At 44.1% G+C, this 64230-nt stretch overlaps 3 protein-coding genes across 5 annotated transcripts; 1 reads left to right on the top strand and 2 right to left on the bottom strand.

Moving 5' to 3' along the window:
• Positions 1–3916: 3916 nt before the first annotated feature.
• LOC135395021 (glucosamine-6-phosphate isomerase 2-like) lies at positions 3917–8696 on the bottom strand. Of its 2 annotated transcripts, none has more exons than XM_064626192.1 (6): positions 8393–8696; positions 7086–7211; positions 6896–6997; positions 5613–5795; positions 4693–4877; positions 3917–4311 (listed from the first exon to the last, which is right to left on the bottom strand). In XM_064626192.1, the coding sequence occupies exons 2-6, from the start codon at positions 7207–7209 to the stop codon at positions 4054–4056; spliced, it is 852 nt and encodes a 283-aa protein (XP_064482262.1). In that variant the 5' UTR covers positions 7210–7211; positions 8393–8696; the 3' UTR covers positions 3917–4053. The 2 variants fall into 2 exon arrangements, with proteins under 2 accessions (XP_064482262.1, XP_064482261.1); XM_064626191.1 differs by lacking the exon at positions 8393–8696 and adding an exon at positions 8208–8361.
• Positions 8697–9154: 458 nt separating this feature from the next.
• On the top strand, positions 9155–20210 carry LOC135395016 (protein unc-45 homolog B-like). The gene is made up of 20 exons (XM_064626182.1): positions 9155–9761; positions 10156–10331; positions 10399–10488; positions 11045–11215; positions 11299–11467; positions 12245–12403; positions 12469–12646; positions 13126–13195; positions 13259–13351; positions 14236–14370; positions 14438–14532; positions 14627–14768; positions 14829–14969; positions 15584–15699; positions 15791–15857; positions 16291–16404; positions 17684–17799; positions 17859–17976; positions 18579–18725; positions 19768–20210. Exons 1-20 carry the CDS (start codon positions 9533–9535, stop codon positions 20050–20052), a joined length of 2811 nt encoding a protein of 936 aa, XP_064482252.1. The 5' UTR covers positions 9155–9532; the 3' UTR covers positions 20053–20210.
• Positions 20211–20260: 50 nt separating this feature from the next.
• LOC135395019 (myotubularin-related protein 7-like) lies at positions 20261–34125 on the bottom strand. 2 transcript variants are annotated; one of them, XM_064626188.1, is made up of 14 exons: positions 34012–34125; positions 33189–33305; positions 31925–32087; positions 31616–31773; positions 30993–31118; positions 30797–30931; positions 30602–30734; positions 30129–30361; positions 28909–29159; positions 28709–28834; positions 28520–28646; positions 27215–27440; positions 27028–27149; positions 20261–25936 (listed from the first exon to the last, which is right to left on the bottom strand). In XM_064626188.1, the coding sequence occupies exons 1-14, from the start codon at positions 34033–34035 to the stop codon at positions 25790–25792; spliced, it is 2088 nt and encodes a 695-aa protein (XP_064482258.1). In that variant the 5' UTR covers positions 34036–34125; the 3' UTR covers positions 20261–25789. The 2 variants fall into 2 exon arrangements, with proteins under 2 accessions (XP_064482258.1, XP_064482259.1); XM_064626189.1 differs by lacking the exon at positions 20261–25936 and having other exon boundaries at positions 27036–27149; positions 27228–27440.
• Between the last annotated feature and the right edge of the window lie 30105 nt (positions 34126–64230).

Genomic DNA, 64230 nt, shown 5'->3' with positions numbered 1-64230 from the left:
AGTATCTGTGCGCATTTTTAGCTCGATCTGAGCACTTTTATTTTTTGGCTTAAAAAAAAGGTAAGCCTAACCCCTTGGGGTTTTTTCAGGTCAAAAATCGAAAGTCCTATTTCTGCACAAATTTTGGGCTAAAATTAAAGGGCGATTCCTGCTGAGTATCTGTGCGCATTTTTAGCTCGATCTGAGCACTTTTATTTTTTGGCTTAAAAAAAAGGTAAGCCTAACCCCTTGGGGTTTTTTCAGGTCAAAAATCGAAAGTCCTATTTCTGCACAAATTTTGGGCTAAAATTAAAGGGCGATTCCTGCTGAGTATCTGTGCGCATTTTTAGCTCGATCTGAGCACTTTTATTTTTTGGCTTAAAAAAAAGGTAAGCCTAACCCCTTGGGGTTTTTTCAGGTCAAAAATCGAAAGTCCTATTTCTGCACAAATTTTGGGCTAAAATTAAAGGGCGATTCCTGCTGAGTATCTGTGCGCATTTTTAGCTCGATCTGAGCACTTTTATTTTTTGGCTTAAAAAAAAGGTAAGCCTAACCCCTTGGGGTTTTTTCAGGTCAAAAATCGAAAGTCCTATTTCTGCACAAATTTTGGGCTAAAATTAAAGGGCGATTCCTGCTGAGTATCTGTGCGCATTTTTAGCTCGATCTGAGCACTTTTATTTTTTGGCTTAAAAAAAGGTAAGCCTAACCCCTTGGGGTTTTTTCAGGTCAAAAATCGAAAGTCCTATTTCTGCACAAATTTTGGGCTAAAATTAAAGGGCGATTCCTGCTGAGTATCTGTGCGCATTTTTAGCTCGATCTGAGCACTTTTATTTTTTGGCTTAAAAAAAGGTAAGCCTAACCCCTTGGGGTTTTTTCAGGTCAAAAATCGAAAGTCCTATTTCTGCACAAATTTTGGGCTAAAATTAAAGGGCGATTCCTGCTGAGTATCTGTGCGCATTTTTAGCTCGATCTGAGCACTTTTATTTTTTGGCTTAAAAAAAAGGTAAGCCTAACCCCTTGGGGTTTTTCAGGTCAAAAATCGAAAGTCCTATTTCTGCACAAATTTTGGGCTAAAATTAAAGGGCGATTCCTGCTGAGTATCTGTGCGCATTTTTAGCTCGATCTGAGCACTTTTATTTTTTGGCTTAAAAAAAAGGTAAGCCTAACCCCTTGGGGTTTTTTCAGGTCAAAAATCGAAAGTCCTATTTCTGCACAAATTTTGGGCTAAAATTAAAGGGCGATTCCTGCTGAGTATCTGTGCGCATTTTTAGCTCGATCTGAGCACTTTTATTTTTTGGCTTAAAAAAAAGGTAAGCCTAACCCCTTGGGGTTTTTTCAGGTCAAAAATCGAAAGTCCTATTTCTGCACAAATTTTGGGCTAAAATTAAAGGGCGATTCCTGCTGAGTATCTGTGCGCATTTTTAGCTCGATCTGAGCACTTTTATTTTTTGGCTTAAAAAAAAGGTAAGCCTAACCCCTTGGGGTTTTTTCAGGTCAAAAATCGAAAGTCCTATTTCTGCACAAATTTTGGGCTAAAATTAAAGGGCGATTCCTGCTGAGTATCTGTGCGCATTTTTAGCTCGATCTGAGCACTTTTATTTTTTGGCTTAAAAAAAAGGTAAGCCTAACCCCTTGGGGTTTTTTCAGGTCAAAAATCGAAAGTCCTATTTCTGCACAAATTTTGGGCTAAAATTAAAGGGCGATTCCTGCTGAGTATCTGTGCGCATTTTTAGCTCGATCTGAGCACTTTTATTTTTTGGCTTAAAAAAAAGGTAAGCCTAACCCCTTGGGGTTTTTTCAGGTCAAAAATCGAAAGTCCTATTTCTGCACAAATTTTGGGCTAAAATTAAAGGGCGATTCCTGCTGAGTATCTGTGCGCATTTTTAGCTCGATCTGAGCACTTTTATTTTTTGGCTTAAAAAAAAGGTAAGCCTAACCCCTTGGGGTTTTTTCAGGTCAAAAATCGAAAGTCCTATTTCTGCACAAATTTTGGGCTAAAATTAAAGGGCGATTCCTGCTGAGTATCTGTGCGCATTTTTAGCTCGATCTGAGCACTTTTATTTTTTGGCTTAAAAAAAAGGTAAGCCTAACCCCTTGGGGTTTTTTCAGGTCAAAAATCGAAAGTCCTATTTCTGCACAAATTTTGGGCTAAAATTAAAGGGCGATTCCTGCTGAGTATCTGTGCGCATTTTTAGCTCGATCTGAGCACTTTTATTTTTTGGCCGGAAAAAAAGGTAAGCCGGAAAAAAGGTAAGGTGCTCTTGGTGTTTTTTAGGGTGAAAAATCGAAAGTCTTCTTTCGACCCCAGTTTTGGGTGGAAAATAAAGCGCAGGTTCTGTTGTCTAGCTGAGCGCAATTTTACATCGATCTGAGCACTTTTATTTTTTGGCTAAAAATGAAGAAAACGGTAAGCCTAACCTCTTGGTGTTTTTTAGGGTGAAAAATCGAAAGTCTTCTTTCGACCCCAGTTTTGGGTGGAAAATAAAGCGCAGGTTCTGTTGTCTAGCTGAGCACAATTTTACATCGATCTGAGCACTTTTATTTTTTGGCTAAAAATGAAGAAAACGGTAAGCTCTTGGTGTTTTTTAGGGTGAAAAATCGAAAGTCTTCTTTCGACCCCAGTTTTGGGTGGAAAATAAAGCGCAGGTTCTGTTGTCTAGCTGAGCACAATTTTACATCGATCTGAGCACTTTCATTTTTTGGCTGAAAATGAAGAAAACGGTAAGCCTAACCTCTTGGTGTTTTTTAGGGTGAAAAATCGAATGTCTTCTTTCGACCTCAGTTTTGGGTGGAAAATAAAGCGCAGGTTCTGTTGTCTAGCTGAGCACAATTTTACATCGATCTGAGCACTTTCATTTTTTGGCTGAAAATGAAGAAAACGGTAAGCCTAACCTCTTGGTGTTTTTTAGGGTGAAAAATCGAATGTCTTCTTTCGACCTCAGTTTTGGGTGGAAAATAAAGCGCAGGTTCTGTTGTCTAGCTGAGCACAATTTTACATCGATCTGAGCACTTTCATTTTTTGGCTGAAAATGAAGAAAACGGTAAGCCTAACCTCTTGGTGTTTTTTAGGGTGAAAAATCGAATGTCTTCTTTCGACCTCAGTTTTGGGTGGAAAATAAAGCGCAGGTTCTGTTGTCTAGCTGAGCACAATTTTACATCGATCTGAGCACTTTCATTTTTTGGCTGAAAATGAAGAAAACGGTAAGCCTAACCTCTTGGTGTTTTTTAGGGTGAAAAATCGAAAGTCTTCTTTCGACCCCAGTTTTGGGTGGAAAATAAAGCGCAGGTTCTGTTGTCTAGCTGAGCACAATTTTACATCGATCTGAGCACTTTCATTTTTTGGCTGAAAATGAAGAAAACGGTAAGCCTAACCTCTTGGTGTTTTTTAGGGTGAAAAATCGAATGTCTTCTTTCGACCTCAGTTTTGAGTGGAAAATAAGCACTTTTGGTAAAGGTAAAAAATCGAAGGTCTTCTTTCAACCTTGGTTTTGCGTAGAAAATAAAGCGCAGGTTCTGTTGTGTAGCTGCGCATAATTTTATGTCCATCTGAGCACTTTTATTTTACCTATCTATAAGATTCTATTGCATCTATGCTTAATTCTACCACGATTTGAGCATTGAGCTCCATTTTTCCTGGACATAATATATGCACCTTCTTTATGATGCACCTTTCTTGGGTTAAAAAGTCTCCAGCCAAAAAAAGCTTGTACAGTGAGCTATGTGGAGCGATTGTGGATACCTTGTGGAGCAGTAGACTGTGGAGCAACACTCGTTAACTGAATAAGGTTTTTGCCCAAGAAATACCACCAGCATGGTGCACCTAGAGAGCACATGGCAGACGTTGGTTATGAGATTGACGGCTCATGTTACATGCAGAAAAGTGGCAAGTGGCAAAAAGGAGCATGGTCATGGCATGGGAATCACAAATGACCTTCCATTCCTGAACAATATCTTTTTAATCGTAGGTGTTAAAAGGCGTCACAAAACCTGACTGAAAACCAATATAGGAAAACGCAAGCTACACCAACAAGTGTTTCAAAATTCTGGTCCACATAATCGAGTCTATTGACACTGTCACTGTCGCTGAGCCCCTTTCTGGTCATCTGTTTTCACTTCCTGTCGTTCTTCTGTGAGTTGATTGTGAACGTGCATGAGTCCTTTGAAGTACTTGACCGTTTTGACGCGTAGCTCGTTGGTGGCGTCTTCGTCGCAGACGATGATGGTGCGCGGATGCTGCTGGAATGCGGACACTGTCCACATGTGGCTGATGCCTTCTTCGACTGCTTTGTACAAGGCGAAGGCTTTGTGCGCTCCCGTTATCAAGATCATAACCTATGCATCAAAATAAAATGGGGGTCACAATTTTGCTAGCTTAGGGCTAATGAATTTAGCTAGTTCAGGGTTCAGCGTTTCCAGAACTGTGTCTAAATTAATACTTTTTTTAAATAATCAACTGTCATTTTTAACGCAGTAATGCATAGAAGTATTACTCAATATGTATGCCATCTTTTCCGTCATCCATGTCCTTGTTTCCTCTCATGACACCACAGAGCACACTTTTTTTTGTGTGTGTGTGACAATATCGGTATCACCAGTTATCGACATTTCCCTGTGCTGTACAATTTCCGCGAGTCACTCTTCGCTTCAGTATATTATCATTTGTGTCATTTTTTTTCAAAGTCTATCGCAATAATGTCCTCTCATCGGTCTTACCTCACGTGCATCCATGACGGTACCCACTCCGACCGTCAGGGCTTCCTTGGGTACCTTGGTAAGGTCGTTCCCGAAGAAGCGTGCGTTGGCCAGAATGGTGTCCTTGGCCAAAGTCTTGACACGAGTGCGTGATGCGAGGCTTGACCCCGGCTCGTTGAAGGCGATGTGCCCATCCGGGCCGATACCTAAGGGTCGCAAGCAGACCATAGAGGGTTTATAGAGGGTTTGTCAGACTGGTTCATAAATGGCTCCTGAGACACCAACACATGCACAATATCCTCTCAAAATGTGCTACAGTCAAGAGAAAGCTAGCTAGCAGTTTACGGGGCTGACCAGTGGTAACGCTTCTGCTTGCTGATCCCAGTCTAGAACAGCAGCAGTTTGGTGTGGGATACAAATCACTCAGACATGTCGTACCGTCATTATGGGGACTGCCCATTCTTGTGCTTGTATTGTGAAGTCAAAACCCAAAATTATAACAACACTGCCCTCGACATCACCGTCAGCAGTTCCTCGTCTTTGTTCTACAGAGCACACAAATATTGCAAATTTAGTTTTCGGAAATCGCAAACTAGTTCTCCATCGCCATCACCTCTGTAGTTTGTAAAACTGTTCCTGTTCATGGTAGTGCCACCTTAGAACAGAAACCAGATGTTCGTGTACACTTTTCCTATGGCTACGAGGCTCCGTTGAATGAAACTCGGTGTACCGCATTCACCCGTAACAGCCAATCACGACTCAAAACCAGTAAATAGCTCTGGTTTGTGCTTTTAATGTCGAACATTTCGATACTAAGCCGCAGTTTCAAAAATTTTCCTTTCAATTTCTCAACAAGAGCATGTGGATCGAGTCATTTCCCCACCACAACAACTTCCCAAATACCTATTCCTTGTTCCGAATACTTAGGCAAAAAACACAACCTCCAACAAACAGCTCGACCCCTCCGGCATCCAGAATGTCCTGCTCATACGCTTCGCACTCGGCTTCCAGGTTGACCGCGTTGCCATCCAGAATGTGTGCGTTCTCTGGGAGGATGTCAACGTGCTTGAAGAAGTTGTTCCACATGTACGAGTGGTAGCTTTCTGGGTGGTCTCTCGGGAGCCCTACGCAAAAATTACTATCCTTCGAATCAACAATTCCATGGCAGTCTGTGCAGACCAATTAGAGAGCTGCAAGGCTAAGAGCCACCGTGTAACAAAAAATAAAAAAGTGCCTCAGACACTGGGCCTCGGTGATACGCTCGCAATAAAGCTACGCCTAATTAGGGAGCGACTTTTTCGGGTTAAACCCGATTCCGCCCGGTTATCCCCCCCCCCCCCGAACTGACTTCGACCAATTCGGGTTAAACCCGATTTCTCCCCGAATTCCAGTCACTATGAAATCCTCAGGTGACGTTTCCACTGGAGACGAACAAAGGTCGCCACGTGTAACTAGGGTTGCCACCAGGCCGGTATTATACCGGCACGGCCGGTTATTTGCTCGCTCTGCCGGTTGCCGGTAGGAGGGTGACACCTCATACACAGACACAATTTGCGGCTCAAAACCTTTCATAGGACGGGCTTTTCCGGGCTTTTCCCTTCAACATTCCACTACAGCTTGAATAAATCAGTAGCACAGACCCAACTCCGCGCAGTCACCACTTGTTTCCATAGTTACTCATTATTATTATTATTATTATTATTATTACACACATGGAACACGTTTCCTCCTATTGTCTTCAGCTCTGTCTCTGGTTTTCTGTGTGCAATTCCACCCCTCACCCACTTCCCCTTCCCGCGAGCATTTCCTCCTTTCCATCTATTCCACCTCCTCTCCCTCAGCCGGTATTTTTCACTACGAAAGGTGGCAACCCTACGTGTAACGCATGTAAGAACGGGTCACTTACATTTCCAGCAAAACACCCATGTGTGTCAACACTGTCTATGCCTTCGGGGATTACCGCTGGTAGGTCACTATCCCGCAAAAAAAAAAAAAAAAAACAGAGAGACTAGGAAAGGACTTAATAGACAAGAGGAGAAACAAAAACGCCCGATAACACCCGAATGCACAATTATCGTCCGATTTCTCCCCGAATTACAGATTTTAAAATAGCGCCCGTTTTTTTTACACCCCGAATCTGAGAAAGGCAATTAACCCGAGAAAGACGCTCCCTACGAACGTGTCCCTGTCGTTAGAATGTTTCCTCAAATCTATACCCACTCACCAACATATTCGTCCATGTTGAAGGTCTTCACATAACGAAAGGACACTGTTCGGTCCTTATGAAATTCCACCAGCTTCTTGTACATTCCAAGTGGCGTTCCCCCTGTAAGAGTAAGATCAGCTCTCACTCCATTGTGTTGATGAGCGTATATTTTCTCGCAGAAACTGTAACGGTAAACTGCGGTACTGACCTGTTGGAAGACCCAGGACAAAGTACTTGTCCGGTCCCGGTCGGAAGTCGTGGATACGTTTGCGAATGTAACGGGCCGCCCAGTCAGCCACCTCTTCGTCATTGTCTAATATGACCAGCCTCATGTCTGAAATTAATGAGCTCGAGATGTATTTATTTCCACGATACCACAGACCCTCAAAGGCTCAGGCAAAAGCTAGATTGTCTGAGCAATAACGCAAAAAAGGATAGCTTACAGAAAAACAGCATTGAGGCATATAATATAATCGCAAGGTTCCCATAGAGAGGTTTCCACATACTGTACATTGATAATATTTCGGAGAGGCTCACCAATACCAGATGACATCTAAGAGGAACAACTCAACAACAACAGCTTTATTTCCAGATGATGAACGGGGAGTTTAATCGTCAGGGGCGATGCTCTGCCCCATTGCTGGTGAGGAACAGCTCAAGTGTGAGTGTAAATATTGAAAATATTGCGTCAAGGGCTCATCATCGTTTTCTTTCTTTCGTTTCTTTTTGCCACGGGTTCTTTAATGTACACAGACAGCAGTGTACATGATGTACAAGGCCACCTAGCAGTTTTTAGCCACGGCCCAAAACAACATCTTTGAATTTATGAAACAGACGGCATCGTTTTGCGAGGCTACACTGCACTCCAGTCAAAGTATGTGACTTTTGTGCCAAGATCATGCAGACGAACTTCGGAATATGTGAAGACTACAATCTGGTCTCGTTTTCCTTCAGATATGCATAGGAATTCTCCGCTCCTCGGTGCACACTTGACTCGATAAGGTAACAATAAGTGATACGACTGAAGCGTCTGCTCAAAGTCAAAGGTTCTTCCAACAGCAGTGTATACCCACGTCTGAACGCGTTGTAGTATACCCACTTTAAGTGTATACACACTGTATGTGCACAAAACAGGTTCAAAGACATACTATCTATATCTACATATATATCGAGACGTTGAATAAAATTTTCTCAAACAGGACTATATCGCTTTTGCTGAGCTAACACCTGGGGCATTTCCGTGACACGCAAACCGCAATGATGCGAGGCACAAGACCGCTCCTACACAATGGAAAAGCGCAATATTACTCGAAGCACCGCGCTATTTTACCTGGATAAAAGCTCTTGCACGCAAAATCCATCGCTGGAAAGGAAACTGAGCCGATCACTGCAGGGCACACATCGTCGTGTCAAATTGCATTTTTTGCCCTACGGGGACGGTGGTCAACAGAACCGAATACGACGGACAACAACATGCGTCTATGTACAGGCTATTTCGTCTTTTTTTTTACTTACCTCACGTGCACGTGCAGCTGCCCAAAACACAAACAGATCGCGCGTCCTGTCCTGTCAACGACCTATCGCGTTGACCCTGTTTACCCTGCTCTGGCTCTGCGCTCTGCTCTGCAACGAGCGCTCCTAACGCTAATTTGGGTTCATTTTCAGGTTCTCCTAATCGCTTCAAAATCAAGGCCAGTATTTCGTTGGACTCTACGGGTTCTTTCTTTTCTTTTTTGATTTCAGAAAAGAAAAAGAGTAATGCAAGGGTCAGCAGGATCTGTGGAAAACTGCAGAGGTCGTTTCTTCCGCGTTCTGGTTTGGATTGATCGTTGGATAGGATTGCTTGTTGTCTGTGCTATCTGCTTGTCTTGTCATGACATGTTTTCCACTTTTTAGTTTCGTTTTCTCGCTATTTTTAAGACAAATCAGCTGTCGTACTTGGTCAAGACCAACTTTCCTAGAAAGGGATAGTAACGTTGATCCAGACATGGTCCGTATAAACCATGGTATATATACATGTATATAAACCGTATAAATCAAGGATGGCCACGATCGGTTTGTATGACACACACCCTTCAGATAGCAGTGAGAAGTACAAATAAATTCGGTTATTTTCACAATATATATTGTTTGCTCGAATTACTCGAATCATGTCTCGAAAATCAAATGGTCTGGCTGGGTCGCCTGGGTCTGGCCGTCTGGCCCATGTTTTTTGAGTGCCCTTTTCAGTGACTTTCATCTTTCATCGTTTTCCCGAATGTTCGGTAGGGTACGCCACTTCACTTACTTACGTGACGCGAAATAATAACAACAATCAAATTTGAATGGCACGTAAGAAAACTACGTTGATAATTTTACAGTTAATAATGATCACTGCTTTCGGAAGGAAGGCGGAGCTGATGTCATTTTGCAATCTGTCCAAATATGGTCTGGCGTTGTTTCGTAAATAATACCGAAACCAAGTAAGTTATCGCGCACGCTGTTCTTCTGGGATAGAGCTCTAGCTCTTGCACCCCAGCCAAAACACTAACCAACACACACAAATATGGGAAACTTGGATTCTGTGAGTGTTCGTCTGTTGTGTTGATATTTTATATCGCCGGCCGGTCGAGCACCACGTGAGTCGCACGTTTCTGTTACTGACACTTCGGTACAATGGGTACAGAAGGTACCGGACAGCTTGCAACCGACGATGCAAAAGCAATCAAAGAAGAAGGAAACAAACTTTTTAAGGCGGCAGATTACATAGGTGCTCTGGAGAGGTACACGCAGGCTTTGAAACTATGCGATGATCACAGTACGAGAGCCACACTTTTGAGCAACAAGGCCGCTGCTAATCTTAAGCTCGAGAGGTACGAAGATGCATTGGAGGACTGCACGTCAGGTAAGTGTATCGTCGTAAAATTTATTCGTGGTCAAAAGCTTTGTATATAGGAGGAGAGAAAAATCCTCAGGATCTTCGGATAAGTTTTTGGGGAGCTCTAGCAGGGGGGAAGTTTGCATTGTGAAGCTTCTTTCTTTTCTTTTTTCATAGTATTTTTTTAAAAACTAAACATTCAGAAATTCTTCGATATCTATCGGGCTTGAAAAATTTTATATACGACCTAACAGAGGTGCCAAAGTATTTGTGTACCCGTGAACCAAGAGTTCATTCAAAAACTGACCGTAAAAAACCTGCAATATTGATGCTAGTCTAGAAAATCACTAAGTACCCTGCTTTCAGGCCCATGATTGGTGCGAGACTGACATAAATGATGTCAACAACGATCTATTTGCAGCGCTGGAAATAACGCCATCAGACGTGAAGGCTCTCTTCCGTCGTAGCCAGGCCAATGAGGCTTTGGGAAAGGTTGACGAAGCCTTCAAGGACGCTCGCAAAGCCCTGCACATTGACCCGAACAACAAATCTCTGCAGGTGACACTGCAGAGTCTGAGTGCCAGGCTGCAGGACATTGTACGAAAAAAAACTTTTTTCCAACTGGTAATGAGTTTTAAAATTAAAATGTGCTTAAAAATTTCAGGCAAAAGAACAGAGCAGCACGATTAAAAAGGTCGAGCAGATGTTGAGCGTCATAAGTGATCCAGGGACGTCCCTTGACCTGAAGCAACAGGTACGTAATTCATACATGATCTCTGTTGCAGTGGTGGATCCAGGGTCCAAAAAAAAAAAGCTGCTATTACACATTAGTTTTCCTCCTCTCCCCTCGCCAATTATGTGTTTCGACGATGAACCCCCCCTAAAAAAAGCGCTGGTCTGGATCCGACGCTGCTTTGTCATCTGCTACGTTTGAACAACTTACCGCATTGCTTATCAAGCTGGCTTACTTCGTTATACTTACTTACCTGCGTGCTTACTATTTAGGCACATCCCTGTGGACTAAACTTATGTTAGAATCAGCAAGTACACCTTTTTTTTCTGCGTGTGTGTGTGTACCTTCTTTTTCTTTTTTCTTCACTAAATCTATGACTACCACCGGTTGAACTTAATCTATTAGATGTCGTCGATACCACTCATTTAAAATGACAACACCAGCTCCTGTGCCTATTTAGTTGCAAAATAGGCCAGCAATGCTCTCCCACTTCAGCCATTCAGACTAACAACTGACGTAATACCTTTCTTTTTCTTCTTACAAACAAACAAACAAACCTTTCTATTCTCCACCTCAGGCTGCCAACAACCTCGTCGTCATTGCCCGCGAAAAAGCCGGCACGGAAATCATCTCGAAGGACAGGGGACTCAGCCAGTGCCTTGCAGCAATGCGGAAGCTAAAGGATTCCCAGTTTTCTCTGTCCTGCATCAGGATGTTCGGCGAATTGGCAAAAAATAATGCCGACCGGGTATATTTAATATTTTACTCGATACTATGTTTCCCGCTTACGATTTCCAACTAAAGGTGTGCGAGTTAACGTCCATACTCTAGGCGTTGAGTGTCGTCGAAGAAATGGGTCTGCCTTGGATCCTCGACGAGATGGTCACCAAGGATGAGGAGCACATAACGGCAGTCCAGTACCTCATCCAGACCATCATCGGTGCGCTCACCGGAATGGATCCCAAAGAGGGGAAGAAGCCAGACAAGGAACTTATGAAAAGTTAGTTTTGTCTAGGATTCCACATTTTCATCATTTATTCCTGGGGAGATTTGGCGGGTGTCTTTCAGTATTTAGTATATGTTTTGTCAAATTTGGATATTCTGGGCATTTTAAAACGTTTGCGCTAAAAATAAATGCTGAAACGTGGGCAGCTACAGTCACCAGGGAGAGTTAGACAGCGATGACTCGTGGAAGGAGGACAGCTTAGTAGGAGGGCATTGAGAATGCAAAGAATTTCCTTTCTTTTTTTGTTAAAGGATTCCATGTGTCCTTGAACCCCCTGGACCAACTGATAAAAGTGTCACTTGCATCCTATTTTTATATTCTACACAATTCAGAGCTTTTTTTTTTTTTTTTAATATGCCAAATTTCCCAAAAAATATTCGGCGGGTGTTTTTCGGACAATGCTGCAAACGCGGGACCCTAGTTATGTCCTTTGTAGTTACATATATTCTGTGCTTGATTCGAGAATTTATTAGTATACATGGGAAAAATGTGGGTTGGTCCCAGTGGCCTTTGGAAGTTGATAAGGATATTGATAATGAAGTTCTTATCTGAGCACCAAATTTGGCACCTTACTCCTTCCCCTTTTGGGAAAGTATTTCCTTGGGTGCTGACTTAGAAATCTGCAAATAAATTGGCACCTCATTGAGGCAATCGAAAGAGATTGCCAGTGTTTGCTTCCTTTACCCATTCTTACCCTCTCAACATCACTGCGGAGCATTCTGCAACACCCCTGATCACGTTAACACCCCTTATCTCGTTAACATCACGCAGAATACGAAAAAGAGGTAGACGCCATCATGACGGCACTCGTCAAGAAGGTATCCAGTCGCGTGATGACCGCTCAGGGCCGCGACGCCATCCTAGAGCTCATCATGAAAAACGTCGACTATGAAAATCTCAACTGGGGAATGAAGCTCGTCGACGGCGACGGCAAGTTCCTCGTCCGCGGAAGAGACTGCCCCTCGACTGACTCTGTTTGAAACTGTGGTACACAGGGTTAGCGGAGATCCTGGAAGTGGCAAGCGAGTTAGATGGCATACGTTACGAGAGCAGCATGGACATCACGCCAAACACGAGGCCAAACTGTTCCGTCTGTCTCGATAGGATCTACTTCTGCATGGACTACGACAAGGCTAAAGAAAAGTTCCGCGACAAGGTGGATGACTTTGTGACGTAAGCAACGTACGATTACACTGAAATGTCACGACATGAGGCAGTTTCTAAGTAGTATTGTTTTCTGTCTGCAAATGAGCCGTTAACTTTAAATATAAATGAATACAACTTTTGCAAATTTAGAAACTCAGTTTCGAAAATTGCATCACACTGTCGACAGCTAAGTGGTCGCAGCGTGTATTTCAATTCGGGAGAAATTGAATTTACGTGACAGTGGCAAGTCCTCTAAGTTGGTGGGCTGCGGTCAGAAATAATTGAACGACACTGTAATTAAAATGATATGAAATTGATTCAATAGATATAATGAAAATGTATGCACTTTTCCCAGAACAACACATCTTAACTATACATCATTTAATGTTAATTATAATGCTACTCAGCATGGCGTTGAGGGACAAAATTTTTAAGATTTCAGAGATATCCAGCTTAGTATCTGAAGCATACTTTCAGTATATTCCAATCAGTATTTGTACTTTTAGGGCAAAGCTGAGCGAACCTGACATCGAGAGCAAGATAAGAGTAGCTTCTGCCATCACAGCTCTCCTAATGGTAAGGCTATCTATGAATACTGATAAGATTGACCAGCAGTACCAGTTAGAGTTTGCCTTTTAGGGTCCACTCGATGTCGGAAACCACTGCCTTGCGGGACGAGGAGTGGTAGAAATGATGTTAGCAATGGCCAATTCAGACGACGAGCTGCAGCAGGTCAGTATTGATACGCAACTGTCTTTGAAAATAGAGTTGTCCCAGGTTTTACCTCAATGCGGGTAATGCAGAACAAATCTTTCTAGGAGGCCTCAAAGTATGTTTCGCCCTATTCAGGAGCTAGCGCGCACATAAAATACTAACGATGCTAACTAACATAAAGGCTATTTGCACTGAGGTGCAATTGCCACTTTTCAAAGCTGTATTATCTCGGGATTACTAAACTCAGCTGCTATAGTAATACACGAAAAAAAAATTCTCAGTTAGCTCAAAGAGTATTTCGTAGCATTCAGGAATTGACGCGCGTAAAGTGCTAATTAGCACTGTGGCTGTCTAAGGAACTATATTTCTCTATTTTGCCTCATAATTGCGAAGAAAGCTTCGATTCACTACGGCAGCTTATATTTAGGGCCTGACTTTTTCGGGTTTTATTTTTGGCCAAATTCGGGGGGTAAATATCGGGTGATATTTTTCATTCGAAAATTCGGGTGTATTCGGGTTAAATCCCGTTACGGCATATTCTGTCGTCAGGAATTCGGGTGTATTCGGGTGATTTTTTTTTTATTTAATAAAAATTTGTCTTAACATGGAACTAATGTTTAGCAATGTTATCAAACTTTATTTTAATGCACGCTTACGAGTGTGCCACGCGACCCGGATGTTTTCAGGTTGATTTGGGTTAAACCCAAATTTTACATATTTCGTTCGGGGGGTAAATATCGGGCGGATACGGGTTTAACCCCAAAAAGTAAGGCCCTACTTATATTCTGTCAAGCCCGCTTGCCAAAAACAGGTCTAGATCTCTGCAAAATCTGACCATTTTATGGATGCTGGATCGTTGTTAGACGGTATGGTAAACACAAGATCGTAAAAACGAATCGCAGAGGGTTGCAGCGGAAGCGCTCATCGCTGCAGCTTCGAAGAAGGACAAGTGCACCAGCATAATCTCCATGGGGATGGGAATCCTCAGGAAGCTGTATGAGTCCAAGAACGATGCCATCAAAGTCCGAGCGCTGGTGGTCAGTAGCATTTAGAAAGTACGGATCGTTGATATGCACGTTAGGTCACGACATTTATATTGTACAGGGCCTCTGCAAGTTGGGCTCCTTCGGAGGAACAGACAGCAGTGTCCGACCCTTCTCCGAGGCCACGTCCCTCAAACTGGCTGCTGCCTGTAGAAAGTAAGAGACGCGTTCCTCTGGCCTTGCTCTCCGCAGGTGTTGACTCTTTCACCGCACCAACTTCACCGCTGACACCGCGGAACAAACGACACAGGTTCCTGGTGAATCCGCAGAAGGACAAGGATCTAAGAAAATGGGCTGCGGAAGGCCTGGCGTACCTGACTCTAGATGCCGAGATCAAAGAGGACCTCGTTGAGGACAAGGAAGCTATTCAGGCCCTCATAGAGATCGCTAAGGTAAGCGAGCGCGAAAAATGGGGAAGATCACAGATCACAGACATCTCCGACGTCTTGCAGACTGAACAAAAGGCAGTATTATATGGCGTTGTCACGACGCTGGTCAACCTCACCAACAGTTACGAGAAGCAAGAAGTGATTCCGGAACTCATCGAGCTCGCAAAGTTTGCGAAACAGCACGTTCCAGAAGAGCATGCCCTGGTATGTGGAATTTTTTTCTGATGTCGCGATTAATAATGTCAAAGTCACACGAAGTTGTATGGCATCTTCAATTACTCAAGGTACCGCGTAAATCAGGCTGTAGGTATACCTTTCTTCTTTTTTTTTTATATATATATCCTTGTCTCATGCGCCAGCCCTTGGCAGAAAAGAGTGTCTCACAACAATGGGTGGTTCCCCCCTCTGCTTGTCGCTTGAGCTGCTCTGCAGTCCTTTGGGTTTCGTGCATTTTTAAAATTAAATTTATTACCGAGCTAAACGCCATGCTTGAGTATAAAAACCTTGTTTCCCCCTTTACAATCCATAAGTTTGGAGTCGACCACTGTCCCAGTTAATACGGTACTAACGAAGCAAGTACGTTACATTTTTGGCAAGTTTAAAAAATTAGGTGAGGACAGAAAAACATGCGCAAGTTGATTAAATTTAGACACTGTGGCGTCAACTTCCAATTTGACGTTAATGCCACAGAGCGTGAAGTGAGTGAATTTCAAATTCAGCCAAAAAAAAAAGGAGGAAACTTTGAAGTTATAGAAGATGGCACTGTTGAAAGAAAAAAATGAGAGTGATTCAAAAAGGACATAACCTTCCACCTTCAGGACGCCAGAGAATACGTGGAGAAGCGCATCAAGTTGCTCGGCGAATCTGGTGTCACGGTGGCCCTGGTGGCACTCTCTGTAACCGAGAGCAACAACAGTAGGGAAATGATAGCCAGGTATGAAGGAGAGAGAGCAGTTAACTCGAGCCCTGTTATGGGACATCTGTGTTGAGAATTCTTGAAAGATATGTTTGTTTGCTCCCCTCAGGGTATTCAATGCCATCTGTGAACAGCAGGAGCTGAGGGGACATGTGGTACAACAAGGTGGCGCAAAGGTGGCACACGTATACTTTAAACTTCCGACACGGCGCAACATTATCTGTGTAGTCACACGAGCGAAATCCTCGCGGAAGATTCTAGTGGAAGAAAAAGCGGAAACACTGCTCACAGAGACGAAGTTCCATCCTGCGTTACGTTGAGCATTCACACGGTGCGGAATATCGAGAGTGGCGCACTGCACACTTAGCAGACGACACCGTCAGCGTCTTTCCTGTCGTCCTGTCCGTGCTACAGAATATCTTGTGGCTGCGTCGCAGGATGTTCCCCACGTTTAACAGTGTACGTGAACACTGGACGTTGAGCGCTCGCGCTCAGAATGCTACGGCGTTTTTTGAGTCTTCCGCTTCCGCGAGGAATGTCGCTCGTGTGAATACACGGCACGTGAAATCTCGGTTAATTTAAAGCTGTCTTTTTGTCCACTGGGTGCAGGCCCTCCTAAAGCTCTCATTGGAGAACACAAAGAACGGCAAGCTCATCGCAGCTCAGGCCCTTGCACGACTCGGGATCACCATCAACCCTGAAGTGGCTTTTCCAGGACAGAGGGTGAGTTCAATGGCTGTGGGAGGCCAGGCTACAAAGGGTTCTTGCACCATCACAAAAAAAAGTGACTATGCAGTAGAATCTCGATGATACGATTGCGGATTATACGAATTATTTTTCGGTCCCGGCCGGAATGCCTATTCTTCCCACGTATTACAGTTCGGATGATGGGAACGTGTTATCTTGCCTTTGCGGATAATACGAATGAGCTGAGAAAGCAACAGACGGCTGCCGTGCACGCACACCACAAGGAAAGATAACGTTAAAAACTAGAAGCTAACTTCTCTGATTGCGGGTAGAGAGGAAACACAAAGCAAAGTACGGCTTTTCTGCACTTTAGTGTGCTTACCTATTTCGTACGAATTTCGGATGATACGAGTATTTTCTGCGACCCCGAGAGATTCGTATCATCGAGATTGTACTGTATTGCAGTTGGGCTGCTCCATAGTCAGTTCTCAGAAACAGTTCACTGCTAAGGTCCGTAACGGGCTGAGTCGACTCTGCTGTCTTTGTTGTTATACTTTCTACCTTTTTTTTTTGTATATATATTGTCGATATTATTACGGATGACTAGTTATAGAAATATGAAAAGCAAACTGTATGTTTCCGCCCGTTTGCTTCACCCATTACACTGCTTCGAATCGTCGTGTCCTTGAAAATAGTAAGCAGTCGAGTCAACAGAACGAAGTCACTGTACCTGTACCTTGTTAGAAGCCAAATCAATGCAGTAGATTTATTTTTTCTGTCGCCAGCCATGCTAGATTACGCTATTATAGCTAAAGCCCCTAGCTTTCTGCGGTGGAAAATGAACATTTCTGCGAAGTGGGAATTGCAGATTCATAGAATTCTGCAGGCACGGGAAAACAAGCAAAAAATGTTATAGCATTCTCCCAAGATCACTTACCGACTCGTCCCGCGTGCTTTTCGAGCCTTTCGTAACTTTTCAGTGCGCAAAGAAAATTAGACTCAACTCTGACAATTTCTTTTCTGGGCGTTCCTTCGTTAAATTTCATTGCGGCATGTTCAGTCGTGTAAGTGCCAGCAGTGTCAGCCATGTCAGGCATTGCAGTTGCGACTGATCGGGTGTAACCCGCGAAGATGTCACAAATCCATTGAAATCGTTATATACGTCAAATATTCTGCGAAAAACACACAATTTTGAGGAAAACAATAGGTTCCGCGTGATATGGCCAACTCTGAAATTTCTTGGAATTGCGGGAACCTATGGGCTCTAATTATACAGTCTATTACAGTGATGCAAATACTGTATATCTGCTTACAGGCTGTGGAAGTTATCAGACCCCTCCAAGAGCTGCTGCATCCGGAATGCAGTGCTCTGCAAAACTTCGAGTCCCTCATGGCTCTTACAAACTTGGCTTTGGTCAGCAACAGCGTTCGGTGAGCCATTGTCCGATTTACAATTCAATAGCCAAGCATTTTTCTTCTCGTATATGCAGGCAACGCATGATCAAAGACGGAGGAATCACGTCCATCGAGTCTTACATATACGACGACCATCCCATGCTTAAGAGAGCTGGGATGCAGTGTATCCTCAATTTGATGCAAAGTGAAGAGGTGGGTACCATATTTGTCGCTGCATGTTTGAAGTTCTACATCTTTGGGTAAAACCCGATTCGACCCAGTACAAATTGAATTTAATCTTGGATCTGGTTAAGGAATGATGTTGACCTTCTAGGCTTCATGCCAAAGAGTTAAAGTTCATCCCGAATATTGGGTTTAGAAACAACGTCTAAATTTTTACCTTAAGAATTGGCGAAAGAAACTAAAAAATGTTGTACTGTTTGTATAATGTGCACTCTCGGACGTCAAACATTTTTTCCTTATGGCTGAAAATAAATTGTTCGTGCAACTACAACATCAATGTAACGAGTGCACACCAATGAGAAACAAAGAGTTCCACCCTTTCAGATGCGCGATACGAAAACTCCTTGGAAGAAAATATGGCAGACAGTTCGCGTGTCTTTTGATCCGTGGAACGGCAGCTTCTGACACTCATATCCTATGTCATTTTGACATGGCTCCCCCCACCCCTATAGCTAAGTGGGACACATGTTACACCATGCTGAGCATACAATTCTGCGACATCTGTTGAGACATAACATTTGCATTACCTTCTGCTTTCCAACGGGTATGCTGACGCACTGACTGGTACGCAGGTCATGAAGATATTTGAGAAAGGTGACCGGATCAAGTACTTGACTTTGTGCCTCGACGAGGAAGACTACGACACAAGTCAGGCGGCCGCGGGCACCCTCGCAATGCTGACGTCTGCCAGCAGTGTTGCGTGTCAGAAGATGACTGAGGTAGGCTGACGAGTCAGTTTTTGACGGTGAACACGACGTGTAGTGCCATTGAAATTAAATATTTCTGCCTGGAAGTATTTACTATCACCCAACCCATGATGATTGTACTGCTCATTGTCAGAAGAAAGTATCTTAAAATATATGTGAACAGGTTTTAAATATAAGAACTTTAAAAAGTCTAACCAGATAATGGTTACTTGCAGATGAGCTCAACAATAAGACTGCAGAATGCAATAAACTTAGATGAGCATAATTGAACCAGTAGATGATTTTGTTTTAGGAATCCATGGAGGTGGCCAAGCAGATACCGCGAGGACATGCTTTTTACGAAAATTCTGAAAAGAAGCAACCAGAAAAATGTTTTTGTTTTCTGGTTTTTCTGCAATTTGTGCTTTCTTCCTGCACACAATCTCTACAGGGTGTCCCAGAAAACGTGCCACTGAATTATAATTAAAAAAAACTATGCCACCTAGAATCACGCAGCCAACAGGATTAGTTCTTACTAGGTTGTGCCTGCAAGAAGATAAAAACATTCGTTGGAATTTTGAGTGTGTTTGTACCCTGTGTGGGCAGAGTTTAGCAACCTCCTTTTGCCGGACTGAGAGAGAGGGCGCGCAAAAAAGTGGTCAAGCTCTAGGCTCACAAACACATGATGTTCGGCTATTTTTTGCGGAGGGATAGCTCCTCAATATTCGTGTCGATTATCATGAACTTGAGTAAATTCAGCACATGCTCCACATTGGTGCGGTAAAAAAGTAGACCTGTATTTGGCAAATTTAGTTCAGTTTGTAAAAACTGACAAAACAAAAGTTAAGTTAGATGACACTCGCATCAGGTGGCAAAAACCTTGCAAGAACAAATGCTGTTGTCCACGTGATTCTAGGTGGCATAGTTTTTATTATAATTTAATTACGTGTGATCTGGGATACCCTGTATATGCACTATTAACTACAAATAGTGTGAACGACTAACCAATAAGAAGCACAAAGTAGTACTTATATGAACCCCGCTCTTCTAATTCCGCCATTGCTTCAACACCCAGGTCGCGGAATGGGACGTTTCGCTGGGCGGACTGGCAGCCAGCAAGGACGAAGCACTGCAGCACCGCGGAATCTGTATTCTCTTCAACCTGGTTCACTCAAGCAAAGAAATTGCGGAGAAACTTGTCGACACAAAGCTACTCGAAGTCCTCATGGCTGTCACCCAGGTTGAGGGGACAGCAACCAACGAGAACGTACGCTCTCTGGCGGAACAGACGCTCAAGAAAGTCGAGGAGTGGAAGTTGATTCAAAAGCATGAAGAAGGTGATGCTTCTGACGTTGAGTGATCTCCGAAACCTTGTCACAGCTCCCGCCGTTGATGAGAAACAGTCAGCGAGTGTGAAATGGGCTTGCATTGTCTTCCCTTATAGTATTGTGCATATAACCGTTCATCCAGCCACTTATGTTTCTAATTATTTATGATAATAAAGACTTCAATTAATAGTGTTTGCTTATACCCGTAACTGCACAGAAATTGCTCGTCTTGCAACGAGGGCAACATCAATGTTTTTTTAATTACATATGCTGGCAACTCACATCCGTGCACAACACTGTTGAGTTTTCACGTAATTTACGCCACTTTGAGACACGTATGATTTCCCTGCGCAGTGTGCAAGATGAACTTGTGATATTACCGACACCACATTTTAGCCGTATTAGCACAGGAGTCGATCCGGTAACTTCCAGACTATACATTAACACATAGGTAGCATCAACAACAAAAGTAATAAGGGCAATGAAACATGGAATAAATTCTTCAACAAGCACTCCACAAAGTTTTGCTAAACCTGGCAGCGCTGCAATGGGTAATGTTTATGTTCACCTGGATAATATCTACAACCGTGTGAAATGTCACAATAGTTATGTGCAAATATTACAAACAAACTAAAAATATACATCAGTAACACAAATTTGCTTGCAAGAAATGCTTAACACACGTCACATACTGGAGCACAGTGCAGACCTAAATTTGTTGCCTGGTCTTACCCGACAGCCCATAGTCACCCTTTCCTATTTGAATTCCCACGGGCATACCGTAAAATCCTTTAATTTAACGGTCTAAATTTTTTGCGAATTAGGCACATGTTTGTAGCTACAGAATGTTGCAAATTCTGGATGTTCCAATGTTACAATACATGTCGCATGTATGGCATGGCCTTGGCAGGCACCCTGTGCCTTTTGCCCTGCCTCCCAAGACAAGATCATATTGAACGTCAAATAATTAACTAAAATTATTAGTTTGCTTCATGATAAGCGAGAGATTGCTTGTACCTGATTTGATAAATGGGCCCGTAGCATATGTTCGTGCTGCAAAGTAGTCTAAATGTTTACCTACCAGTAACCTGTGCAGCTAGCTGCGAAAATAAAGTCCCCTTAGTTTTCCCAAGTGTCAATTCTTGATCGAAAGTTTTGTGTGGCCTTAACATTCATGAACTCAATATCACGTATACAATCCGTACACACGTATACATACAGTCTTAAATTAAGGGTTTACAGTTAGTTCCACCAGACTGGTTATGTGAAAGAGGACGACTCACAAAATCTTGGGCCCGAGAAAACTTCTCTAACTGGACCTAAAGTCAAAGTAACAGTGAAGCTCGAATGCAGCTCAAGCTTGGGTTCAATGGGTAGTCCTGGCTCTATTCCACATGTCTTGTGGGTTGCAGGTATAGTTGTCCACAGGCTCATTGCACTTTGTTCAGGGTTTCCAAGAGCATGTCAAAGCTGCCTTGTTTCCTGGTGTACACAGATTATGGAACCCCACGGCACAAGGTGCTCCGGACCAAAAGCGTAACGTTGTCTCTTCCTGATTCCCTGGATGACAATCCGACTTACACGACACTCGGCAGATACGTAATCCGCTTTAAGGAGGGCGTACGCTCTAAACCCGACTTCACTCAATCACGCACCGTGGTGTCCAATCACATCCCTTTCGTTCACCGATATAGTTGCTGCACGCACGCACAATGCGGTGAAATTTACTCGTGAAACAGCCTGCACATGTACGTGTCACAAAGATGTACGCCCTAGGCTCCTGCATTCGTTTTATTGCATGCTGTAAACCAATACTGCTGTTTTCCACGGGTGTCCTCTCCTTCTGCACGCCGGACTTACTGGGGGGGCGACCGCCCCACCCCCATGACAGACCCTTAAATCCGCCCCTGGGTGTACCTTCGTGTCAAGGGCTAACAGTGTGCACCTTCTTGTGAGTCATCGACAGCGTCTAGACCATACCGTACGACGCGATGATCATTTTTCTCGTGTACAGCTGCCGTCAGACTTAAGCTGAACGCTCAACAGCATGGTCCGTGTTTACACCAGCTCTCGCATTGGCTACTGGATTTGAGACTGGGCCCTGGCACACATTCATCCCCGTTAACACATTCAACCATTTTACACGCTCATCGCCTCACGATGGCTGCTCTGTTGAGCACTTATCTCACCTGCAACCATTCCAGACTGCACATTCGCGCTTGCCATAGGCACCGCAGCATGCATTGTGACTCTACGCTGGACACAGCAACCAAAACTTTATGGTGTCGGCATACCCCTGGTCTCCACTTTGCGGTTTAGTCTGATAGTGGCTGTACATAACTGTCAAATTTAACATAAATGACAAATACATGTTTACATAGCGCAAGAAATGCCTTCTCTCCTCATAAATGGCCCTTTCAGGACCATTGCCGGTACAAGTGAATAGGTATGCATCCACTTTGCATCCACGCTCATAAGCTCTTTTTGAAGTTGTAAGTGATGCAGATACATTGTAGATTACAATGAGGAAGACAAAAGTCCTGACTCTGGAGATTTAGATTGGAAACTGCAGTCCGATAAAAGGGGGAAAATGCTTAAAATATCATTCGGACAAGACTGATTGCAACTGTTCGGTCCGCAGAAGTTATTACAGCACTTGGGTCACACCGTAGGGGTGTACACAACATGGGAACATGAAATATAAGCTACATATACATATATATATATATATGTACAGGGTGTTTCTTTTTCTTAGCAGATTTAAAAAAAAGACCTATGACAGCAGCACAGATACCATTTTTACTGTTGAGTTTTACGGACAGGCAGACGTCCTCTCGAAGAGAATATGAAACTGATCAGCTGAAATTCATTAACTAATCCTTTAATTAGGGGCTTTCAGGCAAAAGTGAGATAGAAGGCAATCCTCGTTGAAACCCATTATATTTTTTTAACAATCCTGAAATGAACACGTGCATTGAAATATCCATCGCCAGATATTTGCAAATGAGCCATCATAACCAAAAGTGCACACCAGAGGGAGGAGTATGTGTGGTCTTCATTGTCGTCAGCCTATCCGCAGTTGAGCAGTTGAACTGGCCAGCAGATCAACACACACTCCAATCTTTCTCCATCGCTCCAAAGCATGTGGCCCTCTGATGTGGAACGAGTGGCAAGTGCTCACTTTTGCCCGAAGGCCTCCAGTTAGAGAGATACCGACGGCCCCCCAATTAGAGAGTTAATTAATGGATTTTCGGTAAGTGGTCATCTAGTGGTTACGTACCCTCAGGATGTCCGTCCTGCCAAGAACTCAACAGCAGTATCTTTGCTGCTCTCATAGCTTTTTTTTTTAATTTGCTGCAGCTAAAAAAAAAAAACAGTATACGTATACAGGGTGTTTTACCTAGCATGTTAAAAAAATTGTTAAAAATCTACTTGTCCGAAAAAACGTCATTTTTCCGGGAAGCTTTTACCATGGCCCCTGAACACTTTTATACATTTTCATTCGCAAGAATAACTTTTCTGAATAAGAGCTCAGAAATTTGTCAAGTAAACCGCAGGTTTTTTTGTCAGAAACAGAAAGCATGTGTCAGGTTTACCCTGCTCCATTGCAAAATACAGAGCATTTTTTTGTTTTATAACAAATCTATGAGAGCAGCATAGATATCGCTTTTGCAGTTGAGGTCTACGGCTAGGCAGACATCCTCTCGAAGAAAGTGTGCAATTACAGGGTGACTAATTATCTAAAAATCATTATGTTACTTTTTAATTAGGAGATTTCAGGCAAAAAGGGAGATAGCAGATTGAGAGACTATCCTAGTTCCAAGTGCACACGCACGTGCATTAAAATATCGATAATTTAATATGATTATTTAATCGATTAATTTTGATATGCAAATGAGCCGAAAACCGCGGCGACCGGGAACGCAGGGAGTACAGCGATCATTTCAGATAAGAGGGCCACGTGATTTGGAGTGATTGAGATGATTGGAGGAGGTGCCACTCAGCTGGCCAGATAAACCACTTCCCAGCCCAGATAAGCCTCCATCAGCGGGGGTGATGCGTTCCTCATGCACGCCTTTTTGGTTTTGGCTCATTTGCATACCGAAATTCAGCAATGGATATTTCACGGCACGCGCTCTTTTCTCGATTTTTAAAATATACCATGGATTTCAACGAGGATTGTCTCCCGTTCTGTCACCTCAATTTTGCCAGAAATTAAAGAGTTAATTAATGAATTTAATGTAATTAAGTTACTATCTTACGTACTATCTTCCAAAGGATGTCTGCCTGGCCGTAGAATTCAACTGCAAAAACGACATCTATGCTGCTTTCGTAGCTTTTTTTAATAAGAATTCTGTAAAGGCTAAAAAAAAAAACACCCTGTATATTCCCTACTACAATGGCAAATTGCCAAAGTTGGAAAAAAATTTGCAAACACCGTCAGCTCGAGGCACGCAATTTGTCCACCGCACTCAGATCTCAAAAAGTGATGCGAGGAGGCAATACAAATGCCCTTTCACTTTCCCTTTTCCCGTGCTCCTTCTGATAATGGCAGCATGGTTACAATGCAAAGCTATCTGAAAAAAAAAGAAAAAACTGCTTTTTTTTTTTCCAGTTACCACTGTAGTAGGGAACGTATCTTCCGATGGAACAGGGTAAATCCGACAGCTGCTCTCTGCTTCCGGGAAAAAAAAGCACGAGGCTGACTTGGCAAGTTACGAAGTTCAATTCAGAAAATTCAATTTCTCGCGACTTAAAAATTGATAGAAGTGCTCAGAAGTCGTGGCAAAAGTTCCCTCGAGATATATATAGCATTGACCTCGTAATTTTCGGACGAGCAGATTTTCTAATACAGTTTTTTTAACACGTCAGGTAAAACACCCTGTATATACTATGTACATATCGCATAAATAGAAACAAATATTTCTCATTCAACTTGCGCGCAGGGTACTCAGTGCCTAGAAGACAATTATTATTCCCCCGCTGTAAAACCCCAAAACACGAGGGTCTTGTTATAAATAATCAAATATTCAAAGTTCCACAAAAAAGTTCCACCTGTGTGAACTTCCAGTGACTATGATGCCAAATAACAAAGTTCAAATCCGAGTCATTGGGAAAACGTCCTAAAATCAGTACGTCACTGCGTTATTTAAGCGTGACTAGAGTGAAAGGAGGAAGGGATTAAATGTGGGTGAACATCACATTTCGTGTCGGGAATAACTAGGGCTTCTCGTTTTTGGCGATTATAATTTCTGAGACTTTTGTCCGAAACACGACTTTTTTTGTCGCCTTGCCTCGGAAAATATAACTGCTGAAAATGAAAAACCCTAGGAACCCTAGGAAAACCCTAGGAAAACCCTAGGAATAATGAGCAACTCCCAGACAACCAATTCATGTGCATCAGGGATAACATCCAGGACCAGAGGAGGGGGTGACAATTGCCCCCTTTAGCCCCCGTCTCCTGGCACATGCTGCCACACAAGCAATACCAGTTAGTATTTACAGCTTAAGCCTCGCAAAGGGTGACGTTAAATAGTCCAGTTTACCTCTTCTGAGATACAAAAAGTACTTGTCGCGAAATCTTCTACAGACGGGTTTGGAGCTACAAAGACGTTGGACACTTTTTGAAAGATGTCGCCCGATATCGCAACTCCGAAAAGACATCACGGCTTCCCCTCTTGTACGCGAAGAGAAATCGTGGATAATTTGCATTGCAGAATAGAACGACATCGAAAAGATTCTGTACTGGGTAAGGTTTTACGTGTGGGCCTAGGAGTCTATGGAGTTTGTGTGAGTGAGTTCCTTATAGCAATGTCTACAAACGGGAACGGGCCTCTTGGTCAGGTGGCCTGGTAGACACAGCCTCTTGTCTATGCAACGGATGCAGAATACTTCACCACAGCACCAGCAGTGGAACTGCACAAATGCAAGAACATCTGCTAAGCACTGGAAGCGGTGAAACTTATAGGTAGTGTCCGACTTTTGCGGGTTAGACACGGTTCCGCACGATTATCTCCCCCGAATCAGTTTCGGAACAATTCGGGTTAAACCCGATATGTCCACGAACAACACCCACGTATCACGTTGTATTACGTATCACATCCACCATTCAGTAGCAAACTAAACACATTTCTTACGTGAACGCTATTTGAGTGCAACAATAAACTACGCAAAGCACATTTGATGCTACAACATGTGGTGCTTGTGACTATAATTCATGAGGAATGCATGTTTGGCTATACATGCACCTGGACAGAAAGAACAAGAATAACCCAATAACACCCGAATGTATCAACAGCACCCAATTTCACCCCAAATTACAGATTTAAAAATTACGCCCGATTTTTCCCTCCCAAATCAGGGGAAGGCATTTAACCCGAAAAAGTCAGACCCTACTTATAGGGAGAAAATTAAAACAGTAATAAGAAAAGAAGAAGAAAAAAGCAAATTAAAAAGTACCCGTCCAGACATGTTTTACGAGTTTATTTATTTGCCATTTAAAAAGGGTGACTCGACCACAACTGGCACAGAACTATCCTCATTCCCAGTCAACTTCAGTGTCAGAGCTTTGTGTCAGCCACGTTCGTTTGCGAAGCGTGCTTTGAACTTGCATATTATCGCGAGCAGTAATGGCTGAAAATTTTGCCTCCAGATTGTTTTCAAAAAGTAAAAAAATACAAAAGCAAACGAGGCAATGGACACACGTTTATAATGTGGTCCAAATATTTCATGGCTCGTCATTGTTATCATTTGCGAAACATTTTTCTTTCACCGTGTACTTCTAAGCAGCATGATCTATTGACACTCAGAGTGAACGTCCTTCACGTTCACTTTCCCGCGTGACACGGGAAGGTTGCATAATTTGGAAATCACAGCGTGAGGACAACACTTGAAAGGACCATTAGAAGTGCATCCAGATTACATGTCTGAACAATGGAACTGGTGTTAAATTTCAGTGTTGCACACATTTTTTGCTCTCTGTAGTTGCAATACTTGAGATTGCTTACTTTTCTCCTAAAGTAGTCAAAAGGCGTGGAACATGGGCACTCCTTCATATTCCGGAAAGTTTTCCAATCCAGAGCCACCGAATCCATCTCGTCCATCAGTTTCTGAAGGGCATCCCCAATTTCTGCACGCGAAGCAGGCGGTGTGATAAGTGATTTCCAGAAGCACAACTCACAACAACAGACTCACTGAGGGCTTTCACCTCCGGGTCCTTGTCGTCCTGGTAGGTGGTGTCATTTTCTCCAAAACCCGAGTCTCGGATGCTCTCGAGTGCGCTCTCGGAGGATGGCTTCGAGGAACCGTTGGTGTCAAAGCCGTCAATGTCGTCCGCAGTCAAGGAATCCCCCATTACAGAGTCCATGTCCTTGCTGGGTGTCTCAGCGTGTCCGAGGAGTTGCTTCAGTTGGTTGATTCTCTGTGTGTGGTGGAGCTACTGGTTAGTATTTTATGAGAACAGTTGATGGAAGAAAGAATCCGCCAAGGAAGGGCCATATTCTGCAACGATCCTAGACTCGAAACGCCCTCCGAGCAGAGGAAATCCTTAGCGTTTTCTTCTAGTACTACAGAGTATTGCAGGTGTTTCTTTGATGGCCAATGGCTCCTGAGGTGGAGGAGTGTTACTCTCCTTCACTCACTGCACTGGAATCATGATGGGGAGTCGAGTCAAGGACCGTTTAAGAATACCGCCCGAAGAGTGAAGCTGAGGTTGGTGGCAGCCATGTTTTTCAGGGGGGCAGCTGCCCATTTTCCAGTCCATTGTCTGCATGGCAGTTTAAAGCATACTAGTCCCTAACCAGAGGTGCCCATCAAAATAGACCCCAAAGTGTCAAGCGCAAAGCCTTCACTGGTAACGTGACTCTGACAAGCTTTTGAAGACGCTAAAACTTGTCCCCTACCCATACGTCATTTGCCCCACACTCTTCTGTGTCCAACAACCATGGGAAACAACGGGGTTTAGCCGAGACAGGCTAGATTTATGGACCATACGAAGCCCCCCCCCCCCTTTTTTTCCTCCGTGATGGGGAATGACAAGCAGAGCCTTTAGCTAGTTCGCCAAAGCTAGCTCAACTTCTGTACAGAGCCGTTCCGAGGCCAACTTCCGCTTCGGCGGGAGAAACGTGATGCGCCACCTCCCTCCCCCTTCTAGTAGCACTGTCTAGAAAAAAATTGTACAATAACCGACAAAAATATTTTACATGATACTGCCTTGCCTCGAGGACAATAATAATAATAAATAAATAAACTCGTAGAATTTACGTATGCTCGCTTCATATTTAGCTAAGCACATGTAACAACCAATTTCTTTTGTCTACAGATTCTAGAGAGAGTGAAATGGGGAAACTATTATAAATTGTGGATCCTGCAGTGAAGATTCTCTCACATTATTGGCCCACTTTATCAGCCAATCACACACATTCACACAAGGAAGACACACACGGGTGTCTGCCCCACCCACTGCTTCAATCCCTTTTCGCATAAAGGAACCCAACGGACCTTCAGTAGTAGCTGCACGTGATCCTCCAAGCTCAATATGTGATCCTTTGTAGCGACAAGGATGTCACCCAAGGGTTCACGTGGGTGAACTCCGTTCTCAAACCGATTGTACATGCCTCTCCAAAACCTGCGAAAACAGGCGCACGAAAGTTGTTTTATCTTTGACGACACATTTTCCTGGAAACCCACTTGATTGCCTGCGGCGCCAGCGAAGGATGCAGCAGCTGATCCGCGTCTGTTCTGTACACGGGGTTGACAAACTCCGACACGTGATTGGACAGGTAGCCCCACAGCGAATATGTCTTCTCACTCAACCTGTAGCAATCGGTCATCCAAAGATTCGGCTTATAAACTGACGGCGTAGGAACGTAAGCGAGGGGAGGAATTACCGAAGGTCGATCCGATCCTTCTCGCAGTTGCCGACAAACGTACCAAACTGGCACGAGTAGACGTGGTCGTGTATGGTGAGCAGAAAGCGCTCGTTGAACTGGAAGGCGGATGGGAACTGCTGCGTCAGCTGCCAGACGGCGTCTATGAACTGCGTGAACACCGGCGCCACCTCTCGGAGATCGCCTTGAATGAGGCCGCACCTGTCCATGAACTTGTGGCCAAATGCCAGCCAGTCCTTCTCAATGAGAGCCTGTTCCCAAAAAAAAGAAAAAGGTACAGCATTTGAATCAGAGCTCTACGTTCGTGACTGGCTTGCTGCTCATTGTGACTACGTAGCCGACTTCTTTTGTTTCAGACCCAGTGTTATGAACATGCAATGTGGTTTTGTACTTTCGCCATATTTCGCCTAGAGATCGGCCAGGGTAATAAACCCGTGGTTTGTAACCCACACAGTAGAACTAAGTATGGATTTCGACGTCTCTCCAGTCAGCTCCCGAAAATGTTAAATGACTTTGCACGAAGTGACGTTGACATAAATAACATCAGGTTGTCTAAGTTAAAAGATTTTTTCTTGAATGAACGGTAGTAACTGCTTTGGCAGGTACTTGTATTAGGTTTCCTTTAATTCCATTTATTAAGTTTTACATTCATGCAGTAGTACATGTATTAGGACTACTCGGTTTCTGGGTCCGGGTATTAGCTCTCGTATGTTACATGTTGTTACATGTTGTTATTACCAGTTGCTATTTTCCTTTTATTCCGTTTATTCATCTCGTAAGGGGACGGAGGCCTAGGCAAGCTCCTCGGAGCTTTTTCACCCCGTGCCTCCTCCATATTTACAGCGGGAAATACACGTACTACTTGACGAGCGACCCGCAGTTTGTGGCAACTTCGACACAGTGTTGCACGAATTTTCAATTTCAATTTTCTAAAAACTACGAACACAATTGTGACAAAAATTGTGACGGAATAGTACTGAGGGCTGAGGGTATCGAATGAATAAACTTTCTGAGGTTGCAGCCCTACTGCTTTACAGCACCTTTAAAAAATTAGCAGACAAAAAAGCTTTTTAAAAAAATTTGCAGACAAAAAAAAGCTTTTAAAAAAAATTAGCAGACAAAAAAAAGCTTTTGCAAAAAAATTAGCAGACAAGAAAGCTTTTTCAAAAGAAATAGCAGACAAAAAAAGCTTTTAAAAAAAAATTAGCAGACGTCATCACCTGAAAGCCCGTGATGGTGCGATAGTATGGGTCGACCATGAGGCCCGCGAGAGAGCAGGTCTGTGCCGTGCGGTCCCAGCCGTCAGAACAGTGCACCACAACGCTCACACCATCTTCCACAGCACGTGCAATGAAATGCGAAGTCTCTATGATGGCGCGGACGTGTTTCAACCATCCGCAAGACTCCAGCCCATTGAGAAACCCGCTCATCGTCGGCTCCTTGAGCTCGCACGCTGAAACGAGTCGCAGCTCAACATTACCTCTTAATGGGATGGTATTTCAGACAAATGACAGGGGGATAACATAGTATACTACACGCGTGATTGCGATAGTACTACATCAGTTGTTTCTTAACGTGTAACTGTAGTATCCACCAACACCTCGCCCTGTACTGAAAGGGGTATTACGCGTACGCTACAACCACTGCCCTATGCCCTAGAAATGTCAGTAATTGACGGCACAGTATTACTCACTATCAATGAGCTTCTGAAGGCTGTTGCGCATGACGTGAATATTTTCAATTCCGAAGAACTGGAACTTGATGTTTTCATAAAAATTTTCGTTCTCGTACCCTTTCCCAGCTGCCTTGTTAGCCATTGCATTGATCTGAAATGAAGGCACATTTAGTATTTTTGCAGGCACGTCGAGCTAAGTATATTTCAACATACCCGAGGCCGTGTGTCTACCACGTACATAAACTTGGATGCGGGGTTCGCTCGTAAAACGCAGTTGAGTAATTGCTCGTCTTCAACGCAGCGTGCCGAGAAGCCCGACAGCGGTTGGCTACATCGGCAGATCGCGGCCTGCAATGGGGGTACGACAAGTTGACACAGGTACGCGTGCGCGGGTACTCGGGACTTGTACCCTGTTTTTGTGAAAGTAGGACAGGACGGGTAGCCGCCCTTTGCTGCGGAACTGTCCACTCCCCACCAAGATGCTGGTGGTGGCCGTCGAAGGAACGTACAGGTACCTCGGGTAAGTATCGCAAATCTGAAAGCCAACGCTAGCATGAAGCAAACATTAAATAATATATAATTTCTCTTTCATCAAGCTACCACCATGCTCTAACAGACTAGATTTCCTATACTTTTGGTTTCGTGTAATACGTTTGCGTTTTATCGACTGCTAGTTTTATTTTTTTGCAAACATTCATCTGACCCCTATGATGATGATGATGATGATGATGATGATGATCCTATCGGCTGTGCCCTTTGTATCGGGTGGACAACGCTGATGAGGCGCGTCCTAGCCAAGTACGATTTAAACAAAAAAATTTAAACAAAACTGCGTCTTTTAACGGAATTTCTCAGCACTTTTAGTCCACCACAAGTCCAATCTTCTCTTAGTCGTTTGAACATGTCTGTCCGTCCCAAATCCAAGAGCCTCCCCAAATGTATGTATATAGTAGTATCCTGCACATAGTTGCCAGAGCAGTTAAACAAAAGAGTTTGTCTAGTGGGAGACTAAACAAAAAATCGGAGACTTGCTTCGTAGTCGTGATTGATATTCGTCGCAGCCCAGTACTTGTTTGGAACGCCCATGCGGAGGTACTCGGCCTGGAGGTCAAACTTGTTCCACCCGGAAGAACGGGACAGGTCCTCGTTGGAAGCCGTGTAGTGGAAACAGTAGAGGTCGTCGATTTGCACTATCGAGAAATGACAGTTCATACAGGGTTCAGCACACTGTCGTCCAAGGTACAAAGCTTCGAATTAGTAGGTTCATTGTAGTGCCGGAGTGTGACACGTAGATTAAATGCATCCATTCTTGGCCTATGGACTGGTTCTGAGTTAACTCACGGGGTTGGGAGAGCTGCTGCAGCGAGAGGAAAATATTGTGGCAGTCCCGTTCCTTTGGGATCAGGAATGTGACGCAGAGAAAGTTTTTGCATCTGATCTGGAGAGGAGTCCCCGTAGTCGAGATGGGAAGTTTTCCGACCGACGCTATGTGCATGTGAAGGATCTGGAAAAATGCGGAGCGGCATCAGCTCTGCACTGCACTGAAGAACGTCCGCCACAGCTTACTAGACTATACCACCAACCATGTCTTAGAGCCTGAAATTTTCGGGTTTAACCCGTCTCTTCCCCGAATTGAAGGTCGTCTCTTTAGGGTGAAACCCGGATTGTTACCCGGCGAACTGCCCTCACCGAAACGTCTGTAGGAATGTACACCAGCCTGGTTGGCAGCAAACGCAATTACATCACTGTTTGTAGGAAACCAGTACAGTTAATTTGAGTAATAGAGCCCAATTTCTCCCTGAATTTAGCATAGTAGACGTTTTTCCACCCGAATTCGCGTGAATTTAGAGCGCATGCTCATTTCCCCGATTCCCCGACCCACATTAGCAAAAAAATATTTCCCAGAAACTTCAGGCTCTAGTCATAATCTGCAACTTCAATGCAGGGCATCCAAAATTCCAACCTTCATTCGGGAAATTGGAAAAAGTTCACGGAGGTTCGACTGCACTACGTGTCTATCAATTTAGCAAATTTGGAAACACATGGCATAGGACTGGAAAAGTTGCCACGTATTGGCATTATGTCTGTAACTCGACGTCTGTTTCGTATGTGAGAGTGTGTCTATTGGAGCTCTTGCTAGTCGGATGAAACACCGGCAAGTTATAGGCACCACGCAGCTAGATAGTGCGACGCAATGATGCACAAACAAACACCTTTTAAATTAATGACTTAAATGAGTTAAATGACTTAAATGAGTTAAATTTTCTGTGCGTGCTGTACGTCCTTAACATCCCATTTCAAACTGAATGTTGTCAGTAACGAAATCTACATCAATAAGACTGTTTTAAACGTTCCATGAGAAAGGTAGAGTCTGCAAACCTTGGCAAATCTGTCTAGAAATTCAAAAGTTTGTCGAACCACAAGAACCTCAGGTTCGCGAAGAGACTTCGTTATAAATGGAACTGAGCCAGCATTAAGAGATATCAACCAGAATGGGCAGCAAATATTTGACAGAAATATAAAGGTACAGTATGGTGTGTATAAGCAGCAGAAGAGCAACAGAAGAGCAACAGAAGAGCAACAGAAGAGCAACAGAAGTGCGCACCCATGTTTCTTTTTTTCTGTCAGGATCGAAAAATATGAGGTGAGTCGTCGTCAAATATAAAGATCCAATGGAAGGCTTCTTGCTGTTGAAACGGTCCAACATACGTACATTTTCCACCTGCATAGAGATTAAGTTCGTTTGACACGAATGATCCAGTGAAACGTTAGGTCTAATAAAATGATGAACACAACACTAAAAGACAAGCGAGCTCGTGTAACTGTGAGGTGAGCAACATATCCTTGAGCTTGAGGGAAAACGAGGCTCGTCTTGTCTGGTTCTCTGTCGATTTTAAAGCGTTTCCCTCAAGCTCAAGGATGTGCTGCCCAACGTCCAATAAAACATATGGACATAGTTTCCGGTCAAACAGCTGGAGTGAAGTTTAGCTGAACGGAGGTGAAGTATTGTAGGTGTACCGAAACTTGTGAGTCATGCAGTTGTGTTCTATGAGCATGCCTGGCAGCATGACTAATGCGTTGTCTCTGCTAGCATAAATTCATGTCGTCCAAAAGTTAAACAAGTGACACGTTTCCTGAATATAAAGCACAAAATCGTTGTATATGGCTGGTTTTCCTTGTCAAATGAAACTGCGATTGGAACCCGCTTCGACAAACTTCGCAGGCCCACTTTCTAGTTGAAGCAGGTCAACCTTTTTTTAGCCATGATACTGTGCCGGCTGCGAACATTAATTTAATTAGGCTAATCCCCAGCAGGTAGCACCTGCCTCGGAGCATTCCGGTAGCCATATGAGACAGTCCATGTTAATACTCTGCGTCTTCCCCACTTAATAAGCTACATGGAGAGAGGTGCTTCCGAGTTTACGTACCTTTGGAGTTTTAATGATTTCCATAATCTTAAATTACCGGCGGTGGACTTAGGTATAATCCACCCCTTCAGTTGGAGGAGTGTTGTTTGTTTACGTCCACTGGAGCTACACAGCACTGGCGCAGCGGTAATACTTTCGTTGGGGATTGGCGGCGCTGTATGCCAGTAAGAGAATGGCTAGTACGTAGTAGTACTAGAGCATACTAGAGAGTGGCGTATCGAGTCTGGCGTTCAGCAACATTTTCCATGCTAAATTTGTTTAGTCTGTTACTAAACCTCTACCCGAGAAACGTCATCATGACGTTGGTAGACATACTGAAACCGAAACAGATCGAAAGGGGGAGAGCTGGGTTCCACGAATGGGCATTTAGAAAAGTAGAACCGAAGGCCGCGTCCCTTTCAGAGACCATCGTAATCCCCTCAAGACCGTGGCTTTCGGGCACGACCTTGCTCGCCACTAGCTTTGAACGTAGTTGGTTCAACCAGTTTAGGTTTAGGTTTAGGTTTAGGCTTGCTCAACTCTACCAAATTCGTGGCGCTGTCGAACAGTATGACGTCATTTGTTTATAAACAGGTGTTTAAAACAGGTTCTGGTTTTGAACCGCCCGGGAATGCCATAGACTACATTTCATTTTGACGAATCGAAGACAGAGATCAACAGTTTTTACAAGGAACCGGACGAACCAGTTATTGCTTGTTGAATGGCGTTCACCGATCCAGTCCAAATTCGACAGAAAAACTATAGTTTTAAAAATGAACTTCACCGCATAGCACGCTCCTAGCCAACCATTATCTCGAATGATATCGTTATCTGCCCTGATTTGTTGAAAACAGGGGGCGTACGCCTTTTCTGTGACAATTATGAACAGCATAAGTGTCACAGAAATGGCGTACGCCCCCCGTTTTCAACAAATCAGGGCAGATAACGATATCATTCGAGATAATGGTTGGCTAGGAGCGTGCAATGCGGTGAAGTTCATTTTTAAGAGTGTAGCTGTGTTTTGAATCTGGCAGCAAGTGCATTGAGGTTATAGAAAATCGAAGGAAGAAAAAGCTACAATGCGAACGGGTCGGGCCCAGTGCGGGGGGGGGGGGGGGGGCGTATGCCCCGGGGGCCCCCACCACTGCAATTGTGTCACTGTCTTCTGCAAACGATACGCCTTTAGGTTCTTGCCGAAATTTTTTTTTTTCTTTTTTAGATTGTACCAGAAACGTATATAATGGAAACGAAATTGAAAGGCTGGTACCAGAACCAGGTAACGGAAACGAAAATGGAAACGGTAACGAAAATATGCCCGTTACCAAAGGCGGATCCAGCATTTTACTGAGGGGGGTCCAGCTATGGTCAGCATGCTAGATACGCGATCTAGGGTCAATTAAAAACTATAGTTTTTAATATAATATTGCATATAATATAATAAGTGCAGGCAGACCTCACTCCTCTTCCTTAGAACATATCATAATACCACCACCACATTTTTAGACAGCTTGAGTTTACAGTAAGGAAGTCAAGGAACAACAACAACTACTACATGAATGACGATGAGATGAGGTGTCTCACCGCAACAATTGCGGTACCATACCTGCATGTGGGATAATATCTGAGTGGGATGAAGATGAAAAAGATGAATTGTATACACACATGCACACAAACACGACACACGCAAATGAGATATCACACACGCGGGTGCGTCGTAACTGATGGGGATACCAGTTCATCCGGTCGGCCACCGGAGATGTAGTGCTTTGAAGATCACATCTCCGCACGGAAGGTTCCAACGCAAGCAGCCTAATGTAGTCTTGAACAGCTTGCAAGGTTATTGATGCATTACCTTAGAAGATGTAAACTGAAAAGGCTAAGGTGAAGTACTCTTTCTGGAAACTGGGTGGTAATAAACGACCCAACTATATTGAACCTTTTCATGAAACCTATACACGAACCTATACATTACATTTAACCTTCGTCGCACGGAATAGTACGCACCGAGATCAGGCATCTCTGTGGGCTTGATCATATTTATCCTTATGAGCTATGGAGCACAATGAAAAGTACTGACCAGGAAGTACGGGCCCCCCACCACTGTAAATCCGACATTGGTCGGGCCCCATATAACCAGGGAAGATTGAAAGCGTTCTTTGTGACAGTCTAGTTGCTAATTGTGCACGAATAATAAAATCGGTACAAAACTGTACAGAAAGTGGCGTAGCTAAAGGGGGGTTCAAACCCCCCCCCCTTTCCCCGAAATCGTACGTACCTTATTGGTAGTGCATTGGGGAGGGGAAAACGAAGGTGAATTCCCTCGTAAATTGTTCCCGTAGGACCGCTCCCGAAATATTCCACTGTATATAAATATTGAAGTTCCAAGATATAAATATTGAAGTTCCAATATATAAATATTGAAGTTTCACTTCTTGTATTCGTTTATTTTGATATTCTCTTTCCGATTTTATCGACAGTCTCACAAGTTAATTGGTCTGCTTCTATACCGTTTCGTGTGCAACAGGATGTCATCTGCTCTCTGAAATGACTGCGCCAGATTCCGTAGAAAGTAGTCCTGTGTTTCAAGAAACTGCTGTTTGTCACGTATACTTTTCCTCTTGACGAAGGAAAAGTTTCGACTTCTTCGCCAGTCCAATGAAATATCCGCCGCTAAGTATGACTGTTGTTGCCGTTAAGCCAAGTTTGTCAACACCGGCTACACCCCTTTCAAGGGCACCTCCCATCGCAATCGCCCACAGTAGCTGTACATGTCTACCACCCTGAATTCACGCATAAAGCGCAAACCCTAGCCGTGAAACACGAGTCGCGTGCCTCGTACGTTTCAAGGCGGAACAACGTGACTGGATATTGCCGCCGCCCCGGCGCGTCCAATGGCTTCGTCGTGTCGTCTGCACGCTTCGAGATCGCCGTCTGCTTCGAGATTACACTCTACAAGAAGCAGGAGGAGGCGTTTGAGCGACGCTTTTGATTACAAAATGTCACCCCTCATCAGATGGCATGACAACTTCCTGGTTCCTCGACCCAAATAGAGAAACGGCCCTCGAAAATAACTACCACCGCGGTCATCGGTGACAGCCAGTCCACTCCCTTATGCTCTCTTCCAACGCCTCCCCATTAACTTGTCGCTGACAGAGTTGAAAAAGAAGCCACGGTGGATTGACCGGAAGGCAGGCGTGTGTTCGCCCAAAGTGTGTTTCTTATGTTCATGGGGCGAGCCCCAAATCGTATATGTGTCCAAAGAGACCGGTGAAGAAACCACCAGGAGATATCGTCAAGGGCGTATCCTCGTTTTAAGGCTATGACTCCACCCTAAGAAGCGTTAGACAATAATAATGGCAACCAACGGGCCTTCTGCATTACGCTGGGCTTTTAGTACCGTATACAAACAGAGGTGGGCAAGAGGGACTCGCTAAGATTTTTTTTTTCTTTTTCCCTTTTTTCAGCTTGGAGCTTGAACTTCCGAAAAGAATACTCCTCAACTCCTCGAAAACAACCATTAAAGGTTAATTAAAAATATCAACTACGAAAACACAAGATAGATGCGAGGTCTACTGGTGAGGTATCCCGACTGGATTTATATCTAAAAACAAAAGTAAAATACTTTTCAAGTTTCTGCCAGGTGCTTTGCTTAACCCAAAGCGGAACAGAGCTGCATAAGTTACCCAGAAGAGGTAATTAAGTTATCGCGATACATATATATAACTCGGAAAGTAATTTCGCTCAAATTACTGCAGAAAGCACAAGACACGTCGACAAAAAGCAACCCATACAACATCGATGTTAAATAATTCGCTCAAATAACCGCACGGTGAAGGCCAACCATTGAACAGATTGATATCGTTATCACTCCTGATTTGTGGGGCGTCCGCCTTTTTGGGACATTTAACATACTTGCATAAGTGTCACAAAAAGGCGTACTGCTCCGGTTGTTAGCCAATCAGGAGGCAGAACGATGTCATTCGGGATGATCACTGCTCAAATTGTGTTTGTCCTACCTTGTGCGTGTGTGTGTTTGTCCTACCTACTTGTGCACTCTTCAAACAGAACTTCACCACATAGCACGCTCCTAGCCAACCACCATTTCGAATAATATTATTGTGTCCTGCTTTGTTCAAAACAAGGGGAGGCGCCTATCTGAGACATGGATAATGTGTCCCAGACAGTCGCCCTTCCAATTTTCAACAAATCACGACACAGAATGATATATCATTAGGAATGGTTGTTGGCTAGGAGCGTGCTGTGTGGTGAAGTTATGTTTAACATCCCTAGGGCGCAGGGCTCTCTGGCGAACAGTGGGGCCCTACACTCTTAAAAATGAACTTCACCGCATAGCACGCTCCTAACCAACCATCATCTCGAATGATATCGTTATCTGCGCTGATTTGGATGCTCATGGTTGGCTAGGAGCGTGCTATGCGGTGAAGTTCATTTTTAAGAGCGCGTGCCTCAACTCCCAGCTAGACCACCTACGCCGCCATGGCGTGAGTTCGTGTCTGCCACAACGCTTCACATCCCAGGTTTACGGAAGAAGAACAAATCCATCCCCCTGGTGGCCAGAATGGTGTCTGAGAACCTGATAAGCGATGTCTACCACTATAGCATACTCTGGTGTTCACAGATATGGCTCCATTGACGACCGTACCAGAAGCGCTACCAGTATGCGTACTACATCCCATCAATGAACATGGCCTGGCAAGAGAAATCAGCTCGTTACCCTATATCTTCTAGGCTGCCGAACTCCTGGCTCTTCTACATGCAGCTGCTGCGGTCCAAGTGACAGGAATAGTTAAGGCCGTTTTACTTACGGACTCGAAAAGTGCCCTCTGTAACATGATGAACCCCATGCGCCCGCGGTGTAAGCAGGTCGTGTGCCCAAGCTATAATTGGAGGTGATCTTACTCTCTAATTGATCCCATCTCATGTCGGCATCAGAGGAAACGAACGAGCGGACCAGCTTCCTCAGCCAGACTTGTACGTATCTTGAGTACGTACTCAAAATACAGTATTTTAAATATTTTCCGGTATTTTGGTACTCTCCTCAATACTTTTTGCGACAAGTATTTTTAACGTACTTAAAATACCTTTTTCGGTATTTGCTATTCAGTACTCAAAATACTTTCCTTCCTCATTAAGCACACTGTGTCAAGATTTTCAGCTCACTGGAACTTAACCTTCTTTCTTTCTTTTTCGGGATCGGGAATCTGTCATTTATCCTCCTGTGCAATAGGCTGGTCCCACGCTTAGCCTTGTTGTCAGTAGCGAACTTCGTCAGAAAACGGTTCCTATTCATATTGCCAGGGGGACTAGGAGCAAGAGAATCCCGAAATTTATTTCGTCATTTGACGTAATTTGGTCACCAAAGCAATAAACACGCGCCGGAGGTTGAAAGTCGCGAGCTGACATGCACGAGGGTATACGAAGTTTCGGTTCAGAAAATATCAAGAAAGTTTACTTGGGTTCACCAAAGTTCACCAAGCATTACTTGACACAAGACCTTGAAAATGAAAGATATGCTTAAGCATGGCAGATGAAGTTTATTCCTTTCACTTGTACGGCCACGTTCAGAATACGCGTTTCACTTACTGCTAATACTAAAGTACTTTAAAGAGTATCTTAAATACTTCTGAGAGTATTTCGTACTCTACTCAAATTACTTTCAGTTTTGAGTATTTTGTACTCTATTTTAAATACTTTTTACGTAGAGTACTTAGTATCTTATTTTAAATACTTTTGCGCAGTATTTTGTACAAGTCTGTCCTCAGCACACCTTATAGCTGCAGTCCATCCTTACCAGTTCCGACCGACACCGACAGTTAGATGGCCGTTAAACAGCTAGTTGAAGTACGCCATCCTGGTATATACGGGACATCGTGCAAAATCACCAACCCTCTCTTCCCACGAAAGACCTTCCCGGAGTCATACAGACAATGCTCCATCGATACTATGTATACGCACGGGACCTATATACGTTCACAAACTCGCAACTGTTCAAGATCGGCTCCAGGGAGGATTCCAGCTGCCGTCACTGTCATATCATCCGGAAACTATCGAACATATCTTGACGGAACGCCGCGCATATATAGCACACTATGCGGGAAACCCACCTTTCACGCTCCAGGCCCGGCATAGTGACGGATCGGGGAATAGGACGTCGACATCCTACTCCCCGAAGGTTCTTATGCAGAACGAACTATACCCAAACATGCCTCGTGCTTTTTCTCGAAGAAACGGGCCTCATGCAAAGACTGCTCTAGTGCACCTCCGTCTCCTCCAGTATCGTTCATCCTGCCTATATACCTCACCCATAACCCTTCAACTCTCTTCTCTCCCCTCTCTCCTTCTTTTTTTTCTATAGGAGTTATAGGAGTGACGATGCCCACTGGAGTGCGGCCAACAACGGCAAGCTATTTCGCCCCCCCCCCCCCTTGTTTTAACAGTGTAGTACTCATCATTAAAGTGGTACATATACATACTATATGGTGGTACCATATATTCGTACATATATAAGAGGTTGATTTACCACCATAAAACAAATTTATGAGAATAGAGGTTAAAAGTCAATCAGTTGGTGTATATGGGTGTGATCTAACAGGTAAAACCTCGCTCGAGCATGCGCGTTTTAAATCGATGCTAAAACTTGCGCAGGACCAGGAGCTTACATCGCAGCTCTGGCGCGGAGTCACATTGACCATCGTCTTTTATCGTGTATATTTTAGTACGCCGTAAATCTGTCACAGATAAATCGGGTCTGCCTTACGGATATTCGATAACTTAATCGTTCGTACAATTCTTGGCACGTATAAGATATCGGCGATCGACGGGCACAAAATATTAAGATTCCATTTGAAGTCTCGCATGAGGGATAACATTACCCATGCCACACATATCGGTCTCACGAGAGCTTCTATACGCATCACCAAATTGTCGCTTTGGTTCATTCCTGTTTCCTGCAGGGTCACATCCACGTTACACCGGCATGAGAATCTAAAGAGCCAACTGGGTGTGTATATTTCAGGATGCTTCCTCAGGGGCGAATGCATCGTCTTCCTATATGATCGCACGTTGATTAGACCTGATAAGAACGATGCTTTACCTACCACACTCTAAGAAAGAAAAAAAAGGAGTAAAATGAGAAGGTAATTGTAGTCCCCTATAGATTGCAATTACTCCGCGTTATATAGTCTCCTGATCTTTAGATTTACTCCTCCAGGACTGCAAATCGTCAATGAACTTAGCAAATGGTCTCCTGAATGCAACCTATATATACGTAAATATGTGCTCTTCGTGAATTCGATGGAATAAGGCTATATAATTTTCCACCCACACAGAGGAGGAAATACGTTCTTTCTTGCGGACTTGGATCCTTATTGTGAAGGGGTTATTTCATTCCCCGCATCACCATCAGCAATGCATGGGGTAGACAGTACCGCCCCCGGCGATGAAACTCATCATCTTGTAATAAAATTGTTGTTGTTGTTCGCGCCCTATGCGTGTCGCAAGATCTTATTTCACGGTTGTCGGTTTAATTCGGTGTATTTCAAATCGTGCACATGAATTATGTACCTGGGACTCCTATAAAACAGAGCGTGAAATGCAGTCCCCACTCTGTGACAAAGGTGTGAAATTGGGGAGTTGGTGATGAACTGATGATCCATCGCAAACACTGCAGCGCAGATACGCAGAACTATAAGGGTTAGAACAAAAACACACCCCTTCCGCGGAAGTGGTGTGTGTTTGTTCTAACCCTTATAGTTCTGCGTATCTGCGCTGCAGTGTTTGTGATGGCCCACTCTGTGACATTCATTTAGTCCCATGCATTTACTCCACAAAGGGGCAAATTTTTGTAGCAATGCATTTAGTCCCCAAAAGGGACTAAAATTACTTTTTTTTTCTTGTGGTGCAGGATTTTTTTTTTTTTTGGCTGGTTGTAATTTCTTACTGGAGCCCTATTATTTATTTATATAGAGCGAAAGAAAGAAAAAGCTTCGTATTTTTTCGCGATAACATATATGATGCTGTTTTTTGACATTCGATCGAATGGGGGCGAAGTAGCCAACCAATGGCATCGCAGGGAATAGCAACAGAAGCAGTGCCGCAAACGGAAACAATACGGCCGGGAGAAACATTTGCCACTAACGCATCTTTTAAACGTAAATAAATAAATAAAAATTACTTGGTCTTCTTAATTAGTTGTTACATTAGTTGTTCTTCTTACAAGATATACATTCCTCTAATTCCTCAGCCTGCCGATAACCTCCGTTCCCCAGACTCAGTCCGCGAAATTCGGTTTAAAAAAAAAAACACCTTTCGAAACATTGAAGAGGCAGTCTACCGAGGCGGAAGCATTGAATACTCTACATATAACTTGGTCGAAAGACAGCGTGGTACCGATTATGGCTTCGTGATAAGCCTATACTTGTCAAAAACATATTAAACCAGTTACCAGAGCATGGTGCTTCGTATTCTCAAAACGTCGCTAGACAGACGATGCGACATGGAATAAACGACTTGTCCCCTGGCAGCTCTGTATAAGTGCTTTCCTTATTCGCGTGGAGGCTATATCTATTCTCGTGCTTTTTGCGTGCTCCCGAAATCGCGAATGGAACTTCCCTCAAAATGTGTACGTTCACATAATAATAATAATTGGGAGTAGATTTACACGTAATGTCCGGTCATGTTTTTGATCTTTAGTACGCTTGATCTTTGACGCTTTAGTAGCTTGCCGGTAATTGTTTCCACAGTAAAGAAGCAACAAAATGCGAAACTTTACTCAAAACCCTATTCAGACACATCTTTCAGATAAACGCGGAACTCCACATGACTTTGCCTTACAGCGGGATACTGCAATGCTGGAATTTAGTATTCTGACACCTTTCTTGGAGCCTCCCACGAGTATATGCTCACAGTCACTTGCTTCGCGATGCAAATGGTTTTTTAATTAAAAAGTTAATTGTCTATTGTCTCCACTCATCCAAGAGAATCCTCTTTTTTTTTTCGGTGGTGCACACCAACGAAATTGACGCTGACTTCGTACTATGCATTATAATAACGGGTCTTTTCGGAGGAAACATCGTACGCGTTTTTTGCCGCATGACAGCAACCATCTTCTTTCAATTTTATCAACTTCCCATGTCCGGCCTGTTTGTTCGATGCAAATTTCATAGTAGGTGACGTGTACCGCTGTTGCATTAGTATAGGCCATTCGCATTCTTAAAACAGGTGGTGGTGGTGGTGGTAATGGTGCGCTATTTCCGAGCGATCTGCCTGCCGGCGTGGTGGCATGTTGCTCGTGAGGGATAGTGCGTCCTGGGCCGACTTCAGAGGGAACTGTGCCGACATTCCTCTTACTTAAAGCGTTTGAGGACTCTTACACTCTTAAAAATGAACTTCACCGCACAGCACGCTCCTAGCCAACCATCATCTTATCGCTATTTGCCCTAATTTGTTGAAAACGGGGGGGGGGGGGGGCGTACGCCTTCTTTGTGACACTTATGCTGTTCATAATTGTCACAGAAAAGGCGTACGCCTCCCGTTTTCAACAAATGGGGGCAGATAACGATATCATTAAAGATTATGGTTGGCTAGGACCGTGCTGTGCGGTGAAGTTCATTTTTAAGAGTGCAGTGCGGACTTGGCGCCATGAGATCACGTGGACCGAGGACCATCCCGAAGGCATCGTTCTGCCCCCTGGTTGGTTAAACACGGAAGGCGTGCGCCTTGTTGTGACACTCATGTAGTTATTCGCAGCAGTTACGTTAATTGTTACAAAACGGCGAACGCTTTCCACAAATCAAGGAGTGATAACGGTACCATTCTGTGCACCTTCACCGTGCTATACACTCTAAAAACTGACCTTCACCGCATAGCACGCTTTGCGCCAACCATAGCCACGAATGATAGGTTTATCGCTTCTGATTCGAAGAGAGAGGGGGGCGTACGCCTTTGTGTGTCAATTTGGATACATGGTAATTGACACAAAAGGGCGTACACTCTTAAAAATGAACTTCACCGCATAGCACGCTCCTAGCCAACCATCATCTCGAATGATATCGTTATCTGCCCTAATTTGTTGAAAACGGGAGGCGTACGCCTTTTTTGTGACACTTATGCTGTTCATAATTGTCACAAAAAGGCGTACGCCTCCCGTTTTCAACAAATCAGGGCAGATAACGATATCATTCGAGATGATGGTTGGCTAGGAGTGTGCTATGCGGTGAAGTTCATTTTTAAGACTGTACGCCTCCATCCTTCTCGAATCAGAAGCGATAAACCTATCATTCGGTCGTGTATGTGGTCGAGTTTTGTTTTAAGAGTGCGGGATGTAGAAAATTTCCAAAATAGCAGTTCTCGTTTTAGTCTAAAGTGTTCATTTGTCGGCCAGTCTGGCTTCCCACAGTGTCAAAGGGGGAAAAAATCGAGGCAGGCCAAGCCTATACACGAGAAGCAAGTCGAGAGAAAAACACGCTCGTCCCAATGTATATACACAACTCCCGAAAAAAAGCGTCACTGTACTGGTAGAAGAGCATCAGGAAGAAAAATTTCTTTGATGCAGTGGAAACCGGTTGAATGGAGCCAGTCAAGGCCACGCTTCCTTTCAAATCAACACAACCATCATCAAGGCATCACGCCTCACATCCCATAGAGAGAGCAACGGCCGCTTTTTCCAGAAACCACCTTTCCAGTAACCACCAGCGTTCCTTTTACCCTTCATATTTGACGCCACACATGATGGGGTGTGTGTGAAGCGGAGGAAAAAAAAAATCGATTGAGAATGCTCTAAATATATACGCGCGGGCGTACGGGGCAGGAGGTTGAAATGGACGCGTATATGCAAATTGAGTGGCGTCGCCGTTCGGAGAAGAGGCTCATATATTTATACGATATGAGAAGAAGAAAAAAAAATAAAATAAAATGGGAGCGTCACGGTGGCTGAGTTGCGTGGAGGTTTGTATTTAGAAGATAAATTTTATCTCGACAGTTTTGGAATCAAAATGAAGAAGCGTCTTACTATATTATTATACTTACTATAATATATTATATACTTAGAATCTTTGTCATCGCGGTCCTTACGTGCACGACATAGTAAGGCTGTGAAACCATACGAAGCAAGGGTAGACTTGTTCAAATATTCATATTTCCCACACACAATCACAATCTGGAATGCATTACCTGAACATATAATATCTGTGCAAAATGAATCTGCCTTCATTGAAGCCTTGAGCAATACTGATTTAATATAATGTTATGCTAATGTTAGCGCTATTATGTATTGTGGTTCCTCGATGAGATTATCTGGTTTGTTAGCTCTTTTGTTTATGATTAGTGTTATGATTGGTGATTGTGGTAGTGTTGAACCCCCCTGAAACGGTCCTACTTGGGACTAACAGTATTCGAAATAAATAAATAAAAATAAAATAAATAATAAGGACCCTTTGGGGTGTACACCTTCTGTCCGTCACTTGCTCGCTTTGTACAACAATCATCGGACAAACGTACCATGCCGAGAGGCCACAGAGGCAGAGGTTTGTGGTCGCAAAAAGGCGTACGCCCCTCTCTCTCTTGGGATCAGAAGCGATAACCCTCTCATTTGTTGCACGTTCTAAAAACATAACTTCACCGCATAGCACGCTGTGCGCCAAGCGTTGCCACGAATGATAAGGTGATTCGAAGAGAGAGGAGGCGTACGCCTTTTTGTGCCAATTTGAATATAGGACAATCTACACAAAAAGGCGTATGCCCCCTCTCTATCTGCGAAGCAGACGCGATAACTATCATTCGTGGCAATGGTTGGCGCACAGCGTGCTATATGCAGTGAAGTTCCGTTTTTAAAGCGTGCACCGTATTGCACGCCCCAATGATCGCTTTTCATTTGAGGAGAGGTACGCCTTTTTGTGACATGTTTCCAAGTTTTCCCTAAAAGGAACTTCACCACATAGCGCACTGAAGGACGTACAGAGTGATACCTTTATCGATCATGATTTGTGGAAAGTGCAGGGCCGTACGCCTTTTTGTGACAATTAACCTATAACTGCATAAGTGTCACAAAAGCCTCCGTTTTCAACAAATCAGGAGAGAGTACGATGTCATTCGAGACGATGGTTGGCTAGCTTCGTGCTATGCGCTGAAGCTCTATCGCCAAGACTTAAAAATGAATTTCACCTGAAAATGGAGGGCGTACGCCATTTTTGGTGGCATTATGTCGTTCATAATGGCCACAAAAAATAGCGTACGCCCCCCTATCAAATCATGATGATTGTCATCTAGGAGTGTGCTATGCGGTGAAGCTCCATTCTTAGAGTGTAGGCTGACACAGCTTACGCGTAAATCTACTCCAATTATGTACATTTTTTTCTCTATTTTTACAAGACCATTTGCCTTTCTGTTTCAAGAGTGTAGAGATGCGAGGCCTCGAAAAAAATCAGTTTTCTTTTTTTTTCCACACCGTCAGAAAAATTGCCCAAATTTTCCAATCTCGAGGATAACACAATATCTGGGAAAATATAATGCGCGCAAGAGGTCACGATTGCCAGTTTAGTTCTGAGATCAACTATTGCAACGCTTCTATTGATACGAGCTCTGGTAAACCACATAGCACGCCAACCATGACATCCTTCTCTGCCCATGGTTTGGTAAAAGCGGCGGACGTACACTTTTTTGTGACAGTTACGTTGCGCAGTTACGTTACTTGTCACAAAAAGGTGTACGCCCCGCTCTTTCCAGAAGTGAAGATCGATAAAAGTATATCACTCTGCACAAAAGGTTGCTCCTTTCCGAGATAAAAAAAAGGCAGTCTGCGATGACACTTGATGGGATGGCAGGCAGGGTTCGAGTGAAGTGTGAGAATCCGGTCGACGACCCTTCCCATCAACAGCGTCACACTCGGTTTGACTAACCAGCCTGGGTGGGCTGCGCGGGCCAACAATCACTTGGGAGGAGTGAAAGGAGGGTCGGAGACTCCATACTATATATGAAAACCCCCAGCACACGAAAAATACAGCATATATACAGACGACTCGCACCCATTTCATTTCTATCTATCAACCGTATAGCCCGTATTTATGCCAGTGTATCGGATGATTGTGGATTTCGGGAGTGTATATAGTTTGTATCCATACGTATAAAACCCTGAGAATGAGGGCAAAAGAGGCAAACACTACGAGAGCCTCGCAGAGTCAGGCTGACAACTCGCGGGTTTTCTCGCCGTTTTATATGTTTGCTTTTATTCCGATTTACCCGTTTCCATTAATTCGACAGAATGGCCATAAATGCAGGCTAGCTGGTGGATAAATTCCATGATAGGCAAGCCTGAGCGATGGGCAAGAACACGTAAACAAACACAAAACACGAAGGCTCAAGCACGAAGGCTCATTGAGCCTTCGTGTTTGTGTTTGTTTACGCTCAGGCTTGCCTATCATGGAATTCCATTGATTCATTCCGATTTGATTAAAGTTTGATTTGAGGCAGTGTCGGACACACCCTGCGGAACGGCCCTCTTGAAATGACGTAGAACGGCAAATTGAAAACTGTTCAAATTACAAATAAATTACGAGCGTTTAATAAAACTAGCTAATTATAGATAATTACAACAACATTACAAGACTTGATTCACGGTATTCGAAATCCTTCAGCGAAGAAAAACCTAGGAAATTTCGTAACTTTTTGAGAACTTTGGCTTCTCAGAGAAATAACTATAGATTCTTGTCTCGTCTAAATGGCCGCCACCCAGAAGGTATATTTGTACCCCGAAAACGCCACTGAAAGAGTACACACTGCGTGGAGGGCGGTTTGCCGTATACCTCCCCTTCATCCTGGTACATTTCGCAGTAGCTCGCGGGCCTTCGCTCGGAACTCAACCGATGTGTGACATTAAAGCGGAAGATAAAAAACATCTTCTCCGTTCCCGGAAGATTAGCAAAGCGAGGAAGCGACACCGTGCGAGGGTTGTTCACCTGCTGGGCTCCAACAAAACTGCGAAACGCCACAAAAACACGCTTACCGTGCAGCCGGCCTCACATAAAGAAAGGATCCTCTCCAAAAAAAAAAAGGATCTCTCTTCAGGGATGTTGCTAAGCTTTATTGAGACATCTCGAAACGTTTGTTGCTCCGCTATATTTTACTGGAGAACGACTTTTATAGTAGTGTCGTGTGGCGTTATCTTATCTCATCCGGGAGCTCGCGTATGTGTGTTTTTTTTTTTTTTTTCGAACGTATCGCCTAGTAGCATCGAAGAACGAATGTTTCATTTTTATGACCCAAGAAGTTGACGGCAGAGCAGACGATACAAATTTTATGGCAGATGACGCAGATTTTAAAGCAGACGACACATATTTCGTAGCAGACGACACGTGCCGCTGTTGGATTAGATCATTTGGGACATGCGAAAATTTCAAGAGAGAAATTAGTTTGACCGCTATGCAAAAGAGAAAAAAAATGTGGAGACGATGCAGATGCAGATAATATGGAGGTCGTCAGCAGAAATAAGCTGCGACCTGGAGTGATATCGCCTTTGTGGCCGCGCCTTTATACACGCACTGTCACAAAATATGTGCGACACAGAAATTCCTTATGAGGAGTTGAGCACTTTACATGCGCTGCCAGGGATTTTAGCAAAATTTGGAATTTCAGGTTGTCATCCGCCGCGGGAAGTGGCATCGATGTTTGCGTTCCTGTGCACCTTTCCTGCGCTACAGCTACACAAGTCGGAATGTGATTAGGGTAAAAATCGAATTTAACCCTAGATCAAACGGAGTCCCCTTGCCAGAAAAAAAAAAAAAAGAGCTTACCTATATTGAGTATACGTTTCAAGAAAAAAAGGGTGTGAAAAGATTGCAACTTCTGTAGTTGCTACCTAGGTCAACATAGCGTCTGATAAAGGGCGTAAAAGGGTGGTAAAAGAAATTATCATATATCCAAATTGCTACAAAAAGGCGTACGCCCCCCTCGCTCATCGAATCAGAAGTGATAACCCTATCATCCGTGGCAATGGTTGGAGGACAACGTGCTATGCGGTGAAGTTCTGTTTTGAGAGTGAGGTAGCAGGTAGAGAACTTTGCAACCTTTTAGGCACAACATACGCGACAACCATTACCTCCTAAAAAATGTAACTGCTGCACCCTTTTTTCTAAGAGTGCATATAACGTGCACCCCATATTTGGTGCGTGAAAAAGACTGGGTAAAACCCGAACTCAGTTACCGAATCCAAGATTGTCGGCTGAAAGCGAGGCTCGGATGTCGTTGCGTCTGGTGACACGCCCAGGACATTTGAAGGGCATTTGAGAGGAAAAAAAAGAACGCCCTTTCCGTGAAAGAAGAAACTGTCGCTTGAGCCACGCTTGGGCTGCTGTTGATGGGCATCGTGAGACAATTGCCAGCCGGACTTTCTCTCTCTCTCAACTTCGGAGAAAAGTCAGGAAAATGGACCCGACACACAATAGAGGAATTCGGAAACGCCATGATTTTTTTGTAGCCGTTCAGCTAGGCTGGAGGAACAAGAGCTAGTGACTTCACTTCCTCAGGTTATTGTCAGCTATAATTGAGATCTGACTTTGTTGTTGTTTCCGGATTGCCCCAAATTACCTCTGTACACCTTTAAAAATGAACTTCACCGCATAGCACGCTCCTAGCCAACCATCATCTCAAATGATATCGTTATCTGCCCTGGTTTGTTGAAAATGGGAGGCGTACGCCTTTTCTGTGACAATTATGAACAGCATAAGTGTCACAAAAAAGGCGTACGCCTACCGTTTCTATCAAATCAGGACAGATAACGGTATCATTTGAGATGATGGTTGGCTAGGAGCGTGCTATGCGGTGAAGTTCATTTTTAAGAGTGTAGTTGATCCCAGTTGGAACCAGGGGAAACACGATTTTCCCCAAATTTTCTATCGACTTCCGAAGTTTACAGCGCGGAAAGGTACTGCGAAAAGAAATTTGGCAGATAACCACACACACATGCACACATTGTGCATAGACACGTAATGTTCCACGTGCAAAAAGCTTCCCCCTCGCATACATTTTATGTGTTTCGTATTGCGGAGCAGGTGCCCTTTCTACAAACCACTTCCACACAAGTAGTCTCATGGGTTAACGAGGCCAAAGTATAGTGAGGCCACTATAGCCAGAGCCCCAAAGCCGACATATAAATTTGGGAAACCACCCGTAAGCACCAAAGCTACATACGCGAAGACGCCGATGCGGCGTCAGTACCAGGCCGTTACGCGCGAAATCGCCACGGGTGGCGCTGTCGATCAAGCGATCGCAGCGTCCTCCAGCTAGTGCACGATGCCCTATAGTAGTTTGCCCTATGGTAGTATATGCCCCGTGTGTAGTTTGGGTCAAATCCACTACAGCATTGTATTATATTTTACTTATTTATTTATTTGGAGTACTGCTCACACCAACAAAGATATCCTTACAGGAGAGATTGTCTACCACTTCATCGTCAAAATATAATTGTTGTTGTATACCGATAATTTTTTTAAACAAAAATGTACTGCGAGATTGCAGCTTCAAAACCGACGTAATTCTAACGAACCATATGAGAAGGCAGCACGTTCCACATCTGAAAAAAAAAGGAAAAAAAAAAAAGAAAGGAAAAAGAACTCTTGAAAGCGTTTATTTTAACTCTGCACTTGAAAATCCCTGGAAACGAGGAGAAGGACGAGGCTGCAAGAGATGCCCACTCCCTGACATGCAGGGAAAACATACCACTGACCAAAGACGACATCAAAAGGGCAGCAAAGCGAACGGCAGATGTGGTCCTGGACAACCTACCAGGCTTGTCGCCCTCGATGCTCCATATAAGTACACAGGCTGTAGATACATGAGCCGAACTGACGCGCAGCACTCATTCATCGACTCCGACTTGGTACTGCTTTTACGAGAGCTTACAGGTATAAGCTAAACATAACCGACGACCCCACGTGTAAGCAATGTCACAGAAGCGAAGACGACATCCATCTAATACTGCACCGCACGAAATATGAGGACGAGAGAAAGATCCTCGAAAAAGCGTCTCTGCACACTGGACAGCCGGCCACTTACCATTGCAAAGATTCTGGGTGCATGGTCTGCAGACGACAAATGCCGCAAGGGGACAGTCTAGTACCAGCTAGAATTCCTCAAGCCCGCAAACCTGCGGGACCTGTGACACGTGTGCTGCCGCGCATCTTCATTTTCCTGTTTTTCTTTTTTTTTTCTTCTTCTTTCTGTGTGTGTGTGTGTGTGAACTTGTTTCTTCTTTTGGTCCGGGTGAAATTTTTCTCTTCTTTTCGTTTTTTTTTTTTGAAGAGTAGCAAGTCAAATATTGGCTGACCTCTCTCAACACTTAAAAAGAAGAAGAAGAAGAAGAACCTTTGTTTCCTCTTTAACACCGTAATCGTCGGATTGTATATAGAACACAATTTTTACCTCCCGAATCAATCCGCGAAAGTAATTTAACCGAGCAGGGCCGAATAATGTTCCTGGAAGTGGCTCAGCGGTCCTCGGGGCCGGGCATGCAGTCGACGATTAGAGGAGGTTCCCGAAGTGATTATCGCGGGGAGAAGTTATCAACGTTTCGATCTTCAATCGGCCGTGCGAAGGTCACGCAGAGTGTCATTGCATCATCGAAATATAAGAGGATACTAATAGCGCGTCTAGGTACTAATAGAAATTTGTGGGGACGATTGGTCCTGCATGCGCTATGCAGCGAAGCTTTCCATGAAACAACGGTGGAGGCTGACCTCACTTCCCCCCCTAAGAAGAAAAAGAAGGCATAGTTTCTCGTTATTCGGTGGATGGTGTATATTGTATGGTGTATATATTGTATTATATGGTGTATTGTATAGTGTATGGTGTATATTCGGTGTAAGCGCTGCGAAACAACGGCCACGAGCGGTGTGGTACGACGGCGAGAGGACAGCAAGGACGCTTACCTCTCCCTCTGCTTCTCAAGAAGCGCCACAACGCGGAAAGGCCTCGGATTGGCTTCTTCAAACGATCTCCCGCGATGATTGAACAAATCGTTTGAGGAGTCCAGTCCGAAGCCTCACCGCACTCTAAAAACAGAACTTGACCACATAGCACGGTGAAGGCCAACCACTACACACACCTTTATCACTCTCGATTTCTGACAATCGCGGGGCGTACGCCTTTTTTGGAACTGCGTAAGTGTTCCAAAAAGGCGTACGCCTCCCGTTTTTAACCAATCAGGTTGGTTTTAACCAATCAGGCAGTCATTCGGGATGGTGTTTGGCTAAGAGTGTTCTATGTGGTAAAGTTGTGCATTCCTATCAGCTGACAGCTGCCACGTATATCTGCATAACATATATGCACTCTTAAAAATGAACTTCACCGCATAGCACGGTCTTATCCAACCATCATCTCGAATGATATCGTTATCTGCCCTGATTTGTTGGAAACGGGAGGCGTACGCCTTTTTTGTGACAATGATGAATAGCATAAGTGTCACAAAAAGGCGTACGCCTCCCGTTTTCAACGAATCAGATAACGGCAGATAACGATATCATTCGAGATGATGGTTGGATAAGACCGTGCTATGCGGTGAAGTTCATTTCTAAGAGTGTGCCCATCAGGGAGGCTGTAGGTAATGTCCCGTCAAAAGCGATCTCAACAAAAGTATACACTCTAAAAACTGAACTTGACCGCATAGCACGCTCTGCGCCAACCACTGCCACGAATGATAGGGTTATCGCTTCTGATTCGAGGAGAGAGGGAGGCTTACGCCTTTTTGTGTCAATTATCGTGTATCCATATTAACACAAAAAGGCGTACATGCGCCCCCATCTCCTTTCGAATCAGAAGCGATAATCCTATCATTCGTGGCAATGGTTGGCCCAGAGCATGCTATGCGGTGAAGTTCAGTTTTTTGAGTGTATAGAGAGAAGGACTAAGACGTTGGAAAAGAAGATGGCGCCATAAAAAGAAAAAAAAGGAAAAATAACACATTTCAAGAACGGGTGGACTTATAGAGCCGTTTGGTTTTGGTATTACATTCTGAGAACGCAACCACACGTACACACTAACTACACACAACAACGGTGTGCTCTGCTGTCTGGGTCCTGGGTTTTCGCCACACTTTTCAGGCGGCACCCGAAGTCGGCCCAAGAACGCATACTTGCTCCCATTAGTCCAGGCCCGTACGCCGCTTATATAGTCAGAGTTGCTTCGCGGCGCTAATAGGATGTCATACAGGATGATCTAGGATGTCACTCGCAATCACGGTTGTCCTGCGACATAAAAAAAAAACTCCAATAACTGAACATCTCGAACATAAATTCCCTTTTATCTCTTATCTATAATCTAGCACGTAAATCGCGGAACACCTTTCAGAGTGAACCGTTCAAAAAGAAGAGAATCATCCGTTTAGTTTAAACATCCGTAAGCGTAACAAACGTGAACTTCATTATCGCTTGGCTTTGTCACGTATATATATACACGCTAGGTGGAAGGCCTTTTTTGCCTGACGACGTGGCCCTGAATGCCGGGCATCGTTTCCCGGTCACCGGCAGAGAAGCGTCCCGGTTCACTGAGCGCCACTAAGCACCACTTCTAAGTCACCCCCTCACTGGTTACGATATGCTTTCCGACAAAAGGCGAGAATCATGCCCGCCTAGAAAAGGCTTCCAGAAAGAAAGAAGAAGAGACGTCCCGATGCCGTCCCAGGCAGGTCACCGGTATGGGCAGCGATATATATACTCGGTGACCGACATCAATAAGGGGACGTTGTCATACATTATGATAACGCGTATAGCACCGGGTGCGGAAGATAAAAAGAAAGGAACGGACATGGTGAAGTGTTTGGGGAGAATGAGCTGCATAAAAAAATGTGCGTTTTTTATTTTTCGTTTTATTGTACAGAGCATTAGAGTAGATGAAAATAGACCAAAAGTCAGGAAGCATCTTGAGTAATTTTTTACACTGGCTTTCGTGACATAGAAACAAAACAAAAACAACTGTTTCATGTTGTGGTTTGTTTTTGCACTTTCGGAGCCACAGAAGTAAAAAACAACGACAATTTATAGTGCCTATAATGCCATTTTTATTGCCTAAATTGGGATTTTTAGCGCCTTTTATACGCACCTAAAAATCTGTGAATTCAGTTCACATGTCAATTTCAGTGCGTAATTTCTATAGGAATACGATATATATTCGGCAAATGAAGATACGTATTTTCCTTTTTCTTTATTCTATCTACGCTAATCTTCAGTATATTGATTGTTCTACACTGGCTTACATAACAGAGAAACAAAACAAAAGTAATAGGACGTTTCGACACCTATACAGGCGTCCTCATCAGCATGAACACAACGAAATGTTGAGGTAGTTAGAGCGGGAAACCTTTTAAACCCTCGTGACTGTTACATGCATTTTTTTCGCCTTTACCAGGATTCTAGGAATTTCCTTCTCCCCCGCTCTACCTCAACATTTCGTCGTGTCTTTGGTGACACGTAATGCGAAACGCATCCGTCCAACTACCGTCACAAGTCTTCTAGCCATTGGCACCGGTGCGTGACACTTCTCAGGAGATTGTCGTGGGCAGAATACTGGCGATATGCGAGATGAGCTTCGAGCATAGGAGGCTATAGCCTAACGCGCAAATTTCTTTGTCATCGATTTTTTTTAAGCTTCGCCTTCCAGATTTGGTTTTCGGCATTACCACGAGGCTGGCAATAGCAGGCAAATATGGGGGATCAAGTCTGCTCACACTGGACGCGGCGACACTTTCGCTCGTGTACCTACACTCTTAAAAATGAACTTCACCGCATAGCACGCTCCTAGCCAACCATCATCCTGAATGACATCGCTATCTGCCCTGATTTATTGAAAATGGTGGGCGTACCCCTTTTTTGTGACACTTATGCTGTTCATAATTGTCACAAAAAAGGCGTACGCCCCCCGTTTTCAACAAATCAGGGCAGATAACGATATCATTCGAGATGATGGTTGGCTAGGAGCGTGCTATGCGGTGAAGTTCGTTTTTAAGAGTGTAGCTGGAACTGACTGCACGCGAGGAGGGCAGCTTCCTGAGGTTTGTATTAACTGCAGGGACTGTATACCGGAGCTCCTATACCCACCTTCGTACGTCGCACTCCTTCCCCAGCATTTTACCGTGCGTCAAATTCGTTGTAAAAAAATTATAAATAAATAAAACGGAAGAAAAGAAACTAAAAAGCTTCGGGGACTCTTTTAAACATCACGCAATAGCGCTGCGAATTCTACGCTCTCAGAAAAAAAGGTGCAGCAGTTACACCTTTCAGGAGGTAATATTTGTCGCGTATGTTGTGCCTAAAAGGCAGTGTTGTACCCGCTACCCGAAAAAGGTAGCGCAATACTGATACGCGCTACCTGAGCAAAAAGTAACGAAATCCAGATATCGTTACACGTACCTAAAAGTAGCGGAATACCGCTACCGTTACCCGTAAAAAGTAACGCGATACTTCATGCGCTACTTTTTAGGAAAGAAACAAACAGTGTCGTTGATGACGTACTTCAAACGTCTTAAAATAATAAAATAAAACTATCTCAAAATAATAAATCGACGTCCAATGGAGGTTACACGTAGGTTGCCTGAAGGCTAAAATTTTGAAAACCGTTTTTTTACAGATTTACTAAAGCCTACTCGGTATCCTGCATATCTTTTTCTCTTCCTCTAAAGCAAATAAAGCACAAAGCAAGTCTACCGATAAAAGGCTCAGCAGCTTTGTCACAAAAAGAACTCGGATTGCCCGGAACGAGCTTTTAGTAAACATACCATTGTGTGCTTTTTCAAATTGGACGTTGACTTCCTTGACGCACAGATAAAGCTTTCCCACCGAGGCGCATAGTAGACATCTGAACACCACGCTACTGTTTTGTACTGTAGCAGGCCGTGGTCCCTCCATTGCAGCGGACAAGAAATTGCAACTGTCAAGCACCTGAGCGTACGTGGTGCAATGTCATGTGGAATGTCATGACTCATAGCTAGCGAGGACGGCTCCAGAATGGAGTGACGTCAGTTTGCAGACAACTCCCACAATGCACCAAATCTTCAAGAAGGTTCATCCCAAATAGGGAACACGTGGAGGGCACATCCTCTTTGTAAGATAACGGCCTCTGTGCCCTCCTTTCGGCTATTTGCCCGCTCTCCCCAGAATGAGTTGTGATATCGGGCAGCTTGATCGAAGGCAGGCAGCGTGGAGGTTTGATCATAGGTCGAAGTCGAGTTGTCGCGAACCCCAGCTCGGAAAGTAGCGGTAGCGCTCAAAGATTGCGCTACCGCAAATTTGTAGCGGAAGTACTTCTTTCGTTACCAGTTTTAAAAAGTAGCGCGATCTCTACTCCGCTACCGAAAAAAGTAACGGATACAGTAGCGCCGCTACTAGTAACGGCGCTACGTACAACACTGCTAAAAGGTTGCAAAGTTCTACCTGCTACCTCACTCTCTGCCACGAGTGATAGGGTTACCACTTCTGATTCGATGAGCGAGGGGGGCGTACGCCTTTTTGTAGCAATTTGGATATATGATAATTGCTTTTATCACCCTTTTACGCCCTTTATGAGAGGCTATGTTGACCTAGGTGGTAACTATAGAACTCACCACCTTTTCACACCCTTTTTTTTTTTCTGAGAGTGTAGATTGCGACAAAACCGTTACGAAACGTGCCTAATAACGACGCACGTAACAACATCACAACGCCGGAAGGGATAGAAAGAACGAGCAAAGGACTATACGGAATAACAGATTTTCAATTATCAGCTTACATTAAAGTACTTTTCAGGTGCTCGCTTCTTTCAAGCAATCGATGATTACAAAAGTACGTGCGACGTGACCGATGTCAATTTCGCCTCGATGTTTGGTCCGCGATTTAGGCATCTACACTCTTAAAAATGAGCTTCACCGCATAGCACGCTCCTAGCCAACCATCATCTCGAATGATATCGTTATCTGCCCTGATTTGTTCAAAACGGGGGGCGTACGCCTTTTCTGTGACAATTATGAACAGCATAAGTGTCACAAAAAAGGCGTACGCCTCTCGTTTTCAACAAATCAGGGCAGATAACGATATCATTCGGGATGATGGTTGGCTAGGAGCGTGCTATGCGGTGAAGTTCATTTTTAAGAGTGTACGCCAAAATGGCACTATCAAATCGATACAGGAGGTTTCCCAGCATCCCCCAGCATTTGTGCTCCTGTATTGAAAAAGCTAAAAAAAGAAAGACTCATTTGCCTATAGGGTCTAAATCACATTTTGCATTTTGGTGGTCATCCAACGGCATGGACGCCGGCGTGGAAGTTGGTTCTGTGTCCTGTAGCGAGCGCCACTGCGGTAAGTAGGTAAACTTCAATGGGATAATTTCCTGCAGCTTTCAGTTTTCGTGTGATACATAAACTCTCTGCACTCTTAAAAATGAACTTCACCGCATAGCACGCTCCTAGCCAACCATTATCTCGAATGATATCGTTATCTGCCCTGATTTGTTGAAAACAGGGGGCGTACGCCATTTCTGTGACACTTATGCTGTTCATAATTGTCACAGAAAAGGCGTACGCCCCCTGTTTTCAACAAATCATGGCAGATAACGATATCATTCGAGATAATGGTTGGCTAGTAGCGTGCTATGCGGTGAAGTTCATTTTTAAGAGTGTGTATTAATTTTATACCTTTATCAAAAATAGTTCCCTCCCAAAAAGGAACGAACCGTGTTTTGCACCGAATCCGCTGCTCTTGAAATTGAACACCGATGGACAGTCCCAAATTTTCTTTGCGCAGATTAATATTTCCCACGGAGCGGAAGATATGTATACGAGCATTGTCTTAATGATATTAGGCCTTCCCATCATCGCGCACACTGCATTATGCGCCGATGACCTACCTAGATAGATCGCCTTGTTTGGACGCTGTAGAAAATAGCCGACCGATGTGCGCTCTATGGATAACAATTGCGAGTCGGCCGCATTTCCACTTTTTTTAGCGGACGGTGTTCTGCTTCGGAAAACGATGCGACCACCACGCCCCAAGCGGCGAAAAGGGGGCCGTCTCTTGTTCAAAGATGGCAACTCGTAACGGAGGTTATTATTAGATCTCTTATTAAACGTGTGCGGTGCTCAAGAACAATGGATAATGTTTTTCAAGTTCTTTGCCATGTCGTCCTCTGTGTATGAAGAACTTGCGTCGAAAAACGTGAAACTTTCTTTTTTGTTGTCCCTCTCTTGGGATCCACCCTGACAGATGAGCTTCGCTGCATATAGCGCATCTTTTAATCAGATTTTGTGAGACGCCACACTCTAAAAACAAAACTTGACGACAGAATGCGCTCAAGGTCAACTAGCACCCCGCCTCTGATTTGAGGAGCGCCTTTTTTATGACAATTAACGCGGGAGCAAGGTGACTCGAATGGATGGTCCAATGCGGTTCTGTTTTTAGAGTTGGGTGCATCTGGGAGGATCTTTCCCGTCCTCTCCACCACACAATCGAGAAATTCCACATATCTCACGCAAAAACGTGTGGGTATTCTTTTTGTGATAGTGTTTACGCTCTGCCCTTTTGTGACACGGCAAAATGTCACAAAAAATTCACTCTATCGCGGAAATTTCTCGTTGGAAACAGGAGCCCTTTCGTGGCACTTATGAAGTTACGTTATTTGTCACAAAAAGGCGGTATCATTCCGTGCAAGGATGCCCCGAGTTCTCTTTTATAAGAAACGCATTTTCACTCATTAGAGTGCACCTTATTTGAGGCGATACGGAAGAAAGAAACCAAAAGTACTCACTTTTGTCACAAAAAAGTAAGCCTCATAAAAGGGCACAGAAAATCCGCAAGTTCACTCTTAAAAATGAACTTCACCGCATAGCACGCTCCTAGCCAACCATCATCTCGAATGACATCATTATCTGCCCTGATTTGTTGAAAACGGGAGGCGCACGCCTTTTTGTGACACTTATGCTGTTCATAATTGTCACAAAAAAGGCGTACGCCCCCTGTTTTCAACAAATCAGGGCCGATAACGGTATCATTCGAGATGATGGAACTGCTTGCCTGAGGGCAAGGTCACGACGATCGCAGGGGGGATCGTTTGTCCTGGGCCGACTTCACAGGGAACTATGTCGACATTTGTCTTAAATCATCCGAGGAAAACCCAGGGAAAACCAGGGCCCAACCAGCGCCCGGATTCGGACCCGGGTGACCTCCTCTATATAGTCTCGGGTTCTTAAAACAGAACTTCACCGCATGGCACGCTGAAGGTCAACCAATGCACCGAATAATACCTTTATCACTCTCGTTTCGTGGAATGCGCTGGGCGTACGCCTTGTTGTGACAATTGACGTAACTGCGTAAGTTTCGCAAAAAGCGTATACGCCTTCCGTTTCCAACAAATCGAGGGAGAGAAGAAAGACATTCGGGATTATGGTTGATCATAGGAGCGTGCTATGTGTGTTTTAAAAGTATTAACCATTGTTAGCAGGACGAAGGAAGCTCCCTATAAAAAATATCCCTTCGAAAAAAGAACGTCTAAAAAACGCGTACGTCACGCGTTCTCACAAAGCAGCATGCCTTCTTAATTCTGCGGTGAATCTCGGCCGAGAGCAGCAACATATGTCGATACTATAGCAGAAGGGAACTGAAAAAAAAAAAAAAAAGAAAGAAAAAGGAAATACTCCCATATATGCCCTACATAACAGAGCCGGAATTAAATGAGATTATATAATGGCGATCGATCCAGATCACGTGACATATATGCAGAGCAGACGTGATCTTCTAATTATAAAACTGCCATTGAATCTCGAGCGTGATGAAATAATAGGCGCTATCACAATAAGCCTTTTTGCTTCCGCTTGTTTGCATGTGTCAGCCATTAACCTAATTTTGCTCCGGTGCCTAAAGAGGTGGTATGACGGGAGAGGATATTTAATCTGGCAACATCACGGCCAGTCGGCGTTCCGGTCATCGGACCTCAAGATGGATGCACCTATTATCTCCCCCTTTTGTAGAAGACGAGGCTATTGGCCCTTGCGCGTCGGCTGCGCGCTTCCCCCATCAACCTTTGCGCCAAATCAATCTGCAAATTGCCCGTGCTTTACATTGCCCTAACTATAACCTCTGTTACTTCACTCCGTTCGTCCGCTACAACAACAACAACTTTATTTTTGGATTTGGAGAGTGGGGAGGTTCCAAGCCACAGGCGATACTCTACCCCACACTCTTAAAAATGATGATGGTGGTGGTGGTGGTGGTGGTGATAGCCAACCATCATCTCGAATGATATTGTTATCTTTCCTGATTTGTTGAAAACGGCAGGCGTACGCCTTTTTTGTGACACTTATGCTGTTCATAATTGTCACAAAAAAGGCGTACGCCTGCCGTTTTCAACAAATCAGGGCAGATAACGATATCATTCGACATGATAGTTGGCCAAGAGCGTGCTATGCGGTGAAGTTCATTTTTAAGAGTGCATTGCTGGTGGGGGGGGGGGGGATAAAATAACGAGCCCCTTCACAATAACGATCGATGTCCGATGGTGTCCAGAAATGTGAGAAGAGCTTTGAGCGCAGAGCGTTGCTGGGCTGGATTAGGCCAGGGACCAAGCAATTTCGGTATGGAGAAGGGGCGAGAGACAATCGCACGTTTCTGGAGTCGTTCTTTCTATACTTCAATTCAGTGTACAAACAATAACAATCACATTGAATGTTACGACGCATATATAGCCAGCCACCATCCCGAATGACATCGTTCTGCCCCTGGTTGGGAGCCTTTTGTGACATTTATGCAGTTACGTTAACTGTCGCCAAAAAGGCGTACGCCCCCCGCTGTCTACAGATCAGGAGTGATAACGGTATCATTCTGCGCAATGGTTGGCCGTCACTGTGCCACGTGGTCAAGTTCTGTTTAATGTTTAGTGTCGGCACAGTTCCCTTAGAAGTCGGCCCAGGACGCACGTTCCTGCAGTTCGTCAGGCGTGACGTTGCTGGGCAACGTCTGCGAGACCTTTCCACCATCACGACCACCACCACCACCACCATCTGTTTAGTGTACGTACCTTCATTGGATTTCCCCAGCTAGGTTTCGGCTTCCATTCTTCTGTCTAACTTTCAACTATCACTCAGTGATAGTTAAAAGTGTTCCAGGCGGTCTCCTGTTGGCCGCGTACTTTTCTTCAGCTAGATATGTCGTCTCATAATTCGACACGAACGCAATAAAAGTCGCCGAATGGCATTATTGAAATGCTGCTTTCAGATTGCTGACCGGGGAAACCATCCCATGTCATCATCACCTCACACTCTTAAAAATGAACTTCACCGCATAGCACGCTCCTAGCCAATTATCATCTCGAATGATATCGTTATCTTCCCTGATTTGCTGAAAACGGGAGGCGTACGCCTTTTTTGTGACAATTATGAACAGCATAAGTGTCACATAAAAGGCGTACGCCTCCCGTTTTCAGCAAATCAGGCAGATAACGATATCATTCGAGATTATGGTTGGCTAGGAGCGTGCTATGCGGTGAAGTTCGTTTTTAAGAGTGCACCGTCATTTATTGTTGTTGTTGCTAACCACTCTCCCGTTGCGTTTCTCATCGACTCGATCACTCGTTCCCAATATGTATCCCTTAGACTACGTTAAGAGAAACTAGAATGTACTCCAAGTGCGTTGTGAATTTCACTATATTGTTAGTGTCTCAAGGACGGTCATCGGAGCATGTGACATAAAGAACCTTAAGACTTACGCGTACAAGCTTATACAATGAGTGATTTTAACGCCTCCTGCGCATTGAAGGTCTCGGTAAATGGCTAAATTCTCCGTACGTTCCACCATATCGTCGAGGCACCCGTAAAAAGCATGGCGAAGACGAGGCATTGCAAACGCGGCTGCAACAGACACCAAAGTACGGCGAGGCAATTTCACTCGACCTGGCGCAACAACGCAACACACACGAAATGCGGCGCTCAGCAAACTACAAGGAATAAAAGAACCCTGGAAGCGCTTTTTTTTTCCTTCTTTTTCTCGTGGAATTATTTTGCTACGCGATATACTACTAAGTATATGGCGCAGAAGCCTTATACTACGCTGCCGAAGATCCTTTCCACAAACAGAAGCAACGTGGAAATGCTGATTTACTCGCAACAGTATTCACGCATACTTGCAGCTATAAACGCGGGAGTTTATTCGGAGCTTCATATATATGACTTTGTCATACAACCTAGCAAATACAAAGCTCTGAACTCGGTCTTTTTACGGCTCTGTTGAAGTGTCCCCCGAATTGAAACAGCACACCACCTATATAGTACCACGTACCTCCATGCCAGAGGAAAAAAATAATTGTTGTCTTATCCATGTATTCACACGAGCGACATTGCTCGGAATATTCCAGCAGAAGATGCGTTATACCGTTCTGCGGCTCAGCCACAAGATACTTATTCTGTTCAGTATAGCAGACGACAGTGCCGATGGTGTCGTCTGCTATGTGCGCCGTACGCCAGTCAAGATATTCCGCGGCGGGACTTCCACCCCATTTTTCTTCCAGAATATTCCGTGGGGACATCGCTCATGTGAATACTCGGTATGTGTAGCGGAGATGCACATCCACCATCGCTTTGAGTGTCAGATGCCGTGATGTGAAAAGAGGATGGCTTTCTTGGCGTCTGTTGCCCCCTTGCACATAAATTGTCACGAATATGTAATCACGCGAGGAGGTGGCTTTTACATTTCTCGCTCTAACACTTTCTCGTGAATCAGCTCCCGAGGCTAAACGCGAGAGCATTTCAGAGCTTCCAGCTGCGTCGCAACCAAGAATGGGAGAGTATTTGTATCGCTGGGTGACACCGGGCCGTATTTATATCCGGATACGGAAGACAACCCCTGTTGCACCCCGTCTGGTCCATGCGGTGGCAGACTGCCAGCCGAACCCCGCAGGCAAAGTTCAACGTTCCCGACCATCCTCGGGACATCAACTAAGACATTAATTCCCATTGATTCGCGTCACTTCCAATTGATTGATTCTGCAACATGAGACATACTCTGTATACGTTGCCGGGACATTGAATGAAGTGACAGACACTCGTATAGTACAAGTCTGTGCGAGTGCAGAAGAAGACGTGGATTTTGTGCGGATATTGAAAGAAAGAGATCCCAAAAAAAGGCAATTCATCATAGGCATCTTCCTGCTCATAAAAAGCACCGAACGCTAATAATAACGATAAATGTCTTCATCGATAAAGGCCCGAACAAAAATCTCCTTCACCTAGACCTCTTCTGTATAGATCCAGATCTTCTTGGGCAAGTAATGACCATCGGGAATTTGTTCAACGTTTCCTGCATACCTAACGCACCGGAACGTATATAAGCGAAAGAAAATACCACGAAATAAACCTGGATTCTGCCGAAGAGATACGGACGAAAACCGTCTTACGAAAACTCGGTGCTGTCTTCAGTCGATGGCTATAAATACACAAACAACTTTACGTTGTGATTATGATTGGGGAGTGTCATTACCAGGGGCGATACTTTACGCAATTGCTGGCGGTGATGTGGAGGGGAAATAGAATACATGAGTCGCATCACAGTGGGGCACCCAAGTCCTATACGTTGTCCAAAAAGGTCGGAAATACACACCCTACATATAAGGCCGGGCGTTTTTAAGTAAGAACCGGTTCAAAGCGAGTGGACACAGCATCTCTCGTCGGCCGTAACACCGATCAAGATACTGTCTTTTAATTCTCAGGTCCTGGACCGTAGCAACCATAATCCACAATGATCGTACTTTTTTGTTTGTCGAAAACTTGCCTTTTTGTGGCAATTTCGGTACGCGTTAATTGCCACGCCCCACCCTATGTTCAAACCAGAAGCGATAACTATGAGATAATATAAATAAATAAATAAATAAATAAATAAATAAATAAATAAATAAATTTATTATTTATAAATTTATTAATTAATTAATTAAATAATAAATATAAAAGAGGGGAGAGGGGACAGTATCCGCGCTTGCAAGATCCGCGTCAGCACTATACTTGAGATCGGAGCACTCTAAAAACGGAACAGGACCGCGCCTACCATGATACCTCCCCAGATTTGTTGCAAATGGGAGCCTTTTTGTGACACTTTCATTAACTGTCACAGAAAGGCGCTATCTTATCAAGCTGTATCATTTCCACGCATAGAGACTGCCCCCCCCCCCCCCTGTTTTCAGAGTGTGCATATGCACAGATGTTCGGAATACCTGCACATCCGCCCGCATTCA

This window comes from Ornithodoros turicata, chromosome 5 (genome assembly GCF_037126465.1).
Source record: "Ornithodoros turicata isolate Travis chromosome 5, ASM3712646v1, whole genome shotgun sequence".
Classification (NCBI taxonomy): Eukaryota; Metazoa; Arthropoda; class Arachnida; order Ixodida; family Argasidae; genus Ornithodoros; species Ornithodoros turicata.
This window is presented reverse-complemented; position numbering and strand designations above follow the sequence as displayed.

What these genes read in the sequence shown, in the direction of transcription:
- LOC135395019 (XM_064626188.1), bottom strand. Translation starts at nt 34,035, where the DNA reads ATGGAAATCATTAAAACTCCAAAG. An exon ending in GCAGCAGCTCTCCCAACCCC is followed by an intron (nt 31,774 to 31,924) that starts GTGAGTTAACTC and finishes ATTTCTCGATAG; the next exon opens with TGCAAATCGACGACCTCTAC. An exon ending in AAGGATCGGATCGACCTTCG is followed by an intron (nt 28,835 to 28,908) that starts GTAATTCCTCCC and finishes CGATTGCTACAG; the next exon opens with GTTGAGTGAGAAGACATATT.
- LOC135395016 (XM_064626182.1), top strand. Translation starts at nt 9,533, where the DNA reads ATGGGTACAGAAGGTACCGGACAGCTTGCAACCGACGATGCAAAAGCA. An exon ending in AAGGTGGATGACTTTGTGAC is followed by an intron (nt 12,647 to 13,125) that starts GTAAGCAACGTA and finishes TTGTACTTTTAG; the next exon opens with GGCAAAGCTGAGCGAACCTG. An exon ending in TTGGTCAGCAACAGCGTTCG is followed by an intron (nt 17,800 to 17,858) that starts GTGAGCCATTGT and finishes TCGTATATGCAG; the next exon opens with GCAACGCATGATCAAAGACG.
- LOC135395021 (XM_064626191.1), bottom strand. Translation starts at nt 8,238, where the DNA reads ATGGATTTTGCGTGCAAGAGCTTTTATCCAG. An exon ending in CAACATGGACGAATATGTTG is followed by an intron (nt 5,796 to 6,895) that starts GTGAGTGGGTAT and finishes ATTTTTGCGTAG; the next exon opens with GGCTCCCGAGAGACCACCCA. An exon ending in CCGTCATGGATGCACGTGAG is followed by an intron (nt 4,312 to 4,692) that starts GTAAGACCGATG and finishes TTTGATGCATAG; the next exon opens with GTTATGATCTTGATAACGGG.